We start from the raw sequence: 71423 nt of genomic DNA on the forward strand, positions 1-71423 counted from the left end.
GTACCTAGCCCTTCTCTCTGCCTAAGGAGGGGATCGGAGCTGCAGATTTCTTGCATACAAGGCGTACCTACTTTTTTTTAAATTTATTAAGTCATTTATTTGTGCCTAGTTATGAAATGGCACAATAATAGCCCACAGTCGAATGCATCCAACTGACCCTGTGGTAAATGTTACTAACTTCTAGCCCTAAATTCTTTTTACTTAATTCTTCACATTTTCTTGGTCATACATAGGCTCACTGCCTTACAACTTAGAAACTTGGAACAACTCTGCCTTGCCGTGAGTCGATGATACAGTGAGGAGTCAGCATGGTTTGTGTAGAAACATCCTCTGGCCTTTGGAAGAAGGAAAGGGGTCTTTTATAAAAGTAAACTGGGTATCAAGGGAGAGTTTCAGAAAGGTATGCAAGACAGATCCTATCTGAGTAGTTTTTATTTTTACTTATTTATTTTTGTAAATGTATTTTTATTTTTGGCTGCGTTGGGTCTTCGTTGCTGTGCCCAGGCTTTCTCTGGTTGCGGCGAGCGGGGGCTACTCTTCGTTGCGGTGCGCGGGCTTCTCGTTGCGGTGGCTTCTCTTGTTGCGGAGCACGGGCTCTAGGCTCGCGGGCTTCAGTAGTTGTGGCTCGCAGGCTCTAGAGCGCAGGCTCAGTAGTTGTGGCACGGGCTTAGTTGCTCCGCAGCATGCGGGATCTTCCCAGGCCAGGGCTTGAACCCGTGTCCCCTGCATTGGCAGACGGATTCTTAACCACTGCGCCACCAGGGAAGCCCCTGGGTAGTTCTTAAAAGGAGCTTCCACGTTTCCTGAGTTTCTCACAGCAGATTGGAATGAATCGCCTTCAGTGCTCCCACCGTGCTTTATAGAAATGTCGTCATTGTTGGCATTACTGGATTTCAGCCTCTTAATAGCAGGGCCCGTCGCCAGCACCCAATACAATGAGGCTGCTCACTCTTTCGGGACCAAAAGCGTCCCTGATTTAGTCCTGAACCCTCTGGCATCTGAGCCACTCTGGCCTGGAAGTGAACCATGTGCAGCCAGAAACAGCCCAGGCTGTACCAGGGTGGGAGGTGGGTGGCCTTCAAATGAGACCATGGTTGTAATCGTAAGATGAAGCTCGTATACTTAATGCACATGTCTCTCTGAATAGAAGGAAAGCAATCTTAGGACACCTATTTTGTGAATGTCTAGCTCAGTTCCAAGGAAGGGGATCCCACATTTAGATGCCCATTTGCACACCAAGAACAGGATTTAAACAGAAGTGTGAAAGAGGATCATGAAGTGGCATTGCTTTCTTCCAGGTCCTATATTTAATGCCTCTGTGCACTCGGACGCACCATCAGTCATCCGGGGAGATCTCATCAAATTGTTTTGTATCATCACTGTTGAAGGAGCAGCCCTGGATCCAGGTACTTTTCTCCATCCTTCCCCTTCCCCGTATTTCTTTTTGTAAGTGTTTCTCATATCATTCCCACTACGTTACACAGATGTGGAGGTCAGGGATTGGATTGGCTGTTTATTCCCAAACTGCCTAGCTCGGCAGTATTCAGTAGGTGTTTAATAAGGATGTGTTGAATGGATGCAACTATCTGTTTGATGATTTGGAAACACAACCAGACATTTGAATGTGTTCTCAGGGTGATCTAGTGGCCACTTCGGGGGCTGATTCAGTCTCATTTGCAACCCACTGACAGAGTCTGGCTCCCTCGCTTTTTGTCTTTCATTCATTCATCCATTCATTCAGCTATTTATTGAACTCCTCTAAACAGGTGCTGTTCTAGTTGCTGGAAATAGAGGAGTGATCAAAATGCACCATGTCTGCCCTCGTAGAGCTTGCAGCCTAGTTAAGGAGACAAACAAGAAAGAAATCACCATATGATATAGTATCAGATAGCGATTAACACTCTGAAGAAATACAGAGCAGACAGGTCTACATTCTGTGTTAAGGGCAGGCTGTCAGCGAAGTGAGGTTGGGCTGTATTGGATCTGGGGTGACCAACAGCGGAGGGGCTCGGGCCACCACCCCCTGAGGTCCGGCTACCGCAGGGACTCCAGTTGAAGGTTCAGGTGCGGCTAGTTCAGGGTCAGCAAACCTTTTCTGTAAAGGGCCCAGGTAGAAAGTATTTTTGGCGCTGTGGGCCAGATGATCTCTGTACTCTGCTGTTGTAGAGAGAGAGCAGTCGAAGAGAGCAATGTAAACAGATGGGCCTGGCTGTGCTCCAGTGAAACTTTATTTACAAAAACACGTGGTAGGCTGGATTGGACCTGCAGGCTGTAGTTTACTGACCCCTGGAAGAGTTGATTGATACCGAAATTGACTCTCACAGGGGACTTGAACGTGGTTGAGCTTTAGAGGTAGGAAAAAGGAGAAGAGTTTGTGGAAGATGTAAGGAAAGGCAAAGAAAACAACCCATCCAAAACAATAGAGGGGTCAGCTCTGTCCTGGGGCTTAGGAAGGAGGAGCCTGTAGGTCTTGATTGAGCCACCACGTCTGTGGAGACTGCCAGGAAGGCAGGGTGGGCGGGGAGATCCTTTTCAAAAGTTGGAATAATGTAATACCATTTTTACCCTTAAAGCTCATTTATAAAAAAAGTTTTTAAAAATTTAAAAAGCTCATTTATAGAGATAGACAAAAATAAATCATTTAAATGCTCTTTCTCAGTAAATTGATGGGTCACCAACTGTGCCCTTAATATAAGTCTTTTCCTCCAGTGTAATTGCAAAAGCTATAGGTAGCTGTTATCTTGCAGATCACAATTTTCCAGAACTTTGCACTCTTAGACCGCATGGGTGGAAGATTCTGAATAATTAAACACAGGTCGTAATTTCGTTTTTCCTCTCGCATCCTGTGGGCTGTGAAGGGATTCTCTTCCGGAAAGGACATGTGGCCCAAGTGGGCTGAGTGCCAAGGCAGGGGGAGGGGCAGGGGGAGACCACGGCCCTTTAGAGGTGGTGTCTTAGGTCAGGTTCCCTAGAAGCAAAGCCTGAGACAAGCGTGAGAGTGATTAATTGAAGATGTGCCCTCAGGAGGAAACGATGAGGGAGTGAGGGAGTCAGGATAGAGCAGGGAAGGAAGCCAGGCAAAGATCTTCAAAACAAGTCTAACTCCCTGTGGGGAGCTCCAGAACATGGGTTGCACCACGGAGTGTGACCTCCTTGAGCTAAGGGACTGGGCTTTTATATCCCCACCACCCTAATTTGTCAGTCATTATCCACAGGGAATGGCTGGGGAGGGGTAGTGTTTCTTCACCTACGGGAGTGGCTCTCCAGGAGGTGGCTTCTGTCAGCTAAGGCCAGTCCTCTGGAGAAGGGTACCGGTGTGAGAGCTTAGCATCCGGCACCTGCAGCATCTGGGGGCCCAGCGATCCAGCTGTTTGGGGCAGAGCACCACGAGCATCTGCTGCAGGCGGCAGTACCCTTCCTGTTACAGCATCTCTTAGTACAGACCGTGTATGTTGAACTGTGGTGGTAAGGATGTTCACGGCGGCCAACTATTACCGAGTGCTTACTATATTCCAGGTGCCGTTCTAAGCATTTTATAAAGCTAGCTAACTATGGGTGCTATTGTAATTTCCTTTTCCAGATAAGGAAACTAAGTCACAGGGAACTTAAGTGACTCACCCAGGTCACTAGGCTAACAAGAGCCAGTGCTGGGATTCTAGCCCGGGTAGCCTGACCCTGCAGCTTGGCCACCGTACTGTACGGCACAGCGGGACTGGGGTCAGAGTCTGGGCACAAGTAATGGGGACACAGCTGTGACTCTTTGCCTTCGGTAACCACCCGGCGCCTGCAGGTGACAGCGACACTGAGCTAGTTTTCACTGAGGACCTGGGAGTGATCTGGGGGCCCACTCTGCCTGGGCACTGTGAGGGTGTGAGGACGTTGACCGCACTCCCTCTGCCCCCAGGGTGTTGGTCTTCTTGCAAGAGATGACCATCACCCTCGGAACAATCAAATGTTGTGTTCAAGGGCCACGGTGGGTCGATGGGGAGGAAAAAATGATATTTTGGTGCATCAGAGTAGAGGGCTGACATCACATATGTAGAGTTGAGATTTGCCTGTGGCCCTTAACATTTTTAGACTGAGTTGAAAAGGAATTATCATTTGAATAATTTTTTAGAAATTCTTGCTTTTGGGGAATTTCCTGGCTGTCCAGTGGTTAGGACTCCACGTTTCCACTGCAGGGTTCGATCCCTGGTTTGGGGAACTAAGATCCCGCAAGCCATGTGATGTGGCCAAAAAAAAAAAAATTCCTGCTTCTAATTTTGCTTATATTCTTTTTTTAATATGTAAGAATCTGAATGTAATTTATTTGCCTTATAATATGCTTTTTGAGGTTATTAGTGTATTTTTACTAAATGGATGTTACTTTTTGTTTAACAAAAATTATGTTATTTAACACATGTACAGAAAGCCCCGTCAAGCGATCGTAAGATAAAGCAGTGTTTGTGGCCTCCCAGTCCTTTCTTGCTTGCTGGGTGACTCTTAGACCTGACACAGCTGGTATCACTTGGTAGCAGTCAAAAGAAGAGGTCAGAGGTTTAGGATGTACACTCTATTTCCACGTTCTATGAGAACGACCACTTGTGCCAAAACCGTCTTTCTCTTATGCCCATATTAATTTATGTGAGGCTGTTAGAACCTTAATTTTGCAGAGTACTTTACGATTCCGCAGCCTTACTCTCTGGGACTGTTAAACTGTGTTCAATTTTCTCAGCTTGACATTTTTTTCCTCGTTTTGAACTTAAGCACTTCAGGGGGAAAAAAAAATCACAGTGAACAATAAAATCTAAACTGTTTACAACTCTCCATTTTGTACGATTCACTTTATGTCCACGTCATTCCTTATGACTTTCGTGTCCTTCCTGTCGTGGGTCCTTCTGCCTAAAATGCCAAAGGACCCTGCTTTCTTTGGGAGACAGAGCGTTCGACGTCACCACATACCACCAGCCTTTCATCCCGTGTTCTCTGGAGGAGACAGTTTGGGGCTGTGCTCCTTCAGCTGGGTAGTGGCAGTGGCGTGGTGAAGAGGGTGCATCCCGGAGCTAGACTCCTGGGTTAAGCCACGTGTTCTGTGACTTCCTTGCTGTGTGACCTCAGTTATTTGGTCCCGCCACAGAGTGGGAAGTGTGATAGTACCTTCATCATGGGGTGTTGTTGAGAGGATTTGGGGAGACCCAAGGCACGTAGAGCCGTGCTGGCCCACAGTCAGGTTACAGGCATGTTAGCCGTACTTGGTACTTCTGCCTGTGGCACTGACCCCAGCGTTTTGGCTTGGTCATCCATAGACGACATGGCCTTTGACGTGGCCTGGTTTGCGGTGCACTCCTTCGGCCTGGACAAGGCTCCCGTCCTCCTGTCGTCCCTGGATCGGAAGGGAATCGTGAACACGGCCCAGAGGGACTGGAAGAGCGACCTCAGCCTGGAGCGCGTGAGCGTGCTAGAGTTCTTGCTGCAAGTGCATGGCTCCGAGGACCAGGACTTTGGCAACTACTACTGTTCCGTGACCCCGTGGGTGAAGTCACCCACCGGTTCCTGGCAGAAAGAGGCAGAGATCCAGTCCAAGCCCATCTTTATAACTGTGAAGATGGATGGTAAGAATGACACGCAGATAACCCTCTTGGTGTTTGGGGAATGTCTTCTCTCCATGCTCTGCTGCTGCTGACGGGATCCAGGTTCCCACCCTTTGCGGAATGTGCCTGCTTTCTCTCTAGCCTGGCCCGGGCCTGTACCCAGAAAGAGCACACACAGCCCTTGCTGTTTTCCCAGCTTTGGTATCGTGTGTGCTGGAGCTACCACCGGGAAATGATTTTAAAGACTTACTGGAAGGATTTTCGATGCTTTCTCTAAATTCTGTACACACCCACTTTGCTGTGTCCTCTTGTTGGCACGGATACTACCAGGCAGGGGCAGAGACCAGATCAGGAGAGTGGGTCCAGGTCTCTAGGAGGGGCTGCAGGTGGGTTCCTGCCCCTCTTGTCCTCCTACCGGTTCTGCTTCTTGGTAAAGGGGGTTCCTCCTGGATGGGAGGGGGAGCTCCCAGCCTTGGCCCACACTGACCACCACAGTCAGCCTAAAGCACCATGGTCAGCGGGCCCCCTTCCCACGCCTCTGCTCCCTGGCCTCTCAGAGTGTGGGCAGTTGTTCCTTGGTTAATGAGAAACATGTCTTCTCTGCAAAAAGTGTCAGAGTAAACGTTAACTGAAAACACTCGGAGAGAATTCAAGTCCAGGTGCCACCAAGGATTAAGTAGGAGCCTTTGAGTGTGTTCCCTTGATGATGTGTCAGTTTGGCGGAGACTGGAATTGGAACCCCAGCTCTTCCACAGGTGACTTAGCCTTTCTAATCCTTCGTTTCCCCTCTTGTTCAATGGGATAATAATCTCTCCTGGGGCTGTTGTATTAAATGTCAGGCAAACAACCACAGTGCCAGCCTCCACCCAAGGCGTGCTGGTACTTTGGGGGACAGGGACGTGGGATTTGAGGGTGTGGGATCTAAACAGTATTTGTACATTCCCTCAACTTAGTCATTTATACCATATTTGCCTCTTAGAAATGTCTTGCTTGCAGTCACTCGCTATGAAAACCCAGATTTACTAAACAAGTAGGGAGTGATTATTCACTTTGCTAGATAATTTACTATAGTGTTACTTAAAATAGCTCCCCTAGTACACTTCAGTTATCTGATGCATAGAATTGATTTATGTGTGGTTTTTTTAAGGATGCATCTGCTGCCGAATGTGTGGTGCCCTTATACTGACTTTTAAAAATCAATCTCCTGCCAAAACCCTAAAAAGCAAGTTGACATTCAAAGACATTGAAGGAGAATCTTTTTTTTTTTTTTTTTTCTGGCTTTCTACTGCCTTCCCGCACAGAACTGGGTGGGGAGACTTTTGCTCATTTTTTGGACACGTATGGCCGAGCTGCTCTTGTCTCAAGCACCGTGCCAGGTGCTGGGTACAGGATGCATGAGGTCAGATCCCTGGTGGAGACGCCGTGGCAATGGAGAGGGGAGAGGCGGCGGTCTTCTCCGAGGCCCGCCTCGCATCACTGACCCGTTCCCTCTGGTCTTTCCCTCCCAGTGTTGAACGCCTTCAAGTACCCGCTGCTGATCGGCGTCGGCCTGTCCACGGTCATCGGGCTCCTGTCCTGCCTCATCGGGTACTGCAGCTCGCACTGGTGCTGTAAGAAGGAGGTCCAGGAGACCAGGCGGGAGCGCCGCCGGCTCATGTCCATGGAGATGGACTAGCCGGTGCCAGGAAAGGCCGGGATGCAGGGACGTTCGAGGAGCAGTTTGGGCGAGAAGAGGACAGTGAGCTTTTAACGTGATGTGTGTTACACTAAAAACCAGTCCTCTCTAATCTCAGGTGGGACTCGGCGCTCTCTCTTTTCTGCATGTCAAGTTCTGAGCGCGGACATGTTTACCAGCACACGGCTCTTCTTCCCACGGCACTTTCTGATAGAACAATCGAGTGTGTGTTTTCCCGACGGCGGCTTTTTAATGGTTAACCTCTGTCTAATTTTTTTCTCCTACTGGTTTATAGATCTCTGGCTTGTGTGTGTTTCTACCTTTTGTTTCGAGGGGTTGTGGTGAGGAAGGGGTGAAGGCGTTCAGAGTTCTTTGTCTCGGGTGAGAATGGAAGGGCCGGCTTCTGAATCGGAGGCATGTGCTGAGAGAGCTGCTAAAGGCGACCCTCCACCCCTGCCGAGGGACAACACAGACCAGTGCCGAAGGCTAATGTGTGGCTTTTACTACCCTCCCCCACCCCCTATTTTCAGGGGGTTTAGACCACATTTGAAATCTAAACCTGCAGTCCGTAACTTCCTGTCGAGCCCAGATGCATTTTGTTCTGGTTTGGTCTTTTGCTTCTCTGCCCCCTTTTTCCATTTCTTTCGTATCTGCTTTATGTATGAGTGCTGAAATGGCCCTGGAATCGAGAATTTGGCTCTCCACCAAGCACCTTATCTTGCCACCTTAGCCTTAAGAATGCGTATGAAGAAAAATGCACAGCCACCTCTGTCCAGGGCAGTAAGAAGGCCTGCAAGGAAGAGGAGGTTGGGGACAAGGAAAGGAATGGACAGTCACTTCCGTAGTTCGGAGGCCACCGTGCCTCAGGGGGCCCTGGGGATTGCAGAAGGGGGATCCTGGGAGTTAGATGTCTGGAGCTCGTGCCCGGAGGGTCAGTGGTGCCAAGGGTGTGTCAGGCGGAAGAAGCCACCTCTATTCTCTGTCCCGCCCTTTGTGAGAGGCAAAGGCCTTGTGCGTCTGCAGGGGGAACCACGGACACCCCACAACCTTCGTGGGCTGAGTGGGCTCCTTAATGTGGAGGTGAATTGCTGCTTGCAAGACTGACTTCACGGAATCAGAAATTACCTGCAAGAACCATGCATTTTCTATGACCTTTTCAGTCCTTCAAGTCTTTTTAAAATCCCCTGCAGGGGGTTAGTGAGGAAGGGTATGCTTTGTGGTATGTTTGCTTTCCTATTAGGAACACAAAGGAAACCCAGCAATTTATATTGCCATGTGAACAGCCTGCAAAGTAGATCTGAGAACAGTCCGTTTTGCCTGATCACTCATACCAGAAGGACAACGGACCCAGAGAGATCTTCCGCCCCCCGAAGTGTCTCCCCCTGCACAGCGCTGGCTTTTCGGAAGCATCTCAGTGGGGTTTCCTGAGGCTCACTGGTGACTCACGCCCCACATTGCAATCCTCTGTGCTTTTATCCTGGCTCTGAAGGATCTAATACTGCTCTGTCTTCCAAAGGGGAAAAAGATCCATTTGTTTTGAGCAATAAAGTAATACAAAATGATGGCCATTCATGTGCAGCTCTTTGTCACAATGGGCCAGACAGCCAACTCCTCGGGCTCACCATCTTCCCCTCCACTTCCCTCCCTCTGTCACCCACCATTCGTTCTGCACTTATCACCAAATCACCCCCAGGAGGCAAGTTTCCACCAAATTTTTTCCTTTTGGTTTTGCCCACAGAGGGGACCACTCACGTAATAGAAACTAGATTTTGCACTAATGGTAGCAGCACAAATGAATTCCAGGCCTAGCATCTGTGGCGGGAAGACGGGCAGCAGGTCCGCCCCACCAGAGCACGGATGACTAGAGGAAGGGAAGGAGGCCTTGATAGCACTAGATTTGGCTGTTTCCTGCATGTCATTTCCTAACTGGGCCACTCTAGAGGAGGTGGGTCACAGGTGACTGTGCAAACAGGAGGTAGAAACAGGTGCTGTGTTAGGAACAGCCAGTGCCCTTTGAGCCCTTGCAGTTATCATGCCTCCTAAAAGAAGATTCAGGATTGTTGAGGTACAGGCCCTTGGTAGGAGGAAAGGGTACTTGGCTTTGGACGTGACCAGGTGGCCCCAGGTGTACGTAAAACCACGGATGGGTCACAACTGACACTTATTGGCAGGAAAGGTGACACGTGCTCATACACTGTACCTTTTCCTTTCAAACTGCTGTTGCAGTTCAAGGCTGGGGCTGTTAAGGCATTGACCGCCCCCCTAGCCCCACCCTCTGTCCACTGGGCTGGTACAAAGTGGGGAGAAATCCCAGGGCGTTGTACCAAGGGCCTCCTTCCTTCCAGGGGCATAAACTTGGCTGGAATGTGAGTCCCGTTCAAAGTGCGAGATGTACTCAGTTGTTGTACCAAATAGGGCCCCCAATAAGTGCTCTTCTGGAAAAGGTTCCTGCCAGAAGCACTGGTATGAATGGAAGGACGCAGCCACGGTTCACACAGATGAAATTGCACCGCCTAACACAAAGAAACGATAAAAAGTTTGGCTTTTTTTTTTTTTTTTTCTAATCATAAAAATATCCCCAGAAGGAGCCTAAGCTATGTTCCGATAGAAGCCTCAAAATTACTTTCAATTGTTTACTTTATAATGTTTACATACACTTTTCACTTTTTTAAAAAAAGAAAATCCAAGCTCTGACTTTTTAACAACTTTTCAGGTTTTTCTTGGGACGGTGGAACTCTGACTCACCAACTGGATTTAAATCTTAATTTAGAAGTTTATTTATTTGTGTGTTTTCTCCCCTCCTATCCACGTGGCTTTCCCTAAGATCCTCGTAAAGGTGGCCCCTCCTGCCCAGACCCTTGTCTGTTTTCCCTGGTGGCTCTTGCTTCTTGCTTTGCAGACTGCCTGCAGCCATGATTTTGTCACTGACATCTGTGAGCCAAAGACTGAGCCTCTCTAGCAGGAATAATAAGCAATACTACACAACTTGCTACTTTCAGAAACTTTTTTTAGCTTCACCGATGACAACAGAGGAAGAAGGGAACTAGGATTTGGGTAAGTTCTCCTCCGCTGTTTGACCAAATTCTCAGTGATGAATATTGTGTGCAGATAACTAGGAGAAAAAAGTTGACTTTCTTTCTTTTTTAGTGTGGCACATATGGATCTGCTGAGTTTTACGTAGACAAAGAAAGGGTCCTGTGTATTTTTGTCCATATCCAATGTTATATGAACTAATTGTATTGTTTTATACTGTGACCACAAAATATTATGCAATGCACCATTTGTTTTTTATTTCATTAAACGAAGTTTAATTTAAATTGAAGTTGTGTGAGGCACTTGATCTCCGCCTCTGTTACCCTTTTATCTCCTCCGCATGAAGGACTGTGACTGAATTCCGGTTGCAACTCTGGGCACCTTCTGATCTCTTGGAATCCTATGAAAGCGTTGTAGATATTCACCAAAGATAAAAGAAGAAATGGATTTAACAGGATCAGTATTGAGATTCCCACCAAGTGGAAAGGTGAGGGCTAGGATCCTGTCGCTGACGGATGGTCTCGTGGTCTTTCTGTGAATTCCCATGACCTTATAGGACTCCTGTCAGGAAAGAGAGAAGTTAGAGGTTGTTCCTCTCCGCAGATGAGGAAACACACCCAAGTTCTGTGACCGTGTCGTGCCTGGGACAGAACGGCTTTTCTGACTCATGACCCGGTCTGGAGCCAAACTAGTCCGGAAGGTGCTAGTCCCCGTATTATATAAAAACAGTGCTTTTTCCCCAGGCCGCTGGCTTCAGGGACTTGCACAGGAGGAAGTGCCGGGAACCCCACCTCCCTGCTGGCCCCTGGAGCAGCCGCTCAGCCTCGGCTGGGCTTCGCCATGTGTGTCCCGGGCAGGGACCACCTCACTTGCGAGGTCTTCAGGGGCTGGGTCTGTGTCCCGGGTACTAACCTTGGCCCTGATCCAGGCATAATAGAAGGGACCGGCGGTTTATAAATGCACGGTTAACGTTCTGCTGGGAGAATAGCCCGACACTACCCCCTTCTCCATGAAGATGGAGGACTCTGTTCACATCAAAATGCTGACACAGTCAGGGCTGGTCTTTAGCAGTCCCATACCTATGGCTGAGCCTGTTCCTGCCTCAGTTTATATTAAAAGGAAAACAGAAATTTGCTTGCACACCTCCTGTGGCCTAGGCATTGTGCTAAGCACAGAAAACCTGCCACTTATGTCCTTTCCTAGAGGCCTTCGCACCTGCTGTTTGCTCGTTCTGGAAACCTCTTTTCACCCGTTCCAACTCCTACTTCTCCTTCAGGTCCCAGGGAGCCTTTTCTGCCCCTCTAGGCTAGGAGAGGAACCCCTGACAGATGCTCTGGTTGTCTGAAAGTGACCCGAGGGCAGGGACCCCTCACCACTGTGATAATAGCTAACCAACACTAGGATGCTTAGATGTGCCGTACACCTGAGCAAGTGCCTCAGGTCACCCTGAGGTGACTACAGCAGAAGACTTCTTACCTGCTCTTCATGTAACTAGATCTTCCAAGTAACAGCCACTCCATGTCCTCTTACCCACAGACCAGTGTGTGTGGCACACTGCTTTAAAATACAGGTTTTAGGGCTTCCCTGGTGGCGCAGTGGTTGAGAGTCCGCCTGCCAATGCAGGGGACGCGTGTTCGTGCCCCGGTCCGGGAAGATCCCACATGCCGCGGAGCGGCTGGGCCCGTGAGCCATGGCCACTGAGCCTGCGCGTCCAGAGCCTGTGCTCCGCAACGGGAGAGGCCACAACAGTGAGAGGCCCGCGTACCGCAAAAAAACAAAAAAAAATACAGGTTTTATTGTTATTTAGGTGAGGCAGGGCCAGCAGATCGGGAGATGACTGCCATTGAAAAGACGGTTTGTTACACTCACAGATCCCAGGAGGGAGGGTCATGCCACACAAAAGGGGGCCACACGGGAAAGCACCAGCGTCCCTCAGGCAGCAGAGGGAGCAAGGGTGAAGCATGGGCGATAGCCTTTGTTGGGGTTTTCACAGGAAGGAAGGGGCAACTCAGGGTAAGCAGGCTTAGGATTGACTAGTTTGGATAATTTCAGCAGGTTCTGGGGCATAGGGAGTATCTGGTGTGATGAGAAAACAGCTATTTGGAGTTGATGCCTAGGATTTTATAGTATCATAGCCCTGCTCACAGCCAGAGCCTGGACATTTAGAGGACCTGAGCTTACGATTCCCGCCCCAAGTTCCCACTTTGCTTTTCCTGGGGCACCTTTTAAAATAACCATTTTGAGTTGAGCCTGCAGCCTCTGCCCCAACCATCTTACATGTAATAGGTGCTTGTTACCCTGGCTCTCTATCTCCTGCTTGCTGGACACCTGGGACGTCGGAGCACTGCCCTTCCCCCTGCTCAGTGGCACTCCCGACCCTGGTTTCTGGGATCTGTAAGTAACAAATCTTGTGACTTGACTTCGTGTGAGTGTATTGAAATTGCAGCTTCAATCAAAATGACCCGGGGGTTTCACTTCCTCGGGGTGGGAGTTCAGATGCTGAGGGAGCCACTTGCTGTCCCCATGTGGGTGGCTGTTGCCTCCTCGTTCAGCAGGTCATAATCCGCATATTCTTAACACACCAGCTATTCCCCTCTCCCCCACCCCGCCAACACATCTGGTTCCTGGCCTTGGGGTGATCAGAGCAGGGAACAGTGGTCCTGAGCATGAGAGCCTGATGGAGGGGGTGGAGGGTGTGTGGACTCCAGATTGGTTGGTTTGCACATGGAAGGCGTGCTTACAGACAAATCGGAAGGATTTCCTTTCTCTAGGAACTGGCCAGCCGTGGGAGGGGCAGGCTCTCCAGGATCAGCAAGGTCCTAGGTGTCAAAGCATCAAAAACCAGAAACAAAATGACATGATTAATATACTCACTGCTTGGGGGCTTATACACCTGGGTGGCTCAGCTCCACTGGGGTTGGGGGGCGGGGGGGTGATGCTCATCTGGGTCCTCTCTGTTCTGTTTATTCTCCAGCCTATTTGTGCCACCAGTACTGGTTACTATGATTACATCATTTCATTGAATAATATGCAAACCAATGAAATATGAGTGCCAAAGAAAGAGGTGTTGATACAATAAGATGAATTCTCTGGACTAGATAAAGGCAAATCGCTTTTTTTTTTTTTTTTAATGCTATCAGTTTAGGTCCGGGCAAAACAACTATAAAAGATTGAGGGGAGACAAATCATGAAAACATGGGAGGATCTGTACTCCATTGGCTTCACAAGTGTTTTTAAAATTCTTACTCCATTTTAAAGAAATCAGACCTGAAAGTTGGGGGACTTCCCTGGCGGTCCAGTAGTTAAGACTTTACCTTCCAGTGTAGGGGGTGTGGGTCCAGTCCCTGGTCGGGGAGCTAAGATCCCACATGCCTCACGGCAGAAAAACCAAAACATAAAACGGAAGCAATGGGTTTTTTTTAAGACGTTTTTGGGGGTTTGTTTTTAAAGAAACTGCATACATCATTGGAGACGAACAATAATTTAAATACCATGCAGTTTCTGTATGTACAAAACCTAGGCCATAGAAATCCAGTTTAATTTGTATTCTGTTTATACTGTCTTCCTCATACAGCCATTGTCTGTTAAAGCAGAACACAGCAGAGTGCTCTGATAAAAAGACAAACTATGTACAGGCACCTGGGAAGCAACTGGAAAAAAGCAACTGGTTTGGGGATCAACAGGCAAATGGGAAGAAAGAGTCATTTAAGGTGACCTTCGCCCACTGGCTGTGCACAGGGAGAGCCTGAAATTCCATTCACCGAAGCACACACCACAGTTTTCATTCAGCAAATATAAATACACGTAAACAGAAGCAAAATCGTAACAAATTCAATAAAGACTTTAAAAAATAAAATAAAAAATAAAACAGGGCTTCCCTGGTGGCGCAGTGGTTGAGAGTCCACCTGCCGATGCAGGGGACACGGGTTCGTGCCCCGGTCCGGGAGGATCCCACATGCCACGGAGCGGCTGGGCCCGTGAGCCATAGCCGCTGAGCCTGCGTGTCCGGAGCCTGTGCTCCGCGATGGGAGAGGCCACAACAGTGAGAGGCCCGCGTACCGCAAAATAAATAAATTAATTAAAAAAAATAAAACAAACCTGAAAGTTGTAGCAAAAGACATAGGTTTGCTTTATGCAAAAAAGTGAGGAGACTCCAGACAACAGACCTATACTCAAAGGAAAGACCTGGGCCTGTGTTAAGAGATCGGTGAACAAATATATATGTATATGATTGAGGTGAAAATAAAACTGTTAAGAAATTTAAGTGTCTTTTTATGATTCCTGTCTTCACCTGACTTTTCTGTTAATTGCTCAACTAACAGCTCTAATTATGAGTTTCTACTGTTACTGTCCCTATTCTTATAGATGAGGAAATTGAGACTTAAAGAAACTAATTTGCTCGAGATTTGAATGCAGGTCTTTCTGACTCCAAAGTCTGTACATGTTCTAAATCACTATACCAGCTACAAGTGCCTATTTTAGCCATTCAGTATTTTTTGAAGAGATAGAAAGATGAGTAAGAACTGGCCCCTGCCCTTAGGAAATCCGTGGTCTTGCAGGAGAGGGAGGCATGTAAGTAATTCATTTTATTACATATAGTAAGTAAAATTATAGGAGTTCACTGACAGAGATAGAAGAGGGAATGGTGAACTTTCTAAGGTGTCAAGAAAGGTTTCGCATAGGAGGTGCAAACCTAGACTTAAAGCTTTTTTAATGAATAGGCATATACCAGGTAGAGCGGGCTCTAAGCAGAGGGGATAGCATATACAAAGTTAAAGAGAGGATGGTAAGATAACGCTCAGAGAAATACAGAGGTTCTGTGTCTGAAGGGTGAGGTGGTAGGAGAGAGTTCTCAAGGGTCAGCTCGTAAAGGTCAAGTCAAGGAGTTTGGACTTGATCGTCTAGAAGTTTGGGGGAGCCATTGAAAACCTTTAATCAGGACAGTGCATGGCTCTGTTTGCACTTTAGATTACTCTGGTGGAAGGGGCCGCGGTGCAGACAAGGTTGGAAGATGAACTGAACTGCGTTAATCCAGGTGAAAAATCGCAGCTCTCAATTGCGACAGCAGCAGGTAGAATGAATTCATTAAGGATTTTAGGAAAAACTGATAGGACTTTATAACTAGGTATGGAGTGTGGAGGTCAGCCATGGGTCTGGGTGGATGCTGGTGTAGTCACCACAGTGGAAAATACCAGTGAAGAAGGAAACAGTGATCTCAGCTTTGGACGCAAGTTTAAGTTTTCTGCAGGACCTTCGAGAGGAAATGTTCGATACAACTAGATAATTGGCCTGGAGCTTAAGGGAGAAGTTGGGGGTGGAGACACCTTATACAGGGAATTTAAGAAGTAGCTCTTCCCAAGGGAGTACTCGGAAACAGCAAATGGCCCAGGAATCCCATCTGTTGCTCTTTCTCTGCTGCCACCATCCTCTAGTCCCCACCTCCTTCTCCACCCCTCTTCCCATGCTCTGGCCTTTGCCTCTGCCCACAGGAATCTAGTTGAGGCTTTTCCCCACAGACAGGAGGAGTTACCACACACGTGGAAAAGCTATTAGCCTTGGTTAACTAACTGTCAGCTCCTGGTACAGCCAGGCTGGTGGGAAGTACAACTTGGTGGGCCAAGTTGTAACCAGGCCCGCTTGAGGACGCCGTTTCTTCCACTGTTCTATGAGGGATTGACTGAGCTCACTGTGATCCCTTCCTGCGGTGTCACTGCTTGGTGTTCCATACATAGAGAAATGAGGCTTAGCCCCAGGGCTCCCTTACACCTTGGCAAGTCCCACACCTGTGGGGTATCGATCACTTTGACCTGAATTATAGGAGCTCAGGTAGAAAAAGGGGCAAAATCCTGATCAGCTTCCTGCTGACCCCTTCGGGGTTTTCTTTTCCATCCTGCAGTCACTCACTGTCCTACATATTCTGCCTTCTGAAAGCTTGCGAATGGCAAAAACCTAATAGAAAGAGCACTGAGCCACAAGTAAGAAGGCAGCCATAGAATGCACCCATTTCCTAGCCATACAGTCTTGGCTAGGTTAGTTGATTCCTCTGAGCCTCAGTTTTCTCACCTGTAAAATGGTATTAGTAATACCTATCACATAGTGATGTGAGTTATTCTATAACAGTGCCTATGTGAAAATGCCTTGCACAGAACCTGACATCATGTAAAAGGTACCCGTTTAAATATTTCTTGGGCCTGAATGCTTAGGAATCCACGATACTTGCAATTTATATAATTTTATGGAATTAATATTTGAGCATGTCAAAACTGAAAAAAATACATCACTTTTCATTAATCTTCTAGGAACTTAAGAAAGGATTTTTTTTCTTTAGTACATCCTTGTGTTGCTTTGTCCAGCACTGGCCTTCTCCCTCCATCTGAATCAGGAACTCTATTTTTACATTCCTTTCAACTGATAAAATTGCAATGCACTGCAGTGGTTCCCAAGGTAATAGAATAACTGTCTCTCTTACTGGCTCTATTTTTTTCTTTCTTCTTTTTTTCTTTTCCCCTTGATAACAGAAATCTTCTTTTTTTTCCCTCCAGAAAAGAAGCGACATCACCCTGTCAATGTTAAATTCTGGCAGAAATGGAGCCACTAAAATAGAAAGAAAAAAAAAATTGGCAACAGCCAAGAATGAGAACTTGCATAGCATTTACTTAGTTGTATGTATTTCAGGAATACAGCGTCCTCTGTATTATTGCCAATGATTGTCTCTGTGGTCAAGGCTTATTTCTAAAATAATTCTCTTTTCAGTGCACGTAGCAGATTGATTGCATTGATGGCCCCCATTCTCTACCTCTCCTTTTGCCTTGCCACTTTGCTGTTCCCTTCACTAAAGAGATGGAGTCCATTAACCCATCTCTTGCTTTTGGACTTGGCCATGTGTCTTGCTTTCATCTGAGGGATGCTTGTAGAAGGCATGCAGTCATGATGCAAGTAGAAGCTTTAAAAAGTACCGATGTGTTTCCCCTAGTCCTTTTGGACCCCTGACATCACTGTGAAAATGTGCCCAGGCTAGCCTTTTCGAGGGCTGTGAGAGGGATCCCAGCTAAGGCCATCCTAGACCATCCAGCTCCCATCAGCTGACCCCATAGGCTTGTGAACAAAAATAAATCTTTACTGTTGTATGCCACCAAAGTTTTCTATCTGTTATACAGCAATAACTAATCGATACAGTAAATTTGGTGCCTGGGGGGTGACCCATGCCTTCTCCAACTGCAATGGTGAAAAAATTCTTGTACTTCAAGCCCCACTGATATTATGGTTAACGGCCTGGAGAGGTAGTTTGAAATTGCCATTCTAGGTAAACTGCCCTTTAATTGTTCCCTAAATACAGCCTGTACATCCCTGCCTCGGTACCTTTATACATTTCATTTCTCCCTAGTGGAATGTCCTTTCTTCTCTCTTCTCTGCCTATTAGAATCATACCAGATCTCCAAGGACCTAAAGAAAACCAGCCTTTTCTGAATGCACCTTCTTCTCCCTTCACACCAGCCTCAAACTTTACTCCAAAAGGAGGGCACAGCTGGTGTGTCATTATCCATGCTGGACTGTTTCTCCCCAACTGCACCTCGGTCCCCCTTCCTCCCTGGTTGTCTCATGTGGCCCAGCCGATCTTGACCCTCCCTCCCACCCACTCACTTCCCCCCACTCCCTTTAGGTGCCCCACTGATGTGCTTCCAAAATTACCTTGTGGTTATCTGAGTAAACGGAAGTTTCCTGAGAACAAAGGCTTCGTATGTGCAGCACTTACAATAGCACCCAGAAGATTAAAAAAAACTGTTGGAAAGGTGGATGGAACAGGGATCTGCTGTAACTGTGGCCTGAAGCAGACTAGGCTGTTACTGACCCATCTAAATGGAGGCTCGGCCTGGGGAACTAACGTCCTCAGTAAGCTCGTCCCGTGTATGTTCTTGTCTTCGCAGACTAGGATTAAGTTGGCCTGGGTTCAGGGCCAGGCTAACTTAATCCTAGTCTGCGAAGTCACTCCCCCACCATCCTCTGTGCCCAGGCCCATGCTGGGTAGATGAAGATTCCCTTAAATGTCGCTGATATGCACTGAGCACTTTCTATGTACTAGATGTTGTTCTAAGTGCTTTCAGTGAATTAGTTCCTTCAATTCTCACAGCAATCTTATGGGGCACATACTGTTAGTATCTCCATTTTGTCGATGAGGGTTAGAAAAGATTAATTAACTGTTCTAAGATCAACTATTAAAAATACAGTCTGTGCAGACCCAGGCACACCCACCTAGAGTGTGTTATCGTCACCGTCACTGCCTGTCTCCCCAGGTTCATGTCTTCTAAGGGCGCTTCTCTCGTTTCTCAGTCCTTTCCTCTGCCAAGATGGGAGGCGAGGTAAGGGCTAAGAAGAGAAAATTGCTGCTTGATTATTTATTCTGTTTACTTAAATTCCCTCATCATTACCTAATGATATGTATTTAACCAGGAGGGGGCTCATCTTTTCTTATTTTTATCTATCTATGTTTACCTACCCATGAAGATAACTTCATAAGTAGGTAAATTTGAATGATTAGCAAAGAGCCATATAAAGCAAACTGTATTGCTCTTTGTAAGCCGTCTCTGTTTCTCAGCGGGCTGGAAACCGCACCATTGCTTCCTCTTTATCTTTGTAGTGAGAGCGCAACATTTGTCACTCGGCGTCTGAGCGACTTCAGTGACACCACCAGGAAAGGTCTCTGCTGGTCCAAATGGCACACTTCCCACGAGTGGCATCTTTTTTTCTCTTTCTGAGTAAGTGTCATAATTCTGTAGGTTACTGTTGTCAAGGAGCTAGTCAAATGGAGACTGTTGGATGATAAAATGGGACAATTTGGTCTCTACAGGAAAAACCATGCCACACATCTCTAGTGTTGGCAATCATTTTTGACTTTTGATGATGTTCTTGGCTACCTAGACATCCTTGAGTTCCAGGAGGTGCAATGTTAGGTTGAGTCCCATGAATCTGATCCCACTGGTTTTTACATTTGTGTGTGTGGCCGGAGCTGCTGATTTTGCTGGCCCTGCCTCCACTTTATGTTCTTGGGCTAACTCATCCCTGGAGATAGGAAGAGGCTTAATTCCTCAGACTGCAAGGTGATGCCTGATGTTAGAACTTGTCTAGATGAATGTGCCTTGGGGATGTGGCCGGATGGAAGGAAGTGTCATGAGAGCACTTAGGAGTTTTAGGCTAACCTAAAAGAAGGTTCTGGACTTCATCTGTGAGATGAAGTGGGAATTGACTACTAAGAGCCTGAGAAAGGGGCAGGAAGATTCACTTGGCTCTGCTGAGGGGCAAGTGGAAGGACCTCAGCTGGCCCAGGGGCATTTGTACATGGTTGAACAGGATGGCAGAAGGGGAAGTCTGAGGGGGAGATGGGTGAACAGATGAACTGGGGAAGGAATGAAATAGTCTCAGAGCAGACAGAGCAGGTAGCAGCTACTTTGTAGTGCTATGGGTTCTCTTAGCATCTGGGGAAGCCCACAGACCCCAACTTAGAATAATTTTTAAATGTGTGAATTAAAATGTATACGATTATAGGGAAAATCAGTCATACTGAAATAGGGTTATTGAAATACTTTAAAGTAAATTTTGATGTAGTCATTTATTTGCTTCATTATTTATGTATTACATAATAAGATCTGGAGGTGGTCTATTAACCACCAAACTTCAAAGTCGTAATGAGTATGAACAATATTTCAAGATATCTGCAATAGATGGAGTGTGATGTGAAAATATCTATGATTTGTTGTCTACATTCATGACTGAAGAAAATGCTAAATTTCCATTAAGATTAGTGAAAATAAAGATGTAGGTTTTTTTCCCACCCAAGTTTATGAATCTTTTCATCCCCCATGTGGACCCAAGTTAAAAACTTCTGCTTTAAAGAGACTGGGTGGAGTTAGTGAAGGGACTTGGACAATAGGGGAACTAAAAGAGCTTAGAATCAGTGTGACCAAGGCTGTGGCTGATACACGAAAAGGGTGCAGCATTCAGCTCAATGGGGTGCTTAATAAACCTTGGCTTGAGTTGAATGGGGTTCATGTCTCAAAAGACATTGGGTAGTGTAAGGTAAAGATCAGATATGGGACCTGCTGGGGTGAGAGGTGGCCTGCAGGAGGTTACTGGGACCAGTTGCTGGGTAAGCAATGCCCACTAGACTGGCTTGGCAGACGTTAATGACTAGGTTCACTGGTGGGGCCCTTTGGGGACTGTTGGCTGCTGTCCTGTTCAGGTGTCTGAGTGTGATTCTCAAGTGTCTGTGCTTTGTGTCTGTGAACCGTGTGTTTGGCTTGTGTATGGGGAAACTGGGCTTACATTGTGCCATAAGTCAGACAACTGCAAATTCTCTCTTTGTCTTTTTTTTTTTTCCCCCTAGTGAGTAAGATGAAAGGCCTGGGAAAAGGAAAGTAATAACCAAGGTTCAAAAAGGGGAAGCTTCAAGCCTTTCCATACCCCATTTAAACCATTACCTAAACTGGGTTATATAATTATTTCTTCTAAATTTAAACTCTTCCTAAGCACAAATTTTGTGTAGAGCCACAGTTTTTATGTGAAAAACATATATATCAGGAAGTAACTTGAAAAAAATTTTGGAAGCCTGCTATCTGTCATTACAAATACAGAGGGAAAAATGAAGGAAATTAATTAAATGATGGATGATCAACTGACCAATTGCATTGTTTAGCAAATGTATACCTTGTCCTAATTAATTTTTTTAATAAATATATAAAGACTGATGAATCCTATTAGAATATGGGGCCAGATGAGGTTAACGTCATGGGTAAATGAGCTCTTAGACTTAGCTTTGTCTGATTGGTCTGTCACCCCTCACCCTGAATAGCTACCCTACAAATAAAAGTCATTAACATGGGAGGGTCCTGGGGAGGGGCTACTGTTTGTCTTACTGGGGCTGCATTCACGAAAAAAAAAATCCACTGAATTATGGATGGAAGCATTCTCAGCCTCCAAGCAAAAAGGGATTTTATATGGGTAAAGAAAGAAGTCACTTGTTGTGTGTGGTGTTCTCCAGCCAGGTTTTGTATAAGGTGGAAGCATTTGAAGTTGCTGTTTTTGCGTATCAAAAGTGGCCGGGTGTTGGTCACATTTTATATAGGTCAAATAGCTTCCATTCAAATAATACTGAAATAGAAAATTTGGCAATCCCATTAATGTTTTTGGAAAAAGTCCACACCATTAGGGAATTCTTCGTGTTACAAAAATGTGACTCCGATGCAGTATGTCAGTGCCAAGCTCTGTGTCCATCAGTCAACAAGAATCTGACCTGCTGTGCAGAGGTGCCTAACCCTCTGTCTATTAAAAGAGAAAGCAACGGGTCAGTCCTCTGAGGTATTTCACTCTTTAGGAGGAGAGCTATGTACAACATCCCACAGAAAACAGATGTATAATAAGATGCTTCAGTGTACGTATGATTCCCCATGCATGGCCATTTGAATTGGCCTCTGTCAGTCATTCCTTTTTATCTCCACAATACCTGTTAAACCTTCCCACTGTTTCTTCCGCTTTTCTGAGTACCCTCCCAATCATGGTCTTGACCTCGTGCCTCTACTAGCACCTTATGCCATTCATCATCCTCTCTCTGGCTTCATCCATGTCTCCCCTCTACAGCTCCTCTGCCCGTAGACATGTAGAGGTACCCGTGTCCATCCTCCCTCACTGCTCTGCCCACGTCCATCTACTCTTTCTAACTGCCACCCTATTCTATCTCTTTCCCTTCTCCATGACGCTTCTTGAAGTAGTTTATGCTTCTTACAGTTGCTTCTTACCCTTGAAATACTCTGCTTCTGCTCTGTGGAAATCTCTTTTACAAAGATTTCCACTGACCTCCTCATCATCAAACTACAAAGACTTTCGTCTGCCTTTAGAGTCCTTACCCTCTCAGCCGCATTCAGCAGTGCTGACAAGCTCTTTCTGCTTGGACCGTTTTGCTCCTTTGGTTTTCAAGCTACTGCGTCCTTGCTGCCCTGCCACCTGATTCTTCCCTCCCTGATTCTTCCTTCTGTAGGTTTTGTTCCTCATCCTATCCCCTAAAGAGAGAGATCCTCTAATAAACTCTCTTCAGCCCTCTCCTTACATTCCCGAACGCTTCGCAGTGCTTACATGTAACTGACATAATTTGCATCTACAGCCCAGAACTCTCCCTAGTTAACAGGCATTTACAGGAAGCAGTGAGGAAACAATGGACACAGCCAGGAATTCGACATGTGTAAATCCAAGTTCAGTTCTGGCTGTACCATTGACAACTTTGACACTGCTAAATATGGGAACATCTCAGAGTTCTTAAGAGGACTGGATTACAAATATTTTCAAAGGGTTGAGTAGATTTTAAAGTATAGCTAGAGATATAGACATATATTTAAATATTATTTCCAGATGTTTGCTGGATTTCCTTCCTGATTATTCCATGGTACTCTAATTTAGTATTTCCAAAATTAAATGCACCGTCTTCTCCTTCACCTTCGAAGGTATACAACAGTACCTTTTCCTGAAATCCTTATTCCTGTAAACAGTGCCATTACTCCCAGTCACCCTTACAAAACCTGGTATCATCTTTGATTTCCTCCTGCTTTCCATCCCTCCATCTACCCCTTCTACCTCCAAGCATCTAAGACACTGAAAAACTCTATAGATCTTATCTCCACAGTGGCTCTTAAATTATAGCCACTTTCTTTCCATTTCTGTTGCCTTTATCACTCCTCTTCTGGGCTACTATCATTACCTGATGTCTACTTCTAACTCCATCATCCTACACACTTCAGGTTAATTTTACTAAGACCTTTCAAATACTTTCAGTGGGTTCCCCATTGCCTAATCAATCAAGTCCAAACTTTTAAACATGATAGTCAAGCCCTTCATGCTTTGGACTCAAAATTCCTACCCACTCTTACCTCTTTCTATTAATCTTCATGTAACTCTCCCCCTAATCCAACTGATTACTCTCTATTTCCTGAACAATTCTTTTGATTACTACTTATACAGTCTTTTCATGAAATCTCCTTCACCTAAAAGGCCCTGTCTCTCCACTTAACTTGTCATAACTTTCTCCAAAGTCCATTTTTAATACTATATCTTCCATACACCTTACCTATTTCCATCCCCCAAAATGTAATGTCTCCTTCCTTCAAATTCCTCAAAGCGCTTTTATCATATTTCTTTCCAGGACAGATGACTACCACCCTACTTGACTAAACTGTAAAATCAAGAAGTCAGAGACTATCCCAAACTCATCTTCATATCTTAGTCCTTGAAGCATCAGAAACACTATAAGTGATTGCACAAATATTTATTGAATTAGTAGGCGAAGCAGTAGAAAATGAAGCGCTAGTTTTCAAAATAAAATGTTTCACATGTGGTACCATCTCTCCGAAAAGTCATAAAAAATGTTAAGGGTTGCCTAGACACCAAAAACAACATTGTGGAAACATGTCCTGACATAAACATCTTAGTGGTACCTCAGAAATCATATCTTTTAAAACATTTTTATCTTGAAATATAACATATAAGAAAAGTTAATAAAACATAAATGTGTAATTTAACTAATAAATAAAAAGTAAAAACCATGTAATCACTATACAGGTCAAGGAATAGAACATTGCTAGGACCCTAGAAGCACCCACCCACCTTGCCACACGTCCCATCCAGACACACACACACACAATCACTTTGCTGAGTTTCGTGATACCTACTTCCTAGCTTTTTTTTAAAATAGTTTTACCCGTTACGTTTGCATCACTAAACAATACAGTGTGGGTTTTTTGCCTTTCTTTAAATTTTATGGAGAGTATAGTCAAAAAGATTCTAAAGTGTTCAGCATCTTTCATTAAACAGTGATCCACATTTCTGCAACCAGTTGCAATTCACTCACTTTCATTTCTGTATAAGATTCCATTTTATGAATGTACCACAGTCTGCCTGTTCTACTGTTGATGGACATATGAATGGTCTCTAGTTTGGGGGCTGTAATGAACACTGCTGCTGTGGATACTTTTTCACGTGTAGCCTGGTGCAGTGCTCACGTTTCTCTAAGATGTATGTCTCTAAGACTGGCTAGCATTGCTGACAATGTTTTAAATTGCCTTTGTAGTACAACTTTTTGGTAAATAATATTTTAAAATTTTACTACTGTATGGCATGGGGAACTATATTCAATATATTGTAATAACCTATAATAGAAAAGGATCTGAAAAAGAATATATATATGTGTGTAACTGAATCACTTTGCTGTACACCAGAAACTAACACAATATTGTAAATCAACTATACTTCAATAAAAAGTCATCTGTTTTGAAAAAAATTTTTAATTTTTTTTCTCATATGGTCCACCTTCTATTCCTAAGTGCTTATTACAAAAAGAGCATAACATACATATATCACATTAACTGGGATTTATGAATAAATTAGTATATTTTAAATGATTACTGGAAATTTGTGTGATTGGTTGACTGATTGCATGTTTGTTTTCCAGTTTTGCATTGATTGTATCCATATGCAATTTTTAGTTGACTGTATCAGGTGATCTCTTACCCTTTCTCCCTATTTTTTTGCAGGTCTCCTCCTATCAGAATTGTCTTCATTCTACAATTCCTATACTCAGCCTATACTCATGGTCTCTGTAATGTCATTTTCCCCTCTCTCACTTTTTTTTCACTCTGGTCTCCTTTACTCTTTGTCCTTGTGGATTCAAAAAATTCAGCAGATGCTCTGCTTCTTCCATGCCTACTTATGAACTCTATTCTGTTAATTTTGTAATGCCAGCAATTGCTCCCTGTTGGACTCTTCTGATGTCTTTCCACTGGGCCCTAGGCCCCGAGTGAAAGATCTAGCTCACCCTGTGGCATCTCTGTCATTTGTTCTTTGTTCTTTCTGTTACACAAAATAAACTAGGCTTTAATAGTAACATAATAAATAAATACATACCTTTTAATTTCTAAAAAAGTCTTGATTTTGAAAAGGTGTATGCCGAAGGAAATGTTACCATTGAATAAGATTTTCTCCTTGAAACCTAATACTTAATTAAGATTTGTCCCAACAGGAAACATTCCATAGTGGTCCCAACTGAAAACTTTGGGTAAGAGAACAACTAAACTAAATCTGATCCCAGATCCTGTTGGACTTGACAGTCACCTTGTATGAAGCTTTTCCATAAAGCTGTAGTGGCTCTTTAAAAAAATTACAAAATGAAAAACCCTCCATGGTATAGAAAGGAAGTGCTGCTGCTTCTTCAGATGCTAATTTTAGCTAGTCTTGCATCACACCTGGCCGGGAGCTACAGATATTTCCAACCAACCAGCAGGAAAAAGCATGGCACCAGGAGCAGTGCCATAAACTCTGCCTCTCCAGCAATCATTTCTGTGAGAAAAGCTCGATGACAGGTACCTAGGAATTGGAGGCTTGAGGAAGTATATCGAGGAATTTTCCCTTAAAATAATGTAAAAGGTGAATTATTATACATCATATTTACTTCAGGTGCACTTAGATAAGCAGATACGTTTTATGAAAGCGGTCATGTTACATTGATGAAGCTAAACATTTTTTTTTTAAGAGACTAGAGATTACTATGGAAGTTAAACTTATAAAAGAACAATTAACTCGGGCTTCCCTGATGGCGCAGTGGTTGAGAGCCCTCCTGCCGATGCAGGGGACGTGGGTTCGTGCCCCGGTCCGGAAAGATCCCACATGCCGCGGAGGGGCTGGGCCCGTGAGCCATGGCCGCTGAGCCTGCGCGTCCGGAGCCTGTGCTCCGCAATGGGAGAGGCCACAACAGTGAAAGGCCCGCGTACCGCGGAAAAAAAAAAAAAAAAGAACAATTAACTCATCAAGCCATTCCACTGCTCCTCATCCCGAAGAAGGTATTGAACATTTGAGTTGATTATAGCTAATAACCTGCGATCTCATTTTCTAGAATTGTAATACAGGGAGCTACATAATGTGGCACATTGGGAACTGGAGCACTAATCTATTTTTATTCCCCTTTCTTTCTCCTACTTGCAAGCTAAGCTCAGCACTGCCCAGAGAGAAGTAACAGTTCAGAAAGGACCGCTGTTCAGAGCTGAAGGTTACCCCATCAGCATCGGCTGCAACGTAACTGGCCACCGGGGACCTTCTGAGCAGCATTTCCAGTGGTCTGTTTACCTGCCGACAGCCCCGACCCAAGAAATCCAGATCATTAGCACCAAGGATGCCACCTTCTCTTATGCAGTGTATGCACAGCGGGTGCAAAGTAGGGAAATCTACGTGGAGAAGGTCCAGGGTAACTCAGTCTTTTTGCACATCTCCAAGCTCCAGATGAAGGATTCCGGCGAGTATGAGTGTCACACACCCAACACTGATGGAAAATACTATGGGAGTTACAGTGCAAAGATGAATCTAATTGGTAAGCTGTGTGCCCTCCTCTTCTAGCCAGCCCCTGAGAAGCCAGATTCTCTCCATCAACACAATGCCTTGCAACGTGACATGACTTTATATTGTGCTGTTTGTTTTGGCAAAAGAGCCCACATACCCCTCTGGATATTTTGGAGTTTGTCACAAATAAGTATCTCATATTCCCTAAAGCTCTTAATCCATTTTCCCAATCGACTTTGTCATGAAGAGTTAGATAGTACGTGGTGTTCCTAGGCCTTGCCCACAGCTATTCATAGGTCGATAATAGCACAGCATTAGACAAAGGTTTGAGAGTTCTCATGTCTCTTCTCAGAGGCAGAATATTAACTTGATAGAAGAGCCAGTATTAATATATTTAATATATGTTTATATATAATTAATATAATACCATAGGAAGTAAGTCATTAACTTGGAAGTAATTATTCTCAAACTACCATTCTCTAACATAGTTACCTATGGGGCAAGGGTCATATTATTTGAAATTACCCTTTTGTCCCTTTGCCTAGAATATCTTATTACTCCCTTTTCAGCCTAGCAAACTCCTACGTATACTTCTGAACCCAGTTTAGGTATTACCTCTTCTGTGAAACCCATTCTGTCTCAGGCAGTATTCCCATCTTTGTTCTTTCTTGATGCTCTGTTCACACTACTGTTATTAGTACTCACCCAGTTTATGTGGTAATTGGCTACTTACATGACCCTCTCTGACCTCACCTTGAGCTCCATGAGAAGAGAACATTTACCTCACTCTCTAGCACAGTGGTTAGCTCTGAGTAGATGCTCAATAAACATTCATTTTTGAATCTAAGTGTTGCTTTCACATAAACTTAGGCTGTGTGATTTCCTTTGAGGAAGGAAAGAATGGTAGGGTAGTAAGATGGTTTTCGAAACTTTGGTAAGGGCTGCATTTTGGCTCTGAATGATAAATTATAACAGATTATTTCAGAACTTTATTTTATAAAGGAGCAGGTGAAGGTCCAAGGAAGTGAAGTAACTTCCTCCAATTCATGGAGTCAAATAGGGACAAATACAGGATCAGAATATAGTCTTCTAGCTCCCAGTGCTTTTCCCATTTAAAACCTCTGTGTCTGAATAGCTAAATTGGTTACAGCCTATGCTAAAAATGTAAAATCAGGGTCAGTACAACAGTGAACCAATAGCTTTGCCGAGTTCCATAGTCTGTATGTATATAGACGCCAATGTTCCTGTTGGCAATAGGGAAAGCATATGGCTGGTGGAAAACCAACTCAAAGTATGTACTGTACAGATGTTGGGTCAGGGCACCATCTTCATCTAGGAGGCTAGTCTGACAGGTACTCAGTCAATTACAATCATTCCTTTGCATCTAGTCATTCCAGATACCCTCTCTGCTGCCATGACTTCCCAGACTCTCAGTAAGGAGGAAGGTGAGCCATTGGAACTTACCTGTGAGTCATCCAAAGCCACAGCTCAACATACTCACCTCTCTGTCACCTGGTACCTGATGCAAGATGGGGAAAGGAGCCAAGCCAGCAAGATTATTTCCCTCTCCAAAGATTTTACGTTGCTCCCTGGGCCCTTGTATACAGAGAGGTTTGCAGCTGGTGATGTGCGGCTCGACAAGCTTGGGGTCGCTACCTTCAGGCTGTCCATAGGGAGTCTCCGGCCCTCAGATCAGGGCCAGCTGTTTTGTGAGGCAACTGAATGGATTCAGGATCCGGATGAAACCTGGACTTCCATCACGAAAAAGCAGACAGATCAAACAACTCTGAGGGTCCATCCAGCAGGTAATTATCTTCTCGGGGAAATTCATTAACAGCTAGTAGTGGGTATTTGGATATCTTTCTTCTTTTTTTTTTTTTTTTTTTTTTTTTTTTGGCTGTGCCACGTGGCTTGCGGGATGGGATCTTAGTTCCCCGACAAGGGATCGAATCCGCGCTCTCGGCAGTGAAAGCGCAGAGTCCTAACCACTGGACCGCCAGGGAGTTTTCTCTTTTTGTTTTTTTCTAATCTTTTGTTGGATCAAAAATATCATTAGAGGGCTTCCCCGGTGGCTCAGTGGTTGAGAGTCCGTCTGCCGATGCAGGGGACACGGGTTCGTGCTCCGGTCCGGGGAGATCCCACATGCCGCGGAGCGGCTGGGCCCGTGAGCCATGGCCGCTGAGCCTGCGTGTCCGGAGCCTGTGCTCCGCAACGGGAGAGGCCACAACAGTGAGAGGCCCGCGTACCGCGAAAAAAAAAAAATCATTAGAAAGTTTGAGTAAATTTTGTTTTTGTCATCTGGGAAGCATAAGTAAGAAGGACAGATTTGGGGCTCTGTCTACGGGAGGTTTACTATGGGATAAAATCTGTTGAATGTTAGGTAGATTCCACAGCCATGCATGGAAATCGTTTTGTTGCCATTCTTGCCAGGCTCTGTGTAAGCACTTTATCTATAATACATTATCGAATTTAGTCCTAACAACCACCCTCTGAGGCAACTAGTCAAGTCCCCATTTTTGAAACATGACCCTGAGCCTCAGCTAAATGCTCTGCCTTAGCTCGCTCTGCTAGAGCTAGCGTATGAAGACAGGTGTATCTCTCCAAGGCCCTCTCCCGAAAGACACCTGCGCCTCAGAGTAGCCTATTTCCAACGTGAAGCCTTGTCTTAGTCACTGCTCCTTCCGCCTTACCCCGTTTCCTTGGAACGGTGTCACTCTTCCTGATCCATTGACACTTTCGCCAAAGCAAGCAGGAAGCCTCCATTTTGATTCCTGGTCTCTCCACGTGGGCTTTGGTCCAGTAGGAGGAGGTCTATAACCATATATATCCCTGCTAAAAGCAATGATCCAATAGTGGATCATTGAAGTTTTCTTTCTTTTGTTTTAGGAGGAGTGTTATTCTATCCTATTAAAAATTGTCCTGATGGTGTTACGTGTCCAAATTATACTCAGGGAGTCCTTTGGAGACACGTTACATGTGCTTCTTTCCCCTCTCTTTGAAAACAATTTTTAAAAATGTAAAACTCTTTATTTTAAAATTTTATTTATTTAGATCAATAAAAATTGTATACCTTTAAGGTGTGCGATATGATGTTTTGATAGCTGTATGCACTGTGAAATGACTACAATCAAGTTCACTAACATACCCATCACCTCACGTGGTTGTGTTGTGTATGTGGTGAGAATTCTTAAGATCCTTCTTAGCAAATTTCAAGTAATACCACACAGTATTACTAACTGTAGTCACCATGCTGTACATTAGATCTCCAGAACTTATTCATCCTGCATAACTGAAACTTTGTACCCTTTGACCAATATCTCCCCATTGTCCCCACTCCCCCAACCCCTGGTAACCACCATTCTACTCTCCACTTCTATGTATTCATTTTGTCAATTTTTAGTTTCCACAATATTTGTCTTTCTGTGTCTGGCTTATTTCACATAGCAAAATGTCCTCCAGGTTGATCCATGTTTTTGAAAATGGCAAGATTTTCCCTTTTTCATGGCTGAATAATATTCCACTGTGTATATATACCACATTTTCTTCATACATTTATCCCTTGATGGACACTTAGGTTGTTTTCATATCTTGGGTATTATGAATAATGAACATAGGGGTACAGATATCTCTTTGAGATACTGATTTCATTTCCTTTGGATATGTACCTGGAAGTAGGATTGCTGGGTTATATGGTAGTTCTACTTTTAGTTTTTGAGGAACCTCCATACTGTTTTCTATCATGGCCATACCAATTGACATTCCTTGTACACTAACAGTGTACAAGGTTTCCTTTTTCTTGTCCACCCTCACCAACACTTGCTATCTTTTGTCTTTTTGATAATTGCCATCCTAATAGATGTGAGGTGATATCTTGTGGCTTCAATTTGCATTTCCCTGATGATTAGTGATGAGCATCTTTTTCCATATTTTTGGTCACTTGTATGTCTTCCTTTGAGAAATGTCCCTTCAGATCCTTTGCTCGTCTTTATATTAAGTTATTTGGGTTTTTCTTTTGTTTGTTTGCTATTAATTTGTATGAGTTTCTTATCCATTTTGGCTAGTAACCCTTTTTCAAATACATGGTGTGCAAATATTTTCTCCCATTTTGTAGATTGTCTCTTCACTCTGTTGATTGTTTCTTTTGTGTGCAGGATCTTTTTAGTTTGGTGCGATCCCACAATCTATTTTTACTTTTGTTGCCTGTGCTTGTGGGGTCATATCCAGAAAATCATTGCCCAAAATAATGTCAAGAATGTTTTCCTTCTATTTTCTTTTCTTTTTCTTTTTCTTTTTTTTTTGGCTGTGCCATGTGGCATGTGGGATCTTAGTTCCCTGACCAGAGACTGAACCTGTGCCTCCTGCAGTGGAAGTGCAGAGTCTTAACCACTGAACTGCCAGGGAATTCCCCCTTCTGTTTTCTTCTAGTAGTTTTTCAGTTTCAGGTCTTATGTTTAAATCTTTGATCCATTTTGAGTTTATTTTTTTAATATGGCATGAGATAGGAGTCCAACTTAATTCTTCTGCATGTGGATATCCAGTTTATTCAACACGATTTATTTGAAGAGACTATCTTTTCCCTGTTGTGTATTCTTGGCACCCTTATTGGAGATTAATTGACATAGATTCATGGATTTACTTTTGGGTTCTCTTTTCTGTTTCATTGGTCTATATGTCTTTATACCAGTACCATACTGTTTTGACTACTGTAGCTTTGTAATGTATTTTGAAATCAGGCAATGTGATACCTACAGCTCTTGCTCAAAATTCTTTGGCTATTCAGGGTCTTTTGTGGTCCCATATGAATTTTAGAATTATTTTTGTCTATTTTAAAATGCCATTAGAATTTTGATAGGGATTGCAATGAATCTGTAGATTGCTTCGGGTGGTATGGACATTTTAACAATATTAATTCTTCTGACCCATGAACGTGGGATATCTTTCCGTTTATTTGTTTCATCTTCAGTTAGTTTCATCAGTGTTCTATAGTTTTCATTGTACATGTCTTTCACCTCCTTGGTTAAATTTATCCCTAAGTATTTTCTTCCTTTTGATGCTATTGTAAATGGGATTGTTTTCTTAATTTCTTTTTTGGATAGTTCATTGTTAGGGTATAGAGATGCAACTGATTTTTTTTTTTTTTTTTTTTTTTTTTTTTTTATGTACATGTCTTTCACCTCCTTGGTTAAATTTATCCCTAAGTATTTTCTTCCTTTTGATGCTATTGTAAATGGGATTGTTTTCTTAATTTCTTTTTTGGATAGTTCATTGTTAGGGTATAGAGATGCAACTGATTTTTTTTGTTGATTTTGTATCCTGCAATTTTACTGAAATTCTTTATTAGTTTTAACATCTTTTGGTAGAGTTTTTTTTGGTTTCTATATGTAAGATCATGTCATCTGCCAACAGTGACAGTTTTACTTCCTTTTTTCCAATTTGGATGCCTTTAATTTCTTTTTCTGTCTAACTGCTCTGGCTAGGACTTCCAATACTATGTTGAATAGAAGTGGTGAGAGTGGTCATCCTTGTCTTATTCGTGATCTTAGAGGAAAAGCTTTCAGCTTTTCACTGTTAAGTGTGATGTTAGCTGTGGACTTGCCATATATCACATATGCTTTTAACTTTGGAAAATTCCACTGGATATGCTCAGCCAAAAATGAGAGCAAGAAATCACAATTTATATCGATTCAACATAGTATAAAATATTTTATTTAAAAAGATACATTACTGTGTACTTTACACATTATGGATACATCTTGCTTAATAGGATTGCATTCAGAAAATCATGTATGTTGTTCTTTCTAGGTGATTTAAAGAGTAGTCAAGGGCATTTTTTAATTCTAGGCATTTCTTTGGCTTACCTTCTCCTCAGAACTGATCTCCCACATGAAATTCAATCCCTGTACTATCCTAACAGGAGGTAGCATCTCTCTCTGGTATTGAAAGGATAGATGCAGTGGCCTCTCTATATATCTGCCTTGCTTTTGTTTCCTAGTGAGAGATTTTCAAGTCAACATCATGGCTGAGAGCACGGTTCCTGAAGGAAAACCCTTAGAACTGGTTTGCCTGGTCATGGGTGGTGGCCGGGACCTACAGCTTCATGGCACTTGGTTCTTCAATGATATTGAAATGGCCCACATTGATGCTGGTGGAGTTCTGGGTCTGAAGAAAGACTATCAAGAAAGAGCAAGTCAAGGACAGCTCCAGGTTTCAAAGTTAAGCCCCAAGTCTTTCTCTCTCAAGATCTTCTCTGTGGGGCCAAAGGATGAAGGTGCCTACAGATGTGCTGTGGCAGAGGTGACAAGAGCTCAGATGGGCTCCTGGCAGGTGCTCCAGAAAAAACAGTCACCAGACAGCTACGTGCACCTGAGGAAGCCAGCAGGTATGTGAAGTCGGGGCCAGGCACGATTGGGCTGCTTTTAGATGCCCTCCTTTGTGAGTACAGGATGCCTTCATGGACACGGGGGAGGTCTTCTGAAGTCAGGTGTCAATCAGATCACTTTGAGGTGGAGTGGAGTACTGCAAAGGAAAGCACCCAAACCAGCTGAAGACCTGAGTCCTATTCCTGAGCCATTAAATGGGCCATGATCATGAACACACTATATACTTCACCTCTAAATCTCAGCTTCTTCAACTGTAAGATAATGACATCTAATTTGACTGTCCTTAAGTACCTTCTTGCCATCTTAGATTCTTTGATTCTATTTGCTGTTATTTCTAATTTTTGTCCATTGGGTATTCTTTCAGCAGAGAACACCTGTATTAATGAAGCCCTCTGTCCCTTGTTGCGTGTGTGTGTGTGTGTGTGTGTGTGTGTGTGTGTGTGTGTGTGTGTTTTGAGTAGATTAAGAGGAAAGAGCTTACACTTGCCCCCTTCCTGGGAAATAAACACCCACGTTACCCCTTCTACTCCTGCGACATCTTTCATCAATTCTCTATTATCTTAAACTGATACTAAGTCTTAATTCTGCACCAAAGCATGACTCAGAGTAAGAAAAGAAGAAGTAAATGATAGTGGGCAGACTCTATTGCCTGCATGTTGCTATGATGTCGTGAGATGCCTATCCAAATGGGTCTGAGTATCTGGAAGGCCACTCAGGTCTTGTTTAGTTTCTAAAGGCTGGGTGACCTTGAACGTGTTTGAATTATCAGTGCTTTTTGTGTGGAGAGAAAACTGATAAATCCGCAAGTAATATTAGGATCCTCTGGGCTGGGTATTAAATTCAAAGTCTAGAAAAATGAATTGCCCCAAATTTTTGGTTTTGCAAAAACCAAAATCAAAAACAAACTAAAAATGAAGATATCCTTGTTGTACTTGCTCACTGGAGGCCTCTCCAAAGATAGAAGCATTCCCCTTCCATCCTCTTCTCCGTCACCCCATTTGCTGGGAGTGAAGACGCACAGCTTTGGCCTAGAGTGGCGAGCCAGGAAGTGTGTTGGTGGTAATTTTGACACTAAACATTTGTTCTGACTTGCTAGGATTCAGAAAAAAACTATGTAGGCGTGTTTACATATTTACACAGAGCTAAATCTCAACTTCGTGTATCTGTCCCTGCTGGAGCAGATCTGTAAATCTTTCATAAACTCAGGACATAGGAATTTGTGCTAAAGAGACCTAAAGGTGTGCTTCATGACACACAGATCACGAGCCTATCAAGTAGTCGGTCTTCCCAAGCTAAAAATAATCCCTTGTGCAGGCTGGAGTCCAGCCTGTTTCTTTTTACGTAAAATAAAAAAAGGTTATTAACAGATTTAGTAAAGATCCTGTTGAGCATTTGGTTTTGAAACTCAAACCATTACTTCAAGTATGAGCAGAGTTTTATCACTCCGTGAATGTTTTAAACAGAAGAGGGTACTCCCTACTGCTATGCATGTATACCTTACGCATGCGTGGTGAGTGTGTTACTTCTTACCGAGAGGCAGTAACGACCACAGTAAACTAAGGAAATCACAGTTAAAAAAACAAAACAAAACAAAACTGAAGCTGGTTGAAACTAATCATAATCGTTATATTTGAGTAGTGAGGTTATGAGTAATAATTTCCCCTCTAATTTCTAAACTCTAGTTATGAGTCTTTTTTTTTTTTTTTTTTTTTCGGTACGTGGGCCTCTCACTGTTGTGGCCTCTCCCGTTGCAGAGTGCAAGCTCAGCGGCCATGGCTCACGGGCCCAGCCACTCCGTGGCATATGGGATCTTCCCGGACCGGGACACGAACCTGTGTCCCCTGCATCAGCAGACAGACTCTCAGCCACTGCTCCACCAGGGAAGCCCATGAGTCTATTTTTAACTTGAAAAAAAAATTAAGTATAATTATGCCTCTAATACCCAAAATTTGGAAGCAAGTTATATATATGTAATAGATAGATAAATAGATATAGATATATTAACCTATTTGTGGACATTAGCCTTCATTCTGCCTTTGTAACATATACATTTATACATAAAGTGCTTAAAGACTGAACTCCTACCTCAGCAGAGAAGATCAATTTGCAAATTCATTTAGATCCTATTTAAATTTCTAATGCCAGTTCTATTTTGTTTTCCTGGGAATTCCCTGGTGGTCCAGTGGTTAGGACTCCATGCTCTCACTGCCGAGGGCCTGGGTTTGATCCCTGGTCGGGGAACTAAGATCCCACAAGGCCAGAAAAAATAAATTTTTTAAAAAATCTATTTTGTTTTCCTTTTCTGGCTTTGAACTCCTCTGCTTTCACAAAGTGCCTATCATTACACACTAACGCTAATAGCTCACCTTTGCTGGGTACTTCTCCTTGCCAGCCGGGGTAAGCCCTTTGCATGTGCCATTCATTTAGTCCTCTCACAATGCATAAGGGAGGTGTTATTATTACCCCCATATTTACAGGAAGGGAAATTGAGGTGTAGAGAGGTCCACTATGTTGCCCAGGATAATTCTGACTCCAGTGACCTAGACCTGAAGCATGAGGCCGGGCTGCCTAGGATGCATGAGCTTGAGGGATCTTTACATTGCCCACAAAGCACCCAGGACAAGGCCTTGCACAGGAAGTATCTGTTGAAGGAATGTCTGCATTTCTACACATCTTGAATTTCCCATCTGGAAGCCAGATTTACATTTATTGTTTTACACTATAGTTCAGATATAGGAAGGATCTCGCTTCAACAATATATATGAATGAATATATGATTTGAAAAAGAGAAATGTATATGTATGGGTAAATATATATATTTAAAAAATACTTGGGGGGAAATGTATATATATATATTTATTGTATATATATATTTATATATACATACATTTTCCCCCAAGTAATTGTTTTTTAATGGCAGTATTTTGAACAGAAATATAATTAACAATACTCCTTCACTGTTCCGAATACATGCTAATTAGGGGAAGGTAAGTAAGAAGAGGAAGGTCATTTTGAACTGTGAAAGTCTGAATTCTAAAAAACTAAACATTTAAATAAACACAGCTTCATTACTTTCAGCCTCATACACCAACTGTAATTAATTTAACAAAATATTACCAGATGTTTTCCCAACTAGATGTTCCCAAGGAACAAATCACTAAAAATTAGGGCAAATTATAAATTGTTTAAGTGTAAGTAAGTTCTCCTGGTATTCTTTCTGCTGTTTCTACTATTTAAGTGTTGATGAAATCTTTTTTTCGGGGGGTGGTGCAGGAGTGAACAACCTGATCGGATTTGTCACAAAGTTGTCAAGTCCTAATTAATGAGATTTCACCGTTTTTTAGAAAAAATTTCATTTACTTGAAATAATTTTTTCTTTTAAAATCTGTAATCCACAGCAAGATATGTGGTCATGTCTACCAAGAACAGGCAGCAAGCAGTGTGGGAAGGAGAGGCGTTAACCCTTCTCTGCAAGGTAGGTGGAGCTAAAAGTCTCCTGTCCGTGACCTGGTGGCACATCCCACAAGACCAGACACAGCCGGAGTTTGTGGCTGGAATGGGGCAGGATGGCACCATGCAGCGGGGTGCCTTCTACGGGGAACTGGATAACCACAGCAACACAAGGCTGGAGAAGATGGACTGGGCCACCTTCCAGCTGGAGATCACCTCCACCACCATCACAGACAGCGGCACGTATGAGTGCAGGGTGTCTGAGATGACCCGGAACAAGGACAGAGATCAGAGCTGGGCTCAGATGTCAGTCACTGTAAAACCTCTGGGTAAGTGTCAGGGAAATCCTTTTCTGAACTTACGCATCTTCAGTATCTTCCTTCTGCAGTGGAATGCTGTGGAATTCGATTGTGTGTCACCCTGAATCCCCTAGTTACGGTACGTGTACCCCAGGACACAGAGCAGAGTCTCTGGCTACCATGTCTGTCAACTGATCTCTGAAGTTTACTCATCTTTATAGAGATCATCGTTAGAGTGCAACTTGTAAGTTGTTATTCAAGGCTAAAAACAAAATCGTATGAATTGGAATAGACTTAGAAAAGAGATATGCCAAGTGGAGCGGAGCCTCGTGCATTTCAGGCTTCTGACAGCTGCGGCCCTGGGATTGCAGAGTCTCTTGGAGCATGTGCAAAAGAGTGATGGTGCACCCAGGAGTGGGGATGAGGGAAGGAGCCAGCCAGTGGGGCCGGGGAGCACCCCACCCACTCAGCAGCAGCTGTCTAAGGAGCAGACTGGAGAGACACTGCCTGTTTGTTGTCTCTGCTGAGAACACTCTTTAGAAGAGGGTCAACTTTAGAAAATTGAAGTCAGACTTCAGGACAGACTGTGCTGTGAATCAGCTTCTACCCCCACGTATTTGATACTCCCGATGTATGAACACATGGTTCAATGTGAGGAGGCAATGACTGGGACAACTTGTACCTCGATTTGCTGAATGTATTAGAAATTGTGTTTCACGTTTCTGCCCACAGAGTCAAGTTTACAAGTTAGTCTGATGAGCCGTCAGCCACAAGTGAAATTCACCAACACCTTTGACCTGTCCTGCATAGTGAGGATTGGCTACTCTGACCTCAAGGTTCCACTCACCGTGACATGGCAGTTCCAGGCAGCTAGATCTCGAGCCTTTGATCTGCTTCTTCGAATCACCCATAATGGCACTATTGAATGGGGGAACTCCCTACCCCAGTTCCAAAAGAAGACGAAGGTTTCACAGTCTTTATTTCGTTCTCAACTCCTAATCCATGATGCCACCGAGGAAGAAGCAGGAGTTTATCAGTGTAATGTAGAAGTTTATGACAGAAGTTCCCTACACACAAACGGCCCCGTGAGGGCTTCTGCCATCTCTCACCCATTGAGGATCACTGTCACTTTACCAGGTAAACACTACTTGAAATTAATCCTGCTTTTTTTTTAAACATTCCTCCCATTTAGGGTAAGTTATAGAATTAAAGCATAGAATACCTTTTCCCCAAGTTTGTATTATAAGTAAGCACCATATGTAAGTGATATACAGGAAGGGAGGGGGAGGGATAAATTAGGAGTTTGGTATTAACAGATACTCACCAGTATATATAAAACAGATAAACAATAAGGACCTACTGTATAGCAGAGGGAACTATATTCAATATCTTATAATAACCTATAATGGAAAAGAACCTGAATAAAAATATATATGTGTACAACTGAATCACTTTGCTGTATACCTGAAACATTGTAAATCAACTATACTTCAATTTAAAAAAGGAACCAGAAACAAAAACAAACACACACACACACACAGAGGGATATCCAGGTTAACATTAAGTTAATATGCACAAAATGGCCATACTGGTTTTTGTTTTTGTTTTTCTTTGGCTGTGTTGAGTCTTTGTGCCTGAAGGCGGGCTTTCAATAGTTGAGTTGAGCTAGGGCTACTCTTCATTGCGGTGCGCAGGCTCCTCGTTGCGGTGGCTTCTCTTGTTGCGGAGCACAGGCTCTAGGCGCGCGGGCTTCAGTAGTTGTGGCATGCGGGCTCAGTAGTTGTGGCACACGGGCTTAGTTGCTCTGCGGCATGTGGGATCTTCCCCGACGAGGGCTCCAACCTATGTCCCCTGCATTGGCAGGTGGATTCTTAACCACTGCGCCACCAGAGAAGTCCCGCCATACTGGTTTTTAAAACATTGAAATACTTCCACATTGACGAATTCTAACTGTTGCCCCTTCCCCATTTCCCATAAGTCCCCACTACTCAGCAACTAAAGGGAACCACGTGGCACAGCAGGGGACATCTAGGACCAGATCCAGTGGTGAGGAATTCTTTCGGATTGGTCAGTACCCATGCCTGACCAGTCATTAAATGTTTAGAATGTGTCCCCTGGTGGTATGGATAATGTAAATCCCATTAAATACATTTATCCATTCATTTTGATATGTTAATATACAAGAGTTAGAGAATTTATGATTACAGTCAAAATAATTTACCTTGTCAGTTGGTAATAGAGGGTAGAGGTTAAAAGTAAGACACAACTTGGCAAATTCTGCTGTGCTGGTATCTTTCATGACTTCCATTCTCTTAGGGCAAAGTGTTCAAGAGGCTTTGACCTCATTTAGACCTGACAAGCACTGGATAGAAGCATCGCTTTAGACAAGGCACTTCAATCTGTCCAAGCCCAGTGACCCCCATATGTAAATTGCTGATGTTCAATTTAAAGATGGCGACACACTCCTAGTACAGTGCCTGACACACCAAGCAGATGTTCAAACGTGGTAGCAGTCATTATCTCAGCTACTGAGCTATATTTTTGGTAATAGTAGTGATCTCCTTGTTGATTAACTCATGCCTTAATTTACTTGTCCTTTCTGATGTATTTCAAATTGTTGGTTTAATCCTTTCTTCTTAAAACTTCTCTTTTCTTGACCTTGTGACACAAGATTTTCTTGGTTTCCTTCCTAACACGCCAACTGCTCCTTCTCATTCTCTTTTGCAGAAGCCTCCTCCTTCACTGACTCATCCCTTTGGGTTTCATCCTCAACTTCCTCTCTTCTCATTCTGTACACTGTCCCAAAGTGGGCTTATTCCTACCCAGGGATTCAGGCTATATACTGACAAATCCCAAATTCGTTATCTTGAAATACTTCTCTTCTGATCTCCAGACTCATCAATGCAATTGCCTCTAAGACATGTCTACACTCAATATGTCAAAACATAAATACACCATTATTATCCCTCCAAAGCTACTCCTCTGACGTTGTTCTCCATGTTCCCACCATCCATCGGGGATCCAAGCAAGAAACCTGAGTCATCCACTACTCCTCCACGTCTACCTCATGTCCAAACTCCCATTACGTGGCAAGGTCCTTTACAATCTGATACATTTATGTCTTTCCTGCATCATCTCTTCCCACTTTCCATCTTGAATTTGAGCTCCAGCCACACTGAACTACTGGCAGTTCCTCACATACTCTATGCTCTCTCTCATTTTTAGTCTTTGTTCAGGTTGCTTCTTTTGCATGGAATTCCTTAACCCCTTCTCCATCAGATTAATTCTTATTAACCCTTAAGACGTGGCTTAGAGATATCTCCTCCAGGAAGCCTCCCCTCACTCCCATATTTGGGTTAGACAGTCCTGCTGTGTGCTCTGACAGCCACTTCTGCATACCTCTGTCCCCCCTGGGTGACACAATCCTATAATCTCTAAGCCTCTGTCCTGTACTAGTCTCTTCCTCTAAGCAGAGACTGAGGGGAGGGATCCACACAAAGCAGGAAAGCTCTGGGTTAAAGGATAGTTGACTCCATATCCGTACAATGTTCCCACAGTCGAGTGGCTGCAAAGAAGCACACAGTTGTAATAGCCCATGTACAACTTCCTCTTGTTTACCCATGTTTGCCGGCAGATACAATTAGACTTAGGCAAACTGTGGATCTAGGAGTATCTGGTTAGTGAACACACAGACAGAGCATTAATAGGGCCACTTTCTCTCAATCTGATTTATGAAATGCTATAGAAGAGAAGATGTCGGTGCCAAAATATTGAAGCATTTTCTTTTCTTTTCTTTTATACTGGAGTATAGTTGATAAACAACGTTGTGTCAGTTTCAGGTGTACAGCAAAGTGATTCAGTTATACATATACATGTGCGTGTCTATTCTTTTCCCATTTGGGTTATTACAGAATGTTGAGGAGAGTTCCCTGTGCTATACAGTAGGTCCTTGTGGGTTATCTAATACTGAAGCATTTTCATGTGGAAGAGATTGGCTTTTCTGCATAACACTTCCTCCCTGCCCCACACTCCCTATCCCTCTCCTCTGGGGCAGGGGTAGAATTAGGACCAGTGGATGGAAGTTATGGAGAAGTCAAATTCAACTTGATATCAGAAAGAGTTCTCTAGTGGCAGCATGTCCAAAGGTGGAATGGGTGCTTTGTCAGTTAGTGAGTTGTTCAGAGGCTGAATGAGCAGTTAGTGGGGCTGCTAAAGAGGGAATTCACACATTTGATGGGTGTAGGAGGTATGGCCCTAGTTGACCTCCAATGTCCCTTCTACTTTAAAGTTCTATTTTCTAGCAAAGTAACAAAGGTAATGGTACCATTCTTTTAATTTAGAGAGCAAGCTGAAAGTGAATTCAAGTAGTCAAGTCCAAGAGATCTCCATCAACTCCAACACAGACATAGAGTGTAACATCCTGTGCCCATCCACTGGAAACCTTCGGTTGGCTGTTACTTGGTACTTCTCTGCCACGTCCACTAATGCACCCTGGCTGAGGATCCTGGAAATGGACCGAACCCACGTAGTAAAATACGGGGATGAATTTCAGACCGCACGGAGGAAACAAAAATTCCACGCCGAGAAAGTTTCCCAAGACTTGTTTCAGCTACACATTCTGAACGTGGAAGACAGCGATCAGGGTAAATATCGCTGTGCTGTGGAGGAATGGCTCTGGTCTACAAACGGCACTTGGCACAAGCTTGGAGAAAAGACGTCAGGTCTAACAGAATTGAAACTCAGGCCCACAGGTAAACCTTGCAAGTATATTCTCACTCATCTTTCTGTAGAATTGCCATCTTCTCTTGGGCAGCTGTTCTATGGAGTGATTAGATGAAGGTAAAAATATGACCTACAGTCATAGGAATAGTGCCCACCTGTACAATGACTGCAGGACTGGATAGCCCACCAGAGCAGGCGGGGGTCCCTTTGAGTCAAGCTGAGATTTGGAGAAGCTTAGATGGGAGCAAGATCCCTTTGATTGGTTTGCTTCTCAGCCTGACAGGCTGGTCTATGCAGCGACCCAGGGTATCGTATCTCCAGCTCTCTGTAAAACAAGCTGTGTCACTCCAGTGGGGCTCTACTGTAATTTGGCAGAAAGAGAGTAATACAAAGCGTATTTCTCCCACTGTGAACAGAAACTGTCCAGCTCTATAGGGATGTATGGAGAGACTGCTGTTCAACATTTGGCTGCCTAAACGTAAGGCAAATAGAAGTAGTCAACTGCTGGAATGGCTTACTGAGGGCATCTCCTCCTCCTCAGGAGATCTTTAAAAATGAAATAGAGGGCTTCCCTGATGGCGCAGTGGTTGAGAGTCCGCCTGCCCATGCAGGGGACACGGGTTCGTGCCCCGGTCCGGGAAGATCCCACATGCTGCAGAGCGGCTGGGCCTGTGAGCCACGGCCGCTGAGTCTGCACGTCCGGAGCCTGTGCTCCGCAACAGGAGAGGCCACAACAGTGAGAGGCCCGTGTACCACCAAAAAAAAAAGAAATAGAAGTTCCATTCTTTTGCATTAGTCTAAGAGTGCCGTGGTCTAAATGTGGGCAGGGTTGATTAGGTCTGTCAGCATTAGTTAGGTCACCTCCAATGTTGATTAAAATTAAATGAACCTCACAGCTAAGGTTTGGGAGCTGGCCGAGATCCAAAAGCACAATGCAAATAAGTTAATCTAGTTTGGCACTGAAAATTCTATTTTCAATGTAACATCAAAAAATAAGATTATAATGAACATTGCTATGTGTTAGGCAATTAGGAATCCAAAGATAAATAGGGCAGAGCCTTAAGGAGCTCACAGTCGGCTGGGAGCAGCAGGGGCAAAGTAGCAGCTGAGCGCGGGGGTCTCTTCCTGCCGCTCTGGCCGCCCTTCTCCATGCCCTTCCTCTCCCTGCTCAATGCAGCTGTTCATCAAGGACACCTGAGCCCATTTTTCTTCTTACTCTCTGTGCCCTTCAAAACCTCTTAAATACCACCTTGGTGGTACCAACTACCACCTTCAATGAAACAGCTCTAAGATTTTATGCTTAGCCCCCATCTCCTGAGCTCCAGGCCTTTCTACCCATCTGCTTGTTGCACATTTCTTCTTGGCCGACCCAGAGAGCCTCACACTCAGCATATCCCAAATCATCCTTATGTCCCATATCATCATGATGGCGTTTATCATCTTGGCCATCCCACAAGGCTTATGGCCACTCCATTCTCCATCTGGGTGGCTGGCATCCCTTTCTCCCAGTTGTCCAAGCTGAATCTTGACAGTGTGTGCCCACCCCTTTAAGAAGTGCGCACCATTTCTTAGCTCAAGCCAGCGCTTCCCATTCAGAAACGTGGGACCAGTGCTGTTCAATCTTTTAGTCTATCAAGAAATGCCTAAAATCTTTTTTTGGTGACGTCACTCATTTTGGAATGTCCATAATGAATTGAAATTCTTTTAAAATACTGAAGATGTCAAATAAAACATATTTGTGGGCTGTGTGTGGCTGGCTGGGAGTAGCTAGCCGTGTACCCTGGTGTAGGAAGTAAGTTAAGGAAGAGGCCCCAGGGAAAGATACTGAGAAGGATTCGTAAGACTTGTAGGAGGGATGCTTTCCCTGAAATCAAAAGAGGAGAGGATATCAGAAGAAAATGGATTTCAGTGACAGAAACTGCAGAGAAGGCAAAAAAGACTGGAAGGTCTCTTGAGCTGGGAAATCGGGCCTTTTCTGGGGACGCTGGCCAGAGCATAGTGATGAGATTGGAAAGCTGATGGCAATGAAGTAGGGAGTAACTTGAGGTGAGGAAGCAGAGGCAGTACCATGTAAACTAGTATTTCACATGCTTCTCTATAAAGGGAAAGAGAGAGTAAAGATGGTAGCTAAAAAAGAATGTAGAATCAGACAAAGATGTTCTTTTAAAGATAGATCAATAGATATGTTTGTAGTAGAGTTGAAAATTTAGTGCATACTATAATTTATTTTGTGTGTGATTACTCTAGCCTTCCAAGTCCTCACCTGTGAGTTAAAAGGGGAACATTTTTAAAAAGTAAATGTCAAAATCTGTTTAAAACTTAGTCTAATCCAATAATGTAAATAGTCTCCTTGAGTGATATTCTAACACATGTATGAAAAATGCTCAGTCTCTTGGGTAACCTCCTCTTTCCCTGCGTCTAAAACCTGAGGTGATATCCGGTGTATGGGAGGAGGGTAATTTGCAAAAACAAAAAGGGGTAGGGATGGAACATGGGACTTGAGGGGCGGGCTGGAAGTTTCGAAGGGCCTTTCTGGGAAGCGGAAGGGAGAGCTGAGCCGGGAGGAGTAAAAGCAGCAGGGCAGAACATCCGGCAAAGCTGGGTGGTTTTCAGTGTCAGGTCCAGCAGGCAAGAGGCAGACTGATGAAGGGAAGTGGCTGGTTTGATTCATAGCAGAGAATGTTCTGGCAAATATGGAAGAAGGATAAGGGTCAAGGAAAAGTGTTAAAGATGAAGGACCTGATATCTAAAAATTATAAGATGGCATCCCTTCAATGAGAAGTAGACTTTTCAGAGGAGGTATCCAATCTAAGATCTGAGTTCTTCTCGAACTTACCGCCATTTTATTTCCTAGGAAGTAAGGTACGCATCTCCAAAGTGTCCGGGACAAAAAATGCCTCCGAGCACAGCGAGGTGGCCATCCGCTGCAGCCTGGAGAGTGCGGGCAGCCCAGCCTCCCTGTTCTCTGTGATGTGGTACTGGAACGGAGAAAATTCTGGAAGTAAAATGCTGGTGCACCTGCAGCATGACGGCTTGCTGGAGTATGGTGAAGAGGGGCTCAGGAGGCGCCTGCACTGTTACCGTTCATCCCCTGCAGACTTTGTCCTGATGATGCATCGAGTGGAGATGGAGGATGCTGGAATGTACTGGTGCAGGGTGGCAGAGTGGCAGCTACACGGTAACCCAAGCAAGTGGGTCAGCCAAGCATCAGACGAGTCACAGCATGTGGTGCTCACGGTGCTGCCTTCAGGTAACTAGCGGTTCATCTGCCATGGCTCGCGGTCAGGAGAATCTTTGTCTCCCCTCCTATGCTCTCCCACCCAGCTATGTTTTTGCTTCTTTTCAGGCTGAAAACAATTTACAGATTCCCGAAAGAAAATGACTTCGCCATTTCTCTCAACAGTAACTCAGTTTGGGCAGACAAGGTTACCTGAGGTTTTGGCACGGACGTTTAAATGTCAAGGGCATCTGACCTCCTCCCCCACGTTCCCTCTTAAACAAAAAAGCCATCAACATTGTATCCCTTTAAATAACCAAATAATGTTGGAGGCAGACATCCTTACCTCTTGGCTAATTCTCCAATCTCAGAAGGCTGACCTGTGGGGGGAGTGAGATGAGCAATAGGGGCATGGTGACTTTGTGTTTGATCTGGTTGAACCAAAATCAGCTATATCTAAACGCTCCCTGAGTCAAAACGAACCCAACAAAAAAAAAGCCTGTCTCAACGAATAAGTGGCAAGCTTCTTATTGATGTGTTCAACAAACTATCGGAGTTTCGGTTGTGATAGTCATCGGGTGTGCCTCTCCTGATTGCACCTTGAAAGTCATCAAGGGAGGAAGTGTGTCCCATAGAACTTGTTTACAGGCTCTGGCAAAAAGACAGCTGCTTGAAGACCATTGGCCAAAGGGTGACCCTTCTCTGTGTGGGAAGGTCAACTTATCCTGCTGAGTGCTCAGCTTTAGGAGGTGTGTAGAACAAGAGGTCGTGAAGGAGGAGAGGGCTTCCTTCCAGCCAGTGCGGTGCCAAGCATGTAATAGGTATTCATTAAGCAGAAATTCCTCCAGCCAGACCAGTAAATCTTCCCAGGTGATTAAGGAGCCAGTAGATGTTGTAGCCTGCTCATCCTCTGAGCCATTTCTTTCTGGTGGGGTTTAAGGATGAGGCGAGAGGTGAGCTATAGGTTAAACTTACAGTGAGAGAGGGTCACTGGAGAGGCAGAGGTGTGGTCTTGGTGCCCCACCCCAGGAAGAGTAGAAAGGATCAATAAAGATAACATCCCTACAGCACCAGCTAGCTTTGGGGACAGTCTGTAGGAGGGAAAGAGGGCTACTGAGAACAGATGGCACCTTCTCAGAGTTGGGACAGTTGCGTCCCAGCCCCAGCAAGGTTTCTAGAGTGGAAGTCAGAGTTATCTAACTTGTTCGCTGGGGTCCATCATTCTCGTCCCCTGACTATTCTTCAGCAGGATTCTTCTCCCAAGTATCTGGGCAGGATTTATCTTCCTATCAGCTTTTCTTCCATTCCAACAATTATAGGAAGTCCCCACCCTGAGCACATTCCATACATGTTTTCCCACTGGAATTCCTAGGCTCTGTAGATTCAGCCGTTTATGCAGTAGAATAAATAGATAATAACTGTAAAAAGTGTATATTCTGTGGCTAAAAAGCACATCTCCTCTGAGACAGGTGGGATCGTTCAAAGCATATATATACTGTTCATCTTTGTGGAATTCTTATAAAACAGGTGTAAAGTTTTTAAAAAGATCAACTCTGGAAAGAAAATGTTACAAACTGAATGGTCTTTGTATTCTTCACAACTGAAGGAGCTGGAAAGCCTGTGCCATGAGAACCTGAGGGTTTTCATTATAAGTACAGTTAAGTGTTCCCAAGTAAATCTGTATAATATAGCATCTCACTTCTTCTGCCTGGCTGTTCCTTTCTGGTAGTTGGGAAGACAGTGTGGGTGATGAAAAATCCCAGGGTTTGGAATCAGACAAGCCGAGTCTCATATTGCAGCTCTATCACCTCCCTACTAGCTATGAAGTCATACCCTGGTTACTTGGCTTTCTCATAAAATGAGGATTATGGTACAAATGCATATGAAGTATCTAGCACAGTCCCTGGCGTACTCTAAGTGCTCAACAAATGTTACCTCCTTCTCCCCTTATAACTCCAAACATGCTCGCGACGCACACACACACACATCTACCTATGTATATATCTATTTATGTGATAAAATATTTTAATTTGTTCAATAAGTAACTGTATGAGGGTCTGAGGACACACAAAAAAATATATTACGGAATCTGTTCCCACAGAGCTGAGTCTGGTGGGGAAGTAAAGTCCAACATGATACGTGTCATGAAAGAAATGGTCTCAGGATACTAAGGAAGGAGCAGAGGCAGGGCTGGGATGAAGAGCTGGGTTGGGAGATCTGGAAAGGTTTCCCAGAGTATGGGGCCTATAAAAAGGAAGGCACATGTTTTGGGAAAAGGAAAGTATATGCTAGATGATCAGAGAAACTGTGGTAGGATGGCAAGAGAGGAGGCTAGTGGGATGGAACGGGTACAGATGTCAAGTGGGTCTTTTGTATGGAGCTAGGGAAGATAAGCTTTCTCATGGAAGTTACAGAGTGTCGTTGAACAAGTTCAGGCAGGAGAGTGACACATCACATTTGCATTTTAGAAAGCTCTTCCTGGGAACAGTGTTAAAAATGAATTGAAAGGGAGGTAGGCACAGAGAAGGGAGAATTATTTGAAATTGATTGTAGGGACCCAGGTGAGACAAGATGAAGGCCTGAATTAAGGCAGTGCCTGTGAGGTCTGAGAGAAAGACAGGCATTCTGCATTCCGTGTTAGGAGATGGGGTCTTCAGGATTTGGAGACTGATTAGGTGTATGTGGATGGTGAATGAGCAGAAGAAGAGAATCGAGGATGAATACCAGGCTTCTGGCCTAAGGTGGATAGTGGGGACAGTCACTAAATGAGGTGATATAGGAGAAAGGACTAAAGGGGAAGATGAGTTCAATTTTGAATAAGTTGGACTGGAATTGAGTTTGGAGTACCGGTGAGTCATCCAGGGAGATCTGTCCAATAAACTTCAGGATTTCCAAGTGAGATCTATACCAGAGTTATAGATTAGAAATCATCAGCTTATGGCCTATAATGATGCCCAAGGATGGATCCCTGAGATACACCGCTAGTTCTCGGGGGACTGCAGAAGAGGAACCTGTGAAGGAGAGTGGAAGGAGTAGCCTAGAGGTAGGAGGAGAACCAGGGTACAGTGGTATCATAGACACCAAAGGCAGGAGGGATCAAGAGTAGGGAGAGCCGACAGATTCGACTAGTGCAAAGAGGCCAATTAAGACCAAAATAGGAAAATATCCATTGGGCTTAACAATATAGGGCAGTTACAGAAAAATAGTGAGAAAAGTCAGACTGCAGGGACAAAGGGGACACATCAAATCCAGTTCATGCTTTCAAGAGCTTTGATGTAAACGGAAAGAGAGAAGACAAGAGCAAATGGCAAGAGGTGCAGTGAAGCTTTGCTTTGTTTTGTTTTGGTTTGAAGATGGTAGGGATTTGAGCACAGTTACATCTAGAGAGAAAAGAGCCAGTAGAGAGGGAGAAGAGGAAGATTAGAAGAGAATGGATATGACTGACAGTCCGACATCTTTTTTTTTTTTTTTTTTGCGGTACGCGGGCCTCTCACTGCTGTGGTCTCTCCCATTGCGGAGCACAGGCTCCGGACGCGCAGGCTCAGCGGCCATGGCTCACGGGCCCAGCCGCTCCGCGGCATGTGGGATCCTCTCGGACCGGAGCACGAACCCGCGTCCCCTGCATCGGCAGGTGGACTCTCAACCACTGCGCCACCAGGGAAGCCCAGTCCAACATCTTGAGTGAACTTATAGCACCTCCTGATTGGAATGCTCCTTCATGGTATCTGTCCCAGATCAACACCTACTAATCATTCACCGACCAACTTAACTGCCACTTTCTCAGTGACTTACCTTATTTTCTTAGTCATCCCACCTGTTTAACATCCATCATCAATGCCACACAATACCTTCTGAGAAGGCAAAGACTGAATGTCTTGTTCTCAGCACTGGCACAGTGCTTGGCACAGAAACAGTACTCAAATACTGAATCCGTGTAGCTGCCCTCCTGGTCAGGACCAGCCTGTGTATTAATAAAGTCCAGTTTAAATACAATAGGCTACCAATTCTCACTTCTCAAATGGTTTTCTACCACCGTTATTTGGCAATTCTGGGTTGGGTTAGTTTAGGACTACTTGCTAGAACTGTGAAGCATATGGATCCTGTGAAGGCAGGAAAGTTGCGAGGTATTTCCCTGGTGGAATGCACCTTGCATTTTTCCTCTCCACCTTACTTCCTTAGCTATGACTCAGCCAAAGCAGGGGCTACAGCTACTTGAGTCTTTTTGCATCTCATTCTAGAGAATTCTCTGTGATTAATAGGCAAGGTTATAAAGCTTTCTGGGGACTGGATTATTTGTAGTAGAATGATATTTGTCACTATTTCCCAGCTTTTGGGGGGTAAGGATATATTTAGAAAGTGGATTCTCAAAGGGGATATGCCCCTATCACACTGATGTTTCTGGAGAGAACATGCTATTTATCAACGCTACCCCGGTGCTTCCAACAAGGCCTGGCACATAGCGCTCGGTTCAACAAATGCTTGATGAAAAATAAGCGAGCAGCTCTTCAATGGAGTTGAAACTGAGGCTGTAAGGGGCTCGCTTACTCTGGGATGCACTCGTGTCAGGTTACCTAATCCTGCTTTCAGTTCTTGGCAGGAGCCACCCCTCCCACACAGCCACACCTGGCACGTCAGCTGCCCAAGTCTGGGGTTGGGGGTGCGTTGGTAGCCCCCCTCAGCATCCTCCACCTTTCTTCTTCTAAAGTCGGTATTTCTGGGGTAGTATCAGAAAGGAATACTCCTTGTGATGTGTTTGGCTGGGGGTAGAAGTAAGTTACAAACCAAACCTTGTGACGCTGTGTTCTCATTATACTTCTGGCTCTTCCTTACAGGCCTTGTACTTGGAGCACTGAGCACTTACTCAGATTGCTCCAAAATGCCAAACCTTAATGGTTTTGAATGTCACTAATGCTAATCCCGATACGGGTGAGAGGCAGATGGTGGGAATGGTGACTGTGGGATGCAGAGCGAACACCGCCCTCCCGGGAGAGGTAATTTAGAAGCACTGACAGTTTCTAGCTGTTGGCCAATTCGGCACTGCGGAGGGCACACTTTGTCGTCCTTGGATGGCAGATTGCTCGAAGCCCAGCCCCATTTAGATAGTCAAGCCCTCTGGCAGTCCCTTCACATGGAAGGTTAGAGTCTCAGTGGCAGAAAATCCAAGTGCCAGGTTTCTTGCCACCTTCTGTGTGCCGGCCCCATCCCCCACAACATCACACCGCCATCCTAGCAATGGTGACCCATGGGTGCCGCGGACTCTTACCTCCCAGTTTTCTGCCTTTCGTGATTGCAGCAGGAAGCCAGAGTCTCCCAAGTAATCATTTGACTCTCAGCTGAATGTCACCCACCCACCCAGGGGACAGAGAGATCAGAGATTCGAGGGAGAGACGTGGGCTGTGGAAGGACGTGGCCAAGTCTGCGGTCCCTGAGTGAGGAGTCAGTAGGTTCAGTCCTCTTTTCTGCCTGGTCTCTTGGGAAAATGTTGCCTATGATTTTCCTAACTTTCTTAGTAGCTTTCTAGCTGATATTTATTTCTTGCTGACTCAACAAATGTGCTAGGCACTGTTTCATGCTTTATTAAGCATTATCTCATCACAACTCTAGAAATTATTATCCTCGCTTGATTGACTAAGAAACTAATGATTAGAGAGAGAGGAAAAGTAATTTGTCCAAAGTCAATAGCAGTAAGTTGTAGAGCCAGGATTTGAACCCAGCTCTCCTTGAGACATAGTAGGTGCTCAATCCCTACTCGACACATGAATAGTGTGAAATAGCAAGGCCAGAGCTCTTACCCACTCGACGGCTCTGTTCTCTTTCAGCATTTCAGTCTGTACCTCCTTCTTAACCATACGCTTTCAAATGTATTCAGGTAAGACCTGGGAGAAATACTGTAGTCAAGCAGGGCCTTGGAGAGAAGGGTCAGGTAGGATGTGGAGAGGAGATGAGAAAGAATTCAAAATCTATCTTTATCATTGCCCACCCTTTCAAAACCAAAAACCAAATCTAGGGTGGAGAGTATAAATGAGACCAGAGAAGAACCGGGCAACAAACCCCCGTAGCTCCTTGCCAGCCCTGTTCAGAGCTGCCAGGCTAATGTTCAGTGATGGTCTTTACTCTGGGTAACATGATGGCAGCTACTCCTGGGTTCCTGTGTGCGCAAATCACTCACACAATTGACTCATTCTTTAGTCTCCATTGATGACCTATGAACAAAGTGCTGCACGAGGGGAAAAGATGCGTAAGACATAGGCCCTCTCCTCCCGGAGTTTACAATGCAGGAGCTGGACACAGGTTTAGATTCTTTCTTAACCTCCCACAAAGAGACGTCCTTCAGTGTGCAAAATGTATCTCCAGTGCCGAAAAAGAATGGAATTCTTGCAGCATGAGGTTGGTCGCAATGACCTCTAAACCCGTCATCTTCATCTCTAAGTGTCTGTAATCCCATGAATCCTACAGCCTAACCTCTGAAGAAGAAAGTGCTTAGGTCATTACAGTTTTCCAATAAAAGCACAGCTACTATTAGCATCAGATTCTTCAGAACAGCCCTGGTTTTGAATATCCTGTCATAAATAAATGTAGTCAGAAGACCACATTTAATAGTTGGTGTCTCTTTAAGCATATGTCTTTGTGCATCGAGAGACTAAATCCCTGTCCTTTGACTAGTAACCTGAGGCACTGCTTCCTGGAGCCTGTGGCATTGGCAGTTCTCTCGCCTTTGCCTCCCTGGCTGTGTGGCCAGGAACCCCTCGGGGGCTGCTGGTGCGTGCTCTGTGTGTCCATGTGTTGATAGCACTTCCCCTCGGACTGCAGCTGCCGGATGCTTCAGCATGCCTTTATATTACAGTAGCCTTTGCCCACGTGGTTGCAGCGAATCCAGTTTAATTCAGATCAGCAAATGCTATCAGGCACATGTGCTAGGCACTGCAAGGACTATAGAAACAAAGGACACTGTCAGAGCTACTCAAGTAACTGTGATGACAAAGATGGTTAAAAGGGGATGAAAGACGTCTAAACAAAGGCATGTGTGAGAAGAGGATAGAAAGAAGAGGAAAACTGCCTGAGGAGAGGTGGAAGGCTGGAGTGATGGAGAGTGAGGCCAGTAGGACCTCGAGGATACGGTGCAGTGAGCATGCCAGGTAGAGGTGATGGTAAGAGCAAGAGGGGAAAGGAGCTGAATGGGGGTGGGGCAGTGTGAGACAGGTTTGGAGATTCAGGAAGGGACGGTGCTTCTTACTTGTATCTGCTGTTGTTCTTATCAGGACAGTGCAGAGCATGCGTGCGCGCGCGCGCGCGCGCGTGTGTGTGTCTGTGTGTGTTTTCAGAAGCAGCAGTGGGAATAACTCAGTTAAAAATTCAGGACCGGCAACAGTGTTGGGAACGAGGGTTGAATTATAGATATCTCTTCTGAGGAAAGAAGATTAAAGGAGAGGTTTTCTTTTCTGTTTTGTTTTTCTTTCTGGCTGTTCGTTTTAAGTAGGTCATGGGAACCTCTGGTGGTTGGAAATTGTTGGGTGAGGGGGAGTCAGGCTGGAACAGGCCATCCTGGAGCTCTCTTCTCCCAGCTCCCTTTCCTTTGCTCCTCGCATGTGATTTAAGGGGCACACTGCCATTTGGCCCCGTTATTCTTACATGTATTTTCCTGTAACAATAAATCCCAGAAGTGTTTATAACTGATGAGTACAAATAAGCTGGAGACTAATTATTCTCTTCATTTTCTTCCTTTTTGTCGCAGAGCCCACGTTTCCTTCCAGGATCTGCTCGTCAGCACCTTTACTCTATTTCCTATTCACCTGCCCCTTCCTTATGCTCATCTTTCTGTTCATTTCCCTCCTCTGCCTGTACTGCAAGGCCAGGAAGTTGTCAACTCTGAGCCTAAGCATACAGAAAGAAAAGGACCTCTGGGTGGACCTGAAAAGGGCTGGAAGCAGGACCACAGACAGATTGGAAAAGGACGGTGAAGACAGTTGAATCCCGAGAGGCGCCTGCAGCCCTGTGGAAAGAGTGCGGACTTTGAAACTGGACTGACCAGGAGAGGAGTGCCCCCTGCCTCTGTCCTCCTCTGAGTCTGCGGCCTGGGGCGAGGTACCTAGGACTCAGAGGGAACATTTATTGAGCGCGTATGTGGTGCCAGAAACCGTTAAGTGTTTCTTCACGTGTCACCTCATCTACCCATTGCATCCCCCACAGGAGCTAGGTGACTCTGTTACACCGTCTTCCGCTTGCCACACCTCACGGGGCTTAGGTTCTGCATCCATAGATCTGTAAGGAGAGGAGTACCTCCCTCACACAGCTGCTGGGGATTAAATGAGATCCCATGGCAGAGCCCAGGGCGATGCTTCCCTCTCTTATGTCACTGATTCCGTGGACAACACTCAGTGGTCCTGCCACACTGGCTCCAGGTAATCTTTTGCCTCCAGATAAGACACGTAGGAAAGGACCTGATGCCAGCAAGGAAAAGGGGTTGGGACTATGCCCTTCATTCACATCAAATCTGCCTCCCAATCAGACTGCGGCTTCCTTCAAGGCAGAAATCCCATTTTCTCCTCCACTCCATCTCCATCCCATCTATAAATGCCACTGACGAGCATGCTCTGCATAGTAGGTGCTTAACCAGTATTGGTTCTTTAGTGAAAGGATAAGGTATTTTGTAGCCTGACTTTCTTTCCTTTTTTTTTTCTTTCTTTTCTCCATAAGACTTATTAAGTCATTGCTAAGGAAAAACTATTTTTTTTTGTGTGCAGTACACGGGCCTCTCACTGTTGTGGCCTCTCCCGTTGCGGAGCACAGGCTCCGGACGCGCAGGCTCAGCAGCCATGGCTCACGGGCCCAGCCGTTCCGCGGCATGTGGGATCTTCCCGGACCGGGGCACAAACTCGTGTCCCCTGCATCGGCAGGCGAACTCTCAACCACTGCACCACCAGGGAAGCCCAGGAAAAACTTTTTTTTTTAATTTTGCAACAGTGCTCCAGTCAGCTCCCCAAGGCCTCATATCTCCCTTTCCTCCCCACACCCAAAGTTCCATCTGGCTCCTGGCTCTTCTTAGCCAAGGCCTTATTTTCCTTGACCTGACAGCACCGGGTAGCAGGAAAGGTGGCTGTGTCAGTTATCTGAGGGCAGAGGAGTTAACAGTGCCACTATCCCGTCCTGCTCCGGCAGGCGCTAGGAGTTCAGGGGGAATAGTAATCTCAGCATCCTGTATTCTCAGCCAGGAAAAGTCAGGAGGAGGGGGATGGGGAGTGTCATGACTGAAGGCTTCCAACCACTGTCCCCTAGGAGATAACAACTGTCCCCACTGGGCCTGGGGTCCCCTCACCTTTGTTTCAAAAGCAGCTTAGGCCCTGTTGTAGCCAGAATTGGAAATCAATCAGTGCCACCTAACAGACTTGAGAAAACACATCTATTTATTATCTATGTGACCAACAGGGTTGCTTTAACACGCATTAATTTGCATTTCCAAGGCTAGCAATTTATTTTTAATATTTTATCAGGCACACACGTCCTCTCCAAACGTAATTAGTTCCTTTGCAAGGGGATTTTTGGTGGCTATGAGAACTCCCACTGCAGGCCTATGGGTTCCTTGATTTCATCTCCCTTTGTAGCCTCATTTGAAATACTCCAAATGTTTTTTTAAACAGGTCAGAGCATTCATTTCTTCTCTCTCAGGTAAGGGAGCAAATTTTTCCAAAAGCAAAGCTAATGTTAAGATTTCTTAACATTGAAGTGTGATGCTCCCCCCACCCCCGCCGTGATTTCCAGAAACCCGTATTTTAGTTGAATATTGAAAGGAAAGAGAATGGGATTGAACACCATCAGAGAATCAGAATAGATCCTGGTGCTGCCCCCATTTCAGGTACTCTTACCCCCAACCACTGTTCTCCCTCCTTGCCTGGATACTGCCTTTCAGCTCTCAGCTCAAACACCAGTTTGTCGCATTTGAATTCAGCACAGAGACTGCACAGACCAGACACTCAAATATCCGACTGCCCCACCCAGAGCAGAGCATGGGAATGATTACTGCCCAGTGAGCACCTCCTGGGTGTCGAGCACTGGGATGGGTGCGTGGGATCCAGTGGTGACTCAAGCAGACTCCACCCTGCTCCCCTGGGACTATCACCTAGTTTTTTCCGGATGCTCTGTTTTCATTAATGGGAACTAGATAGAACACGTTGGATTTTCTAGGAAGTCACACCACACCATTTGGCTTATAGTAGTTTTCAGGTAACTGAAACCCCAGCGTCTTCTTTCTACCTTTCTGAACTTCCTTAGAATAAAATTTGTTTTCATCCACTTCAGCGGGCATTTTTTACGTGAAACCTCTTCTGTCTCCAGTTATGCCCTTGGTCATTTTAGTTTTTCAGTCTTAACAGAGAAGTTTACTTTTACTCATTGACTTCAGCTTTGCTATTCTATGTCACCACCTGGTTTTATTTTCAGCTTGTGTTAGTAAATCCTCCCTGGCAACAGGACAAACCTCTGTCTCAGGAGTTGGCTACCTGTAGCCCACAGGCCAAATGTGGCCCACTACCTGTTTTTTAAAATGCAGTTTGTTGGAATACAGGCACTCCCGTTTGTCTAGATATTATCTATGGCTCCTGTCATGATATAATGGCTGAGTTGAGTAGCTGTCACGATAGACTCTATGACCTGCAAAACCTAAAATGTTTACTATCTGGCCCTTCATGGAAAAAGTTTGCCACTCCCTGCTCTCTTTCAGTGGCTAATGTTCTGTCAGTTTTAACCATGAATTGTGTTCCTGGGAAACTTGATTTGAGGTGTTATATCTGTATCTGTTGTATATCTGACGACTTTAATAAATAATCTTAGGCTCTCCGGATTGGTGTCTAGTCCAAGCAGTTCTGACGCATGAATCCTCTCTACCACACTCCCACTAACGATGAGAAACTCATCACCCCGAGGCATTCCACACCATCAGGTTGAGTTGCAGGACAAGATGACACAAAGAGGAGTAAGGCATGACTACACTCCTTTCACCATTTTCAGTCTATTGAGGTACATGGATAGGAACAGCTGATTTATGGCAGATGAATGCAGTTGGTAGAAAGTCATGTGCCATAATAGTTTCTCACAGGAGAAACTATTACAGGAGTTGTTATTCATCCCAGAGTTTCACGGCATCTCCATGCAAAAGGGGCTGGTATTCCCTTCCTGCAGGTAAGAAATTGAAGCTCAGAGGGGTTGGGTTTATCCAGAATCACTCCACCATGTGCAAAAGAGTAAGAGCTCAAAATTAGGCCCCCTGACAAAAAGTTCTGGACTCTTTCCACAATCAACACTGTGATCAATACATTGATATCAGAAAAATCTGGTGATCATAGTATCCACCTCATATGAGGATCAAATCAGATACTTACATGAAGATAAGTTTTAAACCATTTCAAGTCATAAATGAAAGTAGGCATAACCCAAGTTTTTCCAGGTCTTACCCATCCATGCACAAGAATGGAATTGAATCAACAATAATAATCCAAGTTCTACATACTTTTGCCCCAGAGTCTTGGCCATCTATAAAGTGTTCTTCAAGCATTTCTAGGGCTTCCCTTGGATTCTGGGAATTCATATGAGTTCACAAACAAGTCCCCTCCCACAGGGCTTCCTGCTGTTCTGTTCAAATCTATGAGATCCCACTGCAGCAAGGATGCTGGAGCATGTGAGATGCCAAAGCTAGACGGTGGTAAGCAAGGAAGAGTGCCTAACCCTCAGTTTGTCTTTGCATGACACTCTGTTTGGATTGCAAACAGGTCCAAGATTGTTTGTGCCCCCATGTCTCTAGAGATTTTCTTGTGAAAACAGCTCCTTTTAGCTTTCGTTTAACATCTCTTTTCTCCATAGGGTCTAGACACCAGCCTGTCTGGAACCAGTCTGCGAGACAGGCTTCACGCTATGCTCTCCATTTCTTATTCTCGGCTCCCAGGAACCTCTGAAATGTCTTCATCACAGGCCCCCTTTCTCCTGCAACGTGAGTCATGCAAATTGTGCTTGTGGGAGGCTCCCCACTCATCAGACAGGTCCAGAGAAGTTGGCATTCCCAGTAGGCTCAGCTCAGACTTCTGTTACACTGGCTTTTAATTTTTATCCCCTAATGCAGTAAAGTTCTATGGGCAATGAGAAATCAGAGACAACTTCACAAAGGAGGTATCATTTGAATTTTAAAATGTCAAAAAATATTACGACAGCAGAAGTTGGAGTAAACAGTGGTCTGGGGGCAGAGTTAGCTTCAAGTAAAGCATAGTGTATAGAATAGCTTTGGTTTGATTTAAGTGTCAGATTTATGGAGGGGAGCAATGGGAGATAAACATGGAAACGTAGTTAGGGCAAACTCTACGGTCGGGGAAGGGCAGGAAAAGAAATCATGAACATGGGTAAGAACTTGGACTTCATTTGGTGGACAGGGTGAGCCATTGGATGTTATCTAGTAGGGAAAGAACAGCTGTTCTTTAAGAGAATTGAAAAAGCAGCAGCTCAGGCGATGGATGAGGGTTGTGGGTGAGGGCTGTGGTAGAACCAAGGATAGCCATCCTCAGCAATCTCTTCTACTTTCCCAAGTTGTATAATGGAGATAATACCAATTTTGTGAGGGTTTTGAGAACTGAACAAAATTATCGAAAAGTTTCTGGTATTATATCAAGCTCACAGAGGTAGCTAATATATATCTGTTAAATACAACACATGTTATCAGATTCTTCTTCTGTTTAAAGAATATTTGTCAACCGAATTTTCTACTTAAAAGTGTAGGGATAAGACAGAGTTACATTGTTCATTATTTTTGTTTGTCTTTTGCGGTGCGCGGGCCTCTCACTGTTGTGGCCTCTCCCGTTGCAAAGCACAGGCTCCAGAAGCGCAGGCTCAGCGGCCATGGCTCACGGGCCCAGCCGCTCTGCAGCATGTGGGATCTTCCCGGACCGGGGCACGAACCCGTGTCCCCTGCATCGGCAGGCGGACTCTCAACCACTGCGCCACCAGGGAAGCCCAGATTATTTATTATTTTAACTGGCTTTCTATTTACTTTATCTTTTTGATACTTGCATTCATGTTTAATTTACTTGTTAGAAATTTGGAGTTTCTACCATGTCATCTCTGAATCCAAGGCTCCTTCTGCACCAGTTCTGACTGCCTAACAGAGATGTTTTGACTAGAAGCATATTTATCGCATTGAACGATTTGCTGAGATGGAGGACCACATTGGATAAGGAATTATTGATAAGTTCATACATTGTAAATAACCAGCAAATGAAAACCCAAGTTCATTACATCAGGATGGCTGAAATTGAAAAGACTGACAATATCAGATGCTCGTAAGAATTTGGAGGAACTGGAATTCAATACACTACTGATGGGAGTGTAAATCTGTTCAACTATTTTGTCAAATAGTTTGGTAGTTTCTAATTAAATTAAACATACATTCACCCTTTGACCTAGCAATTCCATTCCTTTCATTTACCCAAGAGAAATGAATGCCTATGTGTACCAAAAGACATACACAAGAATATTTATAGCTCTATTCATCATTGCTAGAAACTGGAAACAAACCCATTGTCCATCAGTAGTCGAATGGATTGGTTATAGTTTATATATACCACAGAATACTGCACATTAAAAAAAAAAAAGAACAGGGCTTCCCTTGTGGCACAGTGGTTAAGAATCACCTGCCAATGCAGGGCACACGGGTTCGAGCCCTGGTCCGGAAGATCACACATGCCGCAGAGCAACTAAGCCCATGAGCCACAACTACTGAGCCTGAGCTATAGAGCCCACGAGCCACAACTACAGGAGCCCACGCACCTAGAGCCCATGCTCCACAACAAGAGAAGCCACCGCAATGAGAAGCCCGTGCACCGCAACAAAGAATAGCCCCGGCTCGCCGCAACTAGAGAAAGCCCGCGCGCAACAACAAAGACCCAACTCAGCCAAAAATAAATAAATTAATTAATTTTTTAAAAATGAGCAAACTACCAACTTACACGACAATATGGAAGAATCTCACAGCATTGTTGAGTGAAAGAATCCAGACACAAGAGGGTAGGTAGTCCAAGAATGAGCAAAATGAATCCGTGGTGACAGAAGTCAGAATAATGATTTCCTCTGGCAAGGGGAGCGTTGACTGTGAGGTAGCACGCAGGACACTTCTGAAGCAACTGAAATGTTTTTTATCTTTATCCAGGGGGTAGTTTCCTGAGTGCATGCATATGTAAAAAGTCACTGAGCTGTCTTAAGATTGAGTACTTTACTGTACGTAAATAACTGAACTTAATAATATGTAGTTTAATACATATCAATATAAATATTATAATAATACATAACAATAGTTTACTATATGTAAATAACTTAAACCCGAGTGTTTAAAAAGGCATCTTTTGGGACTTCCCTGGCAGTCCAGTAATTAACACTCTATGCTACCAATGCAGGAGGCCCGGGTTTGATCCCTGGTCAGGGAACTAGATCCCACATGCCGCAACTAAGAGCCTGCACGCCACAGTTAAGAAAGATCCCGCGTGCGGCAACTAAGACCCAGCGCAGCCAAATGAATATTAAACAAATAAAAAAGTAAATTAAAAAAATCTTTCTTTCAAAAAGTATTTGAGAACCAACTAGATGACCAACGCAGAAAAAGGGATTGTAATATAAAAGAGAAATAGTTTTATTTATTCCATAAGCATTTGTCTGATATCTAACGTGTACCAAGACATACACTAGGAGCTAGGCATGCAGAAATAACTGACATCATCCATTTCCACAAAGAGGAAAGGGGAAAGAGAATAATGAGTTATGAGGACTGACTCTTTATGACAAACCTGTGAAGAAACTGAGATTAAACCACAAACCAGGAAAAAGCAGTTAAAGTGTCATGCCTAAGGTCACCTAGCATTAAGGGGCAGGGCGTGTGCATGGACTCCAAAAGCAACGCTCTGTCACAGTATGCTTCCTCTAGCTGTAGAGATTCTGCCATCTCATCATGAGCAAAGATCTGTACACATACAAGGTAATGAGAGGATCACCGGGACAGAAAACAATGACAGGTGCTTGTTTTGTCACACGCTCTCTAACTGCTGGTTGGCTCTAGAAAGGGGAGATGAATTTGGATTGGAGGAGCACTCCTCCAATCCAAATTCATTCAACCTTTGCACTCTTTGCCCTGGTTCCCACAGATTTCCATTCAGCTCAGCACATGTTGATTGAATGGCTACTCTGTGCTCCCTTATGATGCCGTTCAAATAGACACACGAGAGCATGTTTTGTTATAGTCTCCCATGACTAAAGGCAGATGTTATGAGTTCTTCAGTCTGTCTTTAGGGAATCTTTGTATTGTTTAACGGTCTGTCCAACAGCAGCCACTTGTACCACCTACTGGCAGCAGGAAATTGTTTGAAGATTCTTCTGTTCTCAATACCCAAGATAGGACCAGCCCAATAAAAGGACCCAAGTGTTAGAATGGCCTTTCTTCCCCATGTGTGGGCCAAATATCTTCTAGCCCTAAAATTGACAAATAGGGCTGCTTGTGCAAAAAGCATCACTATTGAAGCAAAAAACTGAGCATGTTACAGGAGTCTGAAGCGGTTGTGGGCTGGCCTTAGCTTCCAGTAAGGGCTACTGGCTCTGTGTAGTGTCAGCTCCTAACACATACATCTAAATTCCTCACTTGAAACCTTTTTCTTTTTTTTAATTTTCTTTTTATTTAAAAAATTTTATTGAAGTATAGTTGATTTACAGTGTTGTGTTAATTTCTGCTGTACAGGAAAGTGATTCAGTTATACACAAATATATTCTTTTTCATATTCTTTTCCATTATGGTTTATCACAGGATACTAAATACAGTTCCCTGTGCTACACAGCAGGACCTTGTTGTTTATCCATTCTCTTTATACTAGTTTGCATGTTCTCTATGTCTGTGAGTCTGTGAAACCTTTTTCTTGATTGAAGGAAGGTATTCAGTGTGGCATGAAGTATGAATCATTCAAATGCAGTAAACCAGGAGACTTCCCACCTGGCAACAGAGGGCTAGATGGCAACTGTGATATTTAGTAACCCTTCCACACAAAAGAAATGGTCAACATATAAATCCTCCTGAGAAGTAAACTGCAGCAAGGCTGCTAAGTACTCCCTCTTAGGGTCTTCCAGTTTGACTTTTTGGTCATTTTAGGTGGCATGCCCAATGAATACTTAATTTAATAGTCAGGAATGTGAGATCTGGATTTAGATGCCTAGGTTCAAATCTTGATGACATCACTCACTGGCTGTGAAATCCCTGGCAGTTAATCTCTTTGCCTCACTTTCCTCATCCATAACTATGGAGGGAATAGCCATTCCTTCACATTTTTTGTAAGGATTAAATGAGATATGTGTGTAAAGAAATTAAAACTCATAAATGTTAGACATCATCCTTATCATCATCAACAAACTGGCTATTTTAATCCTTTTTACTCCTGAAAAGGAAACCAGTTACCTGCATTTAAATTCCTAATTTTTAACGCAATAGCAGAGAGACAGGGTATGGAAATGAAATGCAGGCATGGGCTTTGCCACAGAATAGGATCATTGCTTGGGTCCACAGTGCAAGAGGCTGATTTAGGGAAAGGTAAGTGTAAAGTCTCAGGAAAGAGTCGGGATATCAAGGTAACATGGACAGGGAAACGTTTAGATAAAATTGTCTGAGTGCTTTACAGTTAAGTGAGAGGGCTGTGTAGTTTAATCCAGGAGTTCCAAGGGAAGATATATAAATATATAGGAATTAATGGAAAATGAAGTAAGCAGAGACTCCTATCCTGAGGTACTTTATACCTGTACTAATTAGCTAATTCAATTTACATGTAGATTTGAGTGCAAATGGCACATTTGGGAAACAAATGTTATGGCAGATAACAAATAATTAGCTTGAGAATTTGTATTAGTCTGCTCGGCTGCCATAACAAAATACCATAAACTGGGTGGCTTAAATAATGGAAATTTATTTTCTCATAGACTGGAGACTGGGAAGTCCCAGATCAAGATGCCAGCTCACTGGCTAGTGTCCTCTTCCCAGGTTGTAGACTGCCAACTTCTCACTGTGTCCTCACATGACAGAGAGAGACAGAGATAGAGATATACATATAGAGGGAGAGAGAGGGAGAAAGGGAGGGAGGGAGGGAGAGGGAGACGGGGAGGGAGAGGGAAGGAGGGCGCCTCTCTGGTGTCTCTTCTTATAAGGACACTAATGCCATCATGAGGGCCCCAACCTCACAACCTCATCTAAACCTAATTATCTCCCAATGGCCCTGCCTCCACATACCATCACCTTGGGGAGTAGGCTTCATCATATGAACTTGGGGGTACACAATTCTGTCCACAGCAGAATTGACAGTGTAATGAATGAATTGGACTGTGGTTTTCCCTGTACTGTGCCCTTCATGACTGTTTACCTGGGTCAGATGGAGTAAGTTATTTGAGTGCCACATGTTTGGTATTTTCTGTTGTACGTGCACACACATGGGTAGTGTGTACAACTTAAAAGCAAAACCATTCAAGCATGCAGAATTTCCCCACCTGCCACTTAGCCATGCTTCAGCTCTTCCATCAGATATAGGTGATTACTAAAGTGGCAGGAATGGTGTCATCAAGAAAAAAGTTTCAGGATGAAAAGGGATTGCTTATTGCAGAGCTCTGAGTGAGAATACAAAGAACCTGTAAGATTCTCTTTCATAGCCAATCATTAATGTTGTGTTTGTCTCTTCTGGACCAAAGGAGAAGTGTTGAGGGTTTGGGGGGGGGGTAGTGGGGAAAACAGGAGGAAAAGAGAAATGGGAGAGAAGAAATGGTCAATTAGCACGTAAGAGTGAGAAAGCAGAAACTGAAGCCACAAACTACGGAAAGAAGATTCTCACAGCCCCGGCCCCACCCAAGCGCTTCTCTTTTTTTTTCTTTGCGGTACGCGGGCCTCTCACTGTTGTGGCCTCTCCCTTTGCAGAGCACAGGCTCCAGACACGCAGGCCCAGCAGCTATGGCTCACGGGCCCAGCCGCTCCGCGGCATGTGGGATCTTCCCGGACCGGGGCACGAACCTGCGTCCCCTGCATCGGCAGGCGGATTCTCAACCACTGCGCCACCAGGGAAGCCCTCAGGCTCTTCTCTTGGGCTTAGGTGGGTCTCTCTGATGCCCTGCACCAGGTGCCAGTGGCTTCTGAAGGAAGAAGACCACAAGCTTTCAGGAAGAAACCCTTCAGATGCCAGGAGAGGCAGCAGCCCCACAGCACTGGGGCAAGGCTCGTCGTCTCTCCGGAACAGTAGAGAGCAAGTTCTGTCTACTGTGTGTGGAAACAGGTCTGTCAACTTCTGCTCAGAGTAAGGTGGAAGTAAGTCCAGGAAAGAGAGGGTGAGAGAGTACTAAAGAAGAACTGAAGAGCTAGGAAGAGCTAGATCTTTTGAAGGGGATGTCCTGGGCTGCCCAGGAAGGCTGCCTCAGATCTTCATCAAAAGAATTATTAACTCTTCTTCTCATCGTTGGACTGTAGCAAATCCTTCCCTTAGAAACTTCCTAGGCTTCATCCAAATGCATGTAAACCTTGAGAGAGGACCAAGAGGGAGAAGAAGGGCATGGCAGATTAGATAAGATGTGAGAGGTGACAGGTGCTGTGAGGCAAATCAATGAGACAGGAGATGATGTGACTGAATGGGAGCCTTCATCCTAAAGAACTACATCCCCCTGAGGCTTCTAGGCTGCAAACTGTGCTGCTCACCAAGAAAAAACATCACCCAGATTCACCTCACTTCCTTTTCTGCCATGCTTTGCAGGCTGGGACGTCAAGGGACAGCTATAGAGAGAGCATGCATGACCTGCAGTGAGGCATTTGAGCAAAAAGGAGCAACGTGGCATTAATGAGACTACATGTGTGACTGAATGACAATGCCCAAAGCGCGATGACCAAGGTGCCATGTTTACCTGGAAGAGAGCTCTCTGGGTTGTGCTAATGTGTCTGCCTTGTTCAGCACTTTTACTGGCAACTTGGATGAAGTCAAAGTGGGCAAGCTTGTCAAGTGTTCAGTTGACACAGAGCCAGGAGATAGCACTAATAAGTCAGCTGACAGGAACAAGATTCAAAGAGATCTAGACAGGTTAGAATGACAGATCAAAACTAACAAGATGGAAGATAGAAGCTATAGTTAGGTTCAAGCAATTAGATGCACCAGGTAAGGGAGACGAGTTCATGCATGAGTAATGAAAGCAGTGGTTTTGGTTGATTGCACTCTTGATATAAATTACATATATTTACATATATTATATATTACATATACATGTATTACAAATTACGTATATTACATATTCCGTATATTCCATATATTTACATATTCCAAATTACATATTATATAGCGTAACATGTTAGAAAAGAGAGAGAGAAAAAATTTTTGCAGATTTATATTGCATACGTAAATTGGTCATATCCAAAAAAAAAAAAAGGAGATAATTATCTCACAGTATTCTTCATACTGATTTCTATTTGAGATGACTCAAATTAAGCAAACATTCATTGAAAAATGCCCACGATGGGGTCTGGCGAGGAGAGAAGTAATTGAAGCAGTTGGAGCAGTTTCTCTGAGGAATTTGAGAATATGTGTAGAGTGTGGGGAGGATGAGATAGTCATATTCAAATATTTGAAAGTGACATTGAAAAGAATTAAGTGTCTTATGTGTAACTCCAGATGACCCATAAAGAGAAGTTTCAGACAGAAAGATAGATTTCTGCTCAATATACATTAGAATTAATTGACATTTTGAGATACCCAAATAGAGAATTTGCTGTGACAGGAATTTTCTAACTTAGACCCATTAGGGCTGATGTGGAGTGGTTTGAGAGGACACACGAGGTGACTTTAGGGTCTCTTCCACTCTATGGTTCAATTTATTTCACTTAAAATGTATGTATTGAATTTCTACGCACCGTGTATATAGTGAGTGGTGAGCAAAACATAAGCTGCTCTCTTGGCACCTACATATATAATCGATGGAGGAGACAATCAACGGGGTAAGCGACAACTTACTATAAACTCAATGCTCTGTAGAAAGCAAACAGGGTGCTGAGATAGAGAAAGATTAGGAAGGCCCTCCATAGATAAAATGGTCAGGGAAAGTCTCACTGAAGGGATACTTAAGTGAGACCTAAAGGGTGAGGGGATAGGCTTTTTAAAGAACTAGGAGAAACACTCCCAGTAGAAAGCACAACATGAACAAAGGCCTCCTTGGTAAGACAAAGCTGGGCACACTGAGGAAGGGAGAGCAGGTCAGCGTAGCTGGAACACGGGAGGCGAGGAACGGGATGGCAGGGGTGAGAGGGAGAAATAGGCAGAGCCAGGTCACATGGCGCCCTGTGCGAACAAAGATGAGGCTTTACACTTTTCTCCTAAGTTCAATGGAAAGCCACTAAAGAGTTTTAGGCAAGGAGAGACAGAATCTGATTCACGTTATAAAAAGGTTGATGAGTTCTTTAAGACTGTTTTAGTACTGAAAAATAGCAGAAAACAGAGGCTGTTCTGTTCCAGCACGTAGGTTAACTCAGAAGGGAAAGGTAGGGAGAACTTGCTAGAACTCTGCCAGAGTTTCCTCAGCTCTTAAGAGCCCAGCCTCTAGGGAGGCCCAAAACATCATGGTAGAGGGCTTTGAAGCACTGGGTAGTGTGTTCATTCTCAACTTGAGAACCTGGAATCTACCCTACTGTCATCCGTGGCCTTCCAGAAGAAATGCAACTCAGAGTGACTGCCAGAAAACAAGTATAGAGCCACAAGTGGCCTTGAGACTCTACGTGATCTAATTTCTCAAGAGGCAAGCGTCTTACAAAACAAGTGAGAAGTGTCCCTTCTTTCTAGTAATATTTGGAATTGGAGTTGAGGATCAGGTTAGAATTAAGCAAACTAGCTAGAATAGAGTTAAGGGAAAATAGATCTTGCTATAAAATTGAAATTCGATACCAGAAAGGAAATGGGATGAATTGAGAAAGTACAAGAAAGGATTAATTACAGGAAGGTCAGCATTAAATAGCTAGATTGAGAACTAAGCAAGTTTAAGAGGTGCTGTGGTGAGGTGTGGAGATGTGGGTCCTACAACTGATAGAATCATAACATTGCAGGCCATATAGAAAAATGGGGAAAAAGAGAAAAGAGCTACCAATAAGCCTTCCACCTTAATTGGCATTATTATTAATTTTGTGCATGTCTTCTGTTATTTTTCCCTTGCATCTGCTTTTAATATCTTTATTAGATTTTTGTTTAAGTCGTAAGAGCAATACATGTGAATTGCAGAAAATGAAACCTGCTCTGGTCTCCCAACCCAACCTCTCAGAGGTATACACATGGAATATAGTCTTAAAAGTTAATAGTCTGTTAAAAGAAGTCAAAAGAAGATGAGATATATCTATACACACGTACACACGCACACACACACAATGGAATACTACTCAGCCATAAAAAAGAATGAAATTTTGCCATCTGCAGCATCATAGATGGACTTGGAGGGTATTATGCTAAGTGAAATAAGTCAGAGAAAGGCAAACACTGCCTGATCTCACTTATATGGAATATAAGAAATATAACAAACAAGAAGCAGGAAGAAGAGGGAAGAGGAGGCGGGGGAGGGGGATGGAGAGGAGAAGGCTCCTGGGTGGCGTGGCGCACCTGCTCCTCCAGGCGCTGCCCAGCCCCCTGTCAGCCAGGGCTGAACCCCCGCAGGATAAGGAAACCTGCGTGGGTCCCAACAATCAAAGCTACATCTGTGACACAGGACACTGCTGTGGACGGTCTCAGTGCTGCAGCTACTACTATGAACTCTGGTGGTTCTGGCTCGTGCGGACCCTCGTCATCCTGCCGAGCTGCTGCTGCGTGTGCCACCACCGCCGAGCCAAGCACCGCCGTCAGGCCCAGCGGCGGCAACATGAAATCCACCCGATCGCCTACCGGGAAGCCCACAGTTACTCAGCGCTGCCATTTCCTTTCAGGTTTTTGCCAAACTCTTTACTACCTCCTTATGAGGAAGTGGTGAACCGACCTCCGACTCCTCCCCCACCATACAGTGCCTTCCAGCTCCAGCAGCAGCTGTCTGCACAGTGTGGCCCTACAGGCGGCAGCCCCCGGGCGCCGACCCCACCAGGGGCTCAGAGCAGCCCCTCGCCCGGGCCCAGCAGAAGCAGCACGCGATCCCCGAGCATCGCTGACCCTGAGCCCTCCAACATGCCAGCAGACCCAGCAGCAGCCACCAAAGCCCCCAGGATGGAGCCCAGCGGCTCTGTGGCCGGCCTGGGGGAGATGGACCCTGGGGCCTTCCTGGACAAGGATTCCGAATGTAAGGAGGAGCTGCTGAAAGGGTGCAGCTCCGAGCAGGGCGGCGCCCTCCCTGACAGCAAAGGCAAGACGCCCGGCAGACGTCGCCGCTTCACAAGTGACTCGGGCATCGAGGTGTGTGTGTGCAACTGGGGCCACCATGATGACGACCTCAAAGAGTTCAACGCGCTCATCGACGATGCTCTGGCCGGGCCCCTGGACTTCTGCGACAGCTGCCACGTGCGGCCCCCTGGCGACGAGGAGGAAGGGCTCTGCCAGCCCTCCGAGGAGCAGGCCCGGGAGGCCGGGCACCCTCACCTGCCGCGGCTGCCTGCCTGCCTGCCTGCTGCTGAACACCATCAACGAGCAGGACTCCCCAAACTCCCGGAGCAGCAGCTCCCCAAGCTAGAGCAGGCCCTGCCTGCGCCCGAGAACTTGGCGACGCAACCAGGGTAGGAGAGAACCATGAGAGGAGCATTAAGTGACTGTGTTCCCTTTTTTTTTTCTTTTTCTCCCCTCTGCTCCTGCGTTTTCCTGCATCTCCAGGTACAGTTTGGGGTGTGGTTGCCTCACCTCCCATAGATACAGTGTCACGGAGGGCTGAGAAGTTGTCCTGTGACTCATTTCTCATACCCCACCCCGTCCCCCTTTACCTCTTTTCAAGTCACGTGTCACTACCTGCTTGGGTCAGAGAGATGTGCGTTTCAGAAGCCCCCAAGGAGAGGATGAGACTGTGCCGTGAGGTGACTCTTGGTGATGGAGTGGATTCATGTTCTGGTGTGAGTTGATGAGAACCTCGCTGCGTCTCAGTCTGAGAGAGGTGGCAGGTCTCAGCCCTGGGTGAAGCCCCAGTGGTCCGGGGATTGTTGCCCCTCGCTGCCAGTGTCTCTGGAGCTGGAGTTGGGCCCCTCCTGTGGGAGGATGAGAGCTGACCGGCGGTTTCGTGGTGGGTTGGTAAAGGGCTTTTGCTCTCAAATTCCAGGTGATGAGATCAAAGTGGCACGATGCATCCTGGAGGGGCCCCTTCCCAGCAGGTCCTGGCTGGCCGCGGACTGGTTCAGTGTGGAAGATTACACCTGCCTTCTCTTTGTTTTTTTTCTTTTTTAAAAAAAAACAACAACAAAAGCGAGCTGAAAATAAGAACTTGACCAGTGGGCAGGCAAGAATTCTGTTTTAGAAAAGGAAAATTTGTGGCTTTTTCCCAACTTGGCCTTCAAAGAGTCCTGGCTACAGTTGAGCCAGAAGGAGATGTTTTGTGTGCAGGCTTGGCTGGGGGCTATCTCTGGAACTTCTGCGGGTGAGCAGAAGGCCCTGCGCTGTGGCAGTGGATAGAGGTGCAGCTTTCCGCATCTCTGCCCTTTTGATCTGTGCCCACAGGTGATCAGTACCCTCCCGCATCCCAAGTACAAACTTCTGCGGGTGAGCAGAAGGCCCTGCGCTGTGGCAGTGGATAGAGGTGCAGCTTACCGCATCTCTGCCCTTTGATCTGTGTCCACAGGTGACCAGTACCCTCCCCCATCCCAAGAACACATCTGCCGGCCTTCATGTCTCACTGTTCTCTACGAACAAATGAGGAGGCTGTGGGTCCTGAGAAAGGGTGGTTCCGCAGCCTGACTCTCACACAGTATTTTCTCTTGATTCTGAGTAAGTTGTTTTGTTTGTTTGTTTTTTCAAACTGACCATTTGGAAAAAATGTCTTGGTTATCTGTGGTTTTCGTGTCCTTTCGCTGCTCCGCCCCGCCTTGAGTGGGGTAACTAATTTTTGTAGCCTATGTAAAGTGTCTAAGTGGCCCAGGTAGGAGGGTGAAAGCAGCCATCCTGAAGGACCACAGGATCCTTATTACTGTAGTTTGGCTTCAAAAACCAGTTGAGCTTTGACAGGAATAATCTGAATGGAGAAAGCAAACTGCCGAAACTAACATTCCCCGTCCAGCCCTGTTCATATGAAGAGTTTGGTTCTTCCCCCACTCTTGAATGATGACATTCAGACTAGGCATTGATGTTATGGTAAGAAAGGAAGGTGTATATATATATATGTGTGTGTGTGTGTGTGTGTGTGTGTATATATATATATATGTATATATATGAATACACATGTATATATGTGTATATATATATGTATATATACACATACACATAATATAGACAAATCCAAGGCTGTGAGGTGAACGAGTGTCTGAGTTTGGAGTCTACAAAACCAAAATCCACGTTGAACAAAGTGCAGTCTGTATACAGTGACATTTTGGATAACCTGTGTGTGTCTGTTGTGTGTGAGCCCGCAGCCCTGTTTTCCTGTGATTACACTTTGAACGGCAGCCACTCTGCTCACGTTACCCACGCGTTTGGAGCAGGCACAGCCCTCTCAAGGTAATTTCTTTCACGCATTTACTGTTTGCTGAGCAAATGTCTGTGCACTTGGGTGTACTCAGCAGCGCTGTCGGCGGCAGTCCCCACGTTTGCCAGAGATCCTGTGCTCCAAGTAGAGGTTTTACTTTCCCCATCACTGCAATTTGCACATTGCTCCGTGGACACTCGGCGGCCTGTGTTCTGCTCCCTGTAAACGGAAACGTACTCTGAGCCTATCTGCCTCCCTCAGCTGCTCCTGGCCCTCGGCCGCAGCCCCCGGGGGTGTCCACAACCGCTCGGGACAGAAGGCCAGGGTGGAACCTCAGACAGAAGCTGGACTGGATCTTTAGTGTCCAGCTCGGACTGGCTGTGGCCCAGATGTCAGCCCTGCGCAGAATTGCCAGGAGGGTTTGGTGGCCACCATAGTGTCGTAGGGCTTACCTCCCTCTGCTGAGGTCCAGCGCGTGGCTGGTATGTGGTGAGAGTGGGCAGGAGTGTGCCAGCAGCCCTCAGATGCCTTTCCTGCCACTTTTTTGTTTGTTTGTTTTTATCCCAAACAACTCACTGAAGTGTCTCAGAGGAGATCAAGTTTTACCAAAATGAACCCTGCTTGAGTTAACTGGTTGAAGGGATGGATTCTGGCCCTCTCAGGATTCCTTCTCATCAGAGTGGGGAACTGGTCCACGTGTTTACTGCTGGGTTTACTGCAGCATCCAATGCGAAAGGCACGAGAAGAAGAAAACGCAGCCGTTGGAGCTGGGCTCGAGTCCAGCGTCACAGTCTGGTCCCTGCTACATGAGGCTGCCCTGCGTGATGAAAGACGGAAGTCGGGAGCTGAAGGACTCGGGAGGGGGCCGGGGAGATTTGAGGGAGTCTGGTGTTCCAGGTGAACGAGAAGAAAGGGGTTGGTCGAGGGTTTGGTGCTACAGTCGGAAGATTTGCAAATGCTAACACATTCCCGTGTGAGGCACATCACCCTTTGTCAAGTTATTGCGAATATGTATTTTAAGCAATAAGATTCAGCTGGTCAGACTTTTCTGGGCAGTCTCGGTGATGCATTTCCTGTGCTGTGATTGTTCTGAAGACAGGGTGGCTCTAACCACTGTGAGAAGCCCAAATAAAATCGATCCCCGAAAAAAAGAAAAAAGAAGCAGACTCACAGATATAGAGAACAAACTAGGAGTTACCAGTGGAAAGAGGGAAGGGGGGAGGGGCAATATAGGGGTAGGGGAGTAAGAGGTACAAACTATTAGGTATAAAAGAAGCTACAAGGATATATTGTACAACACGGGGAATATAGCCAATATTTTATAATTACTATAAATAGAGTATAACCTTTAAAACTTGTGAGTAACTATATTGTACACCTGTAATTTATATAATATTATTATACATCAACTATACTTCAATTAAAAAGAGTTAACAGTTTGTTGTTAAAAACATTTTTCAGGGCTTCCCTGGTGGCGCAGTGGTTGAGAGTCTGCCTGCCGATGCAGGGGACATGGGTTCGTGCCCCGGTCCGGGAGGATCCCACATGCTGCAGAGCAGCTGGGCCCGTGAGCCATGGCCTCTGAGCCTGCGCGTCCGGAGCCTGTGCTCCACAACGGGAGAGGCCACAACAGTGAGAGGCCTGCGTACCGCAAAAAAAAAAAAACATTTTTCAAAAGACTATAATTATATATGCAATTCTATTACTTAACATTCTACAAACATTAACATTATACATTAATATTTCTTTGATCGCCTTGAGTTAATAACAATTAATGTCAATTTTGCTTAGGTTTTAGTTTAAGTTTCATACAAACCTTTAAAGGAAAAAGGCTTTCAAGACCGTTTATGAAAGAGGAAGATGGTGGCTAATAAGCGCATGAAGAGGAGCTCAACATCAATAGTCATTAGGAAACGCACATTAAAACCAAGCTGAGATATCACTTCACAGCTGCTAGAATGACTATAATAAAAAAGACAGACAATAACAAGTGTTGGTAAGGATGTGGAGAACCTGGAACCTTTATATGTTGCTCTTGGGAATGTAAAATGGTACAGTCACTTTGGAAAACAGCTGGTAACTCCTTAA

At 44.7% G+C, this 71423-nt stretch overlaps 2 protein-coding genes and 1 pseudogene across 5 annotated transcripts in view; all 3 read left to right on the plus strand.

Moving 5' to 3' along the window:
* Positions 1 to 10562, plus strand: part of PTGFRN (prostaglandin F2 receptor inhibitor) — a 47653-nt gene extending 37091 nt beyond the window's left edge. Inside the window, exons 6-8 of the mRNA XM_024764800.1 lie at positions 1299 to 1406; positions 5286 to 5591; positions 7079 to 10562. Coding sequence (XP_024620568.1) covers positions 1299 to 1406; positions 5286 to 5591; positions 7079 to 7245 — 581 coding nt within the window. The 3' untranslated portion in view covers positions 7246 to 10562. The remainder of the gene's footprint in view (positions 1 to 1298; positions 1407 to 5285; positions 5592 to 7078) is intronic.
* An 8381-nt stretch (positions 10563 to 18943) lies between these two features.
* Positions 18944 to 56935, plus strand: CD101 (CD101 molecule). Of its 4 annotated transcripts, XR_003005881.1 has the most exons (10): positions 18944 to 19031; positions 26291 to 26671; positions 28029 to 28445; positions 32633 to 33019; positions 36419 to 36799; positions 37502 to 37906; positions 41110 to 41520; positions 44346 to 44741; positions 52441 to 52790; positions 56559 to 56935. XR_003005881.1 is itself a non-coding variant. In XM_024764838.1 (9 exons), exons 1-9 carry the CDS (start codon positions 18989 to 18991, stop codon positions 52664 to 52666), a joined length of 2931 nt encoding a protein of 976 aa, XP_024620606.1. In that variant the 5' UTR covers positions 18944 to 18988; the 3' UTR covers positions 52667 to 53545. The 4 variants fall into 4 exon arrangements, 3 of the variants coding, with proteins under 3 accessions (XP_024620606.1, XP_024620605.1, XP_024620607.1); XM_024764838.1 differs by lacking the exon at positions 56559 to 56935 and having other exon boundaries at positions 52557 to 53545; XM_024764837.1 differs by lacking the exon at positions 56559 to 56935 and having other exon boundaries at positions 52441 to 53418.
* A 9379-nt stretch (positions 56936 to 66314) lies between these two features.
* On the plus strand, positions 66315 to 68125 carry LOC112412986 (WW domain binding protein 1-like pseudogene; annotated as a pseudogene).
* Positions 68126 to 71423: the final 3298 nt, after the last annotated feature.

This window comes from Neophocaena asiaeorientalis, unplaced genomic scaffold (genome assembly GCF_003031525.2).
Source record: "Neophocaena asiaeorientalis asiaeorientalis breed wild unplaced genomic scaffold, Neophocaena_asiaeorientalis_V1.1 scaffold62, whole genome shotgun sequence".
Taxonomy (NCBI): domain Eukaryota; kingdom Metazoa; phylum Chordata; class Mammalia; order Artiodactyla; family Phocoenidae; genus Neophocaena; species Neophocaena asiaeorientalis.

Coding starts and splice junctions, on each gene's coding strand:
- CD101 (XM_024764837.1), top strand. CDS start 18,989: ATGGCACACTTCCCACGAGTGGCATCTTTTTTTCTCTTTCTGA. Junction 19,032..26,290: donor ATCTTTTTTTCTCTTTCTGA/GTAAGTGTCATA, acceptor CCTACTTGCAAG/CTAAGCTCAGCACTGCCCAG. Junction 41,521..44,345: donor ATTGAAACTCAGGCCCACAG/GTAAACCTTGCA, acceptor TTTATTTCCTAG/GAAGTAAGGTACGCATCTCC.